At 39.0% G+C, this 71258-nt stretch overlaps 6 protein-coding genes across 8 annotated transcripts; 2 read left to right on the forward strand and 4 right to left on the reverse strand.

Moving 5' to 3' along the window:
* Nucleotides 1-2344: 2344 nt before the first annotated feature.
* On the forward strand, nt 2345-3471 carry LOC143855721 (uncharacterized). The gene is made up of 2 exons (XM_077365803.1): nt 2345-2730; nt 2877-3471. The coding sequence occupies exons 1-2, from the start codon at nt 2345-2347 to the stop codon at nt 3469-3471; spliced, it is 981 nt and encodes a 326-aa protein (XP_077221918.1).
* Nucleotides 3472-20225: 16754 nt separating this feature from the next.
* LOC143855723 (uncharacterized) lies at nt 20226-21449 on the reverse strand. The gene has a single exon (XM_077365804.1). It carries the CDS (start codon nt 21447-21449, stop codon nt 20226-20228), a length of 1224 nt encoding a protein of 407 aa, XP_077221919.1.
* Nucleotides 21450-29060: 7611 nt separating this feature from the next.
* On the forward strand, nt 29061-31003 carry LOC143855656 (mitogen-activated protein kinase kinase 5-like). Its single transcript, XM_077365725.1, has 2 exons — nt 29061-29688; nt 29952-31003. The coding sequence occupies exons 1-2, from the start codon at nt 29254-29256 to the stop codon at nt 30528-30530; spliced, it is 1014 nt and encodes a 337-aa protein (XP_077221840.1). The 5' UTR covers nt 29061-29253; the 3' UTR covers nt 30531-31003.
* Nucleotides 31004-31545: 542 nt separating this feature from the next.
* Nucleotides 31546-40363, reverse strand: LOC143855655 (xylose isomerase-like). The gene is made up of 21 exons (XM_077365724.1): nt 40209-40363; nt 39318-39398; nt 39114-39224; nt 38915-38989; nt 38675-38804; nt 38501-38592; nt 38096-38146; nt 37857-37933; nt 37719-37773; nt 37527-37628; nt 37297-37348; nt 36995-37040; nt 36859-36914; nt 33003-33054; nt 32806-32885; nt 32625-32695; nt 32489-32529; nt 32208-32307; nt 32058-32129; nt 31902-31979; nt 31546-31800 (listed from the first exon to the last, which is right to left on the reverse strand). Exons 2-21 carry the CDS (start codon nt 39375-39377, stop codon nt 31765-31767), a joined length of 1437 nt encoding a protein of 478 aa, XP_077221839.1. The 5' UTR covers nt 39378-39398; nt 40209-40363; the 3' UTR covers nt 31546-31764.
* Nucleotides 40364-42191: 1828 nt separating this feature from the next.
* LOC143856205 (transcription termination factor MTERF8, chloroplastic-like) lies at nt 42192-55045 on the reverse strand. 3 transcript variants are annotated; one of them, XM_077366344.1, is made up of 2 exons: nt 53514-55045; nt 42192-42615 (listed from the first exon to the last, which is right to left on the reverse strand). In XM_077366344.1, exon 1 carries the CDS (start codon nt 54655-54657, stop codon nt 53533-53535), a length of 1125 nt encoding a protein of 374 aa, XP_077222459.1. In that variant the 5' UTR covers nt 54658-55045; the 3' UTR covers nt 42192-42615; nt 53514-53532. The 3 variants fall into 3 exon arrangements, with proteins under 3 accessions (XP_077222459.1, XP_077222458.1, XP_077222460.1); XM_077366343.1 differs by having other exon boundaries at nt 42201-42608; nt 53514-55039; XM_077366345.1 differs by lacking the exon at nt 42192-42615 and adding an exon at nt 45917-47937.
* Nucleotides 55046-69390: 14345 nt separating this feature from the next.
* On the reverse strand, nt 69391-70977 carry LOC143856538 (transcription factor MYB36-like). Its single transcript, XM_077366790.1, has 3 exons — nt 70787-70977; nt 70352-70481; nt 69391-70254 (listed from the first exon to the last, which is right to left on the reverse strand). The coding sequence occupies exons 1-3, from the start codon at nt 70920-70922 to the stop codon at nt 69498-69500; spliced, it is 1023 nt and encodes a 340-aa protein (XP_077222905.1). The 5' UTR covers nt 70923-70977; the 3' UTR covers nt 69391-69497.
* Between the last annotated feature and the right edge of the window lie 281 nt (nt 70978-71258).

Here is a 71258-nt window from a genome sequence, read left to right on the forward strand (position 1 = left end):
AAGATGGCAAAAGCTACACATGAGGTGCCTGATACAAATACAATATTCGAGAACAAAGCTTACAAAGCCGTATTTCAAAGTATCACATCAAAGAGGGTCTCAATAAGAGAAGTCACAAAGTCTTAAGAGATCACTGAAAGCGATCAGAAAGGTACAAAATCACCCAAAGATCATCGGCTTAGCCCAAAAAGCAATTTATTTTATCCCACTACCCGCGGTTTGAAACTAGTTTCTAAGTTCATATACCTGTCCACAGGGTCAGCGAATAGCACCCACTGACGGGACCCAAAAGCCAACTTATTACCCCCGTTGGTGCGGGCCCTTATAGTTCACATATAAACCTAAGCCTCCACAAAAGGTGTCCACATATACAAAAGGTCCAAAGATACGTACAAAGTTCTAAAGATTGTGGTTCACGTTGGTTCCACATGGTTTTTCAAAATAATTGGGCATACAATGATCAAAAGATTCTTATATCAAAGAGAGTCACACATTCAATACAAAATTCGTAGGGGGTCGATGAGTACAAAATTCAATAAATGGTGATCAATGAAGAATAAGCATGTAAGACCCAAATCAAATGCTAAAGTTATCATAAGTTTCTCAATTCAAGAGATTAGAGAGTTTGCAATCAAAAGGCATATCATTCAATGACGAATCAATCACTAAAGTGGTACGAAATTATGTACCTCTATGTAGATTGTATCCCGAAATTTCGCCATAAGAATTTATTTCCTCGAACCAATGACTCTGACACCCACTACGGATGCCGACAATCGGGTCGCCCTCCGATTCCCCTCTTCTTTCCTTTATTCTTTTCTTTCTCTCTCTATCTCTACTTGCACAACCAAGTTTCACATCAATTGCCCGGAGGTGTCCCTGTCATGGTAGAAACCATAATCGAATTAGATCATATTTAGACTTTTACAAATGTTCCACTCTCTATCAAGGATTCTTGCTATGGTTGTGGTGTTGATCTGTAGACAGAGGCTAAGAACAACACATGTGCTGAAATTGGATAAGGGCGGCCAACAGAAAAGCAACATGTGCAGGTCTCAATTTGCACTATGATCGGAACTCAGCTGCGGATTCCAACATCTCTCGTTAAAACAAAAACAAATTGGTTACAAGACCAACTTGTGACAGACTCGAAGCTTTATTTGGAATGGAAGCCATCTCCTCTTTTGCTCTTATGTCTAGTAGTTGCAAACTGAATACAAAACAACCAACCCATGAGAAAGCCTACCCATATGAATTAGTGCCCAGATCTTCTTTCAGATTCTCTTAGCCAAACGATCGAGAAACTATGACACCTTTCCTCCATTCCTCCAGTTCACAAACCCAAAACTCTTGTTGGAAACACAACGTTTAACTTTCAATACAAAGCTAATGTAGATGGAGCCATCCGTATCTCCAACAGACCTCACTCACTAATTGCATAGTACCCAACTCCTTGCAAAGCACAAGAAGAAGTACCTCCTTGTTGTCCACGCCTAGACTTTCCCAATGTCTCACAAACGTGGAGAATTGTTTACACTATATGGAGTAGTTCCATTGGCCAATGAAAGAGAGTCCTAGTTACATTGGAAAGTTACCATTTAGTAAAATAGAATCTGATGAAATCTCCACTCTCCTCCTAGCCGATCAAACAAATATATTTATACTAGTGGGGCACCCCGTGCAATGCACGGGGGAGGGAAAAAATTATGCTTGAATGTCACTTAAAGCCTTTGATTTACTAACCTACTAACTTCTTATGGCTATGGTAAATGCTTAAAACAAAAAAAAATGAAAAACACTTTCAAACTGTTTAAAAAAACTGCATTCATAAGAATGGCAAGTGGGAAAAGAGAATAAAAGTATGGAATAACATATATCGGTAGTAAAGAACTTGTAAGATATACAAAAGTGAAGCTATAGTAGCATTCCATTGGTAAATGATAGCATATTAAAGGTACACAATCATTCCCAATGGGCATATCGCCAAGTCATGATAGACAAAGGCTACAAAACTTCTTCATATTTTATCAATGTAACCTGGAGAATCATTCCACAAATTGACACCAGCATTAACTGTTGGAAATATAAACCAATTAAATAATATGTATTGGAATGTAGTGGGAGTTGGAAAGTCTTTTTGAAAGTCTAAGAGAGTTATTGATTGATTTGACTAGTCTAGTACTCAATAGCTAGAATGTTCTCATGTCTTTTATTTTATATATCCATGTATGGCAATCAAAAAGCAACGAGAAAAAGAAATGTAATTTTAGTCTCCTCATTTCCTTCCTCTCTAGAAAAGTTTATCTTTCTTCATTTTTATCTCTAACATTGTGGTATTAGAGCCATGGCAAAAAATACAACAATGTCCTCCGATTTTCCGGTTCCCCAACTTAGTGATAAAAAATATGAAAATTGGTGTATTCAAATGAAAGCTTTGCTTGGCTCCCAAGATCTGTGGGATGTGATAGAGAATGGCTACACTGAACCTGAAAATGAATCGGTGTTGACAAATGCTCAAAAGGAGGCCTTGAAGACTTTAAGGAAGAAAGACAAAGCGGCCTTGTACCTCATCTACCGAGCTCTAGATGAAGGTACTTTTGAGAAAGTTGCGGCTGCCACCACCTCCAACGAAGCATGGGACATGCTCAACAATGCTTTTAAAGGTGCAGAAAAGGTGAAGAAAATTCGCCTCCAAACTCTTCGAGGAGATTTTGAGTCTCTTAGAATGAAGTAATCTGAAGCTATTTCAGATTATTTCATAAGGGTCCTTGCCGTTGTAAACCAATTGAGAAGAGATGGTGAAAAAATTGAAGATGGGCGAGTTGTAGAAAAAATTCTACGTTCATTGGACACGAAGTTTGATTATGTTGTTGTAGCCATAGAAGAATCAAAAAATTTGGAGGAAATGTCAATAATGAACTTATGGGTTCATTGCAAGCACATGAACAACGCCTTATGAAGAAAAAGGAGCCGATTGAAGAGGTGCTTCAAACAAAGCTCACCATTAAGGATGATGAAGAAAGCTCGAAAGGAAGCAACAACCAAAGAGGTCGTGGCCGAGGATGGAATCGTGGCTGTGGAAGAGGTCGCGGACGTGGTCGAAGCCAAAGAGGAGGCCGAGGAGAAGATCAACAGAATTTTCAAAAATATAACTATCGAGGTCGAGGAGGACGTTCCCGGGGAGGCATGGCAAGAAATCAACGGTATGACACTTCTAAAGATCGTTGTTATAATTGTAGAAAATTTGGCCATTATGCATCGGATTGTTGGTACAAAGATCAAGTTGAAGAAAAATCAAACCTTGTAAAGGAAGATGAAGATGTACTATTGTTATCATGTGATGGAGACACTGGCAACCAAGATGCGTGGTATTTGGATACCGGTGCAAGCAACCACATGTGTGGAAGAAAAGAACTCTTTGTTGAGTTGGATGAATCACTGAGAGGCCAAGTTTCTTTTGGAGACAACTGAAAGACTTCGGTGAAAGGCAGAGGTAAAATTTTAATCCGTTTAAAGAATGGATCTCATCAATTTCTTCATGATGTCTATTACGTGCCGAATATGAAGAAAAATATTCTACGCTTGGGACAATTACTTGAGAAGGGAGAACAAAATTGCATGATAGAAGTAACAAGTTTATTTTCATTGGATATGATTCCAAATCTAAAGCATATAAATTATTTGGTCCTATTAACTACAAGCTTCATGTTTCTAGAAATGTTGATTTTGATGAAGCAGGCACATGGGATTGGAGTAACAAAATTGGCATCATTAAAGGAATGGAGGAACAACCACTATCTTCACTCGAAGCACAAGAACCTCCATCTTCACCAATTCAAGAGCCGAGGACTTTATCATCTTCCGAAGCAAGTCCAAGTGATTCACCACCACCCCGCATAAGGATGTTTAAAGACATTTATGATAGAACGGATGCTGTAATTCAAGAATCCAACAATTTGCAATTATTTTGCCTTCTTGTTGATAGTGAGCCACTCAGTTTTGAAGAAGAAGTGGAAGAATGCTATGAATGAAGAGATTAGAGCCATCGAAAAGAATCAAACATGGGAGCTTGTTACACTTCCCAAAAATCATGAAGCTATTGGTGTCAAGTGGGTATATAAAATCAAGAAAAATGCAAGTGGTGAAATTGAGAAGTATAAAGCAAGGTTGGTAGCTAAAGGCTACAAGCAAAAGCAGGGATTGATTATGATGAATTGTTTGCTCCCGTTGTTCAAATGGAGACCGTTCGAATGATCATTTCTATAGCCGCACAAAATTCATGGAAGATTTGCCAAATGGATGTCAAGTTGGCATTCTTGAATGGACATCTTGAAGAAGAGGTTTATATAGAACAACCCATGGGGTATGTCAAAGAAGAAGAAAAAGACAAAGTCTTGCGCTTGAAGAAGGCCTTGTACGGATTGAAGCAAGCACCACGGCTTGGAATTCCCGAATTGATTCCTACTTCAAAGCAAATGGATATGCACAATGTCCATATGAGCCGTCACTCTATATGAAAAAAGTTAATGGTGATATCTTGCTTATTTGCTTGTACGTTGACGATTTAATTTTTACAGGAAATAATCCTCTTATGTTCAAAGAATTCAAGCAAGCAATGGTTCGGGAATTTGAGATGACTGACAATGGCCTAATGTCCTATTTTCTCGGCATTGAAGTGAAGCAATCCAAGAAAGGGATATTCATTTCACAAGAAGGATATGCTAGAACTGTTCTCCAAAAATTCAAGATGGAAGATTGCAATGCGGTCAATACACCGATGGAGTGCGGGCTCTATCTATCCAAAAATGTTGAAGGTGCAATAATGGATCCAACTATGTTCAAAAGTTTGGTTGGAAGTTTAAGGTATTTGACCATCACTAGACCGGATATTTTGCATGGAGTTGGACTAGTAAGCCGTTACATGGAGAATCCTAGGTCGACACATCTCAAAGCCGCTAAAAGGATTCTTCGCTACATCAAAGGTACCATTACTCATGGTTTGAATTATGTGCCATCAAATGATTTTCAGCTCATTGGTTATGTTGATAGTGATTGGGGTGGAGATATGGATGAACAGAAGAGCACCACCGGTTTTGTTTTCTTTTTGGGTGATACTCCTTTCACATGGGTATCCAAGAAGCAACCTACTGTATCTCTCTCTACTTGTGAGGCTGAGTATGTGGCGGCATCATCATGTGTTTCTCATGCTATTTGGCTAAGATGTTGCTCAAAGAAATTCATTTTCATCAAGTTACGGCTACAAAGATTTGCATTGACAATAGATCGGCAATTGAGTTAGCAAAAAATCCAGTTTATCATGAAAGAAGTAAGCATATAGATGTACGATTTCATTCAATTCGAGATCATGTGAAGAAAAAAGAGGTTGAATTGGTTCATGTCAAGTCCGGAGATCAAGTCGCGGATATTCTTACCAAGCCGTTGAAAGCCGAGCTGTTTTACAAGTTCAAAACTTCTCTTGGAATAATTGATGGAAGGAATCTTTCTTCATTTTTATCTCTAAAATTAACATGTCAAAAATGATAGTAATTTCAATACTTGTGTGATGCACCATTTGTCACATACATGGTTTTAAATTTCGGCTGAAATCCAAAATTTCGGAAAGAAATTTGCCGAAATCTCGAATGTCAGCCTTTACCAAATTTCAGTCTGAAATTTCGGAATTTCGGTCCGAAATTTTGAGAAAATGTATTTTTTTTTAAAAAGTTACATTTTTCAGACTGAAATTTCGAAATTTCTTGAATATTCATTTTTCATTTATTACCAAATTTCGATCGAAATTTCGAAAAATCAAGGGTCCGAAATCGAAACCGAAACCGAAATTTTAAACCATGGTCACATATTATATACATATATAGTTATAATTTACAATTGGCAGATAAGGATTTTTATTGCCATCGGAAGTTAACTTCAAAAGTTACCTTTTAATCCATCCAAGAACCGGTTTTATCTTATATGAATCATACACACAGAGAACTTAACCGAAAGTGAATTTCGTTCCTTAATCAAAAGATATAAGGCAAGTTACATGAAGGGTGGAGTTGTTTATTTAGAGGGACCTTCAATTTATAATGGCATCCCTCTGAATTTTTTTGAATTGTAATGAGATCCCTAAACTATAATTGTACGAATTCCCTCAAAGAGGAAACAAAATTTTTTTCAATGAATAATAATTGCGATTCGAGCCCTTTGATCAATAGAGGTTTCCAAAATATGCCGTTCATCTATAGATTGTAGGGGTAGGATCATCATATGAAAATGATTTTTTGGGAACTGTGGCCCATCAAATGGATGGTTTGGATCATCCTATGGTATAAGCTATACGTTACTTTTTGAAAAATACTTGACTAAACGGACTTCCACCACAGGTTGTTTGCCAAAATTCATTTCCATAGGATGATCCCAACCCACCCATCTATAGAGGTTTTCAAAATATTCCATTCCTCTATAGATTGTAGGGATAGGATCATCATATGGGAATGATCAAATGGACGGTTTGGATCATCCTATGGTGTAAGCCGTAAAATACATTTTGAAAAATACTTCGCTATATTTTATTTTTTAATAGGTAAGCTAGTGTTTGGCGGGGTCTATTAAAGAAAAGTTCACAACATGGGCTTACACCCTATACATTCTCCCCGTGTAGTATTCTTGTAAGAATTTTGTGACAAAGCTTGGAAACCAAAAAATATTTCGTACACTCACTACTTCTTTTTACATGACAAAATAAAATTGAAACCAACCCTAGTTAGTTTTTATTTAGAGGGACCTTCAATTTATGATAATATCCATCGTGTAATGGTGTAAGCCCATATAGCCCATATAGCCCAAATAGTGGAGTATTTTTCAGAAGGTACTGTACGGTGTAAGGCTTACACCAAACGATGATCCAAATCATCCATATGATGGCCCACAACGTAAATAGGTTGTTCCCAAAAAAACACATTTCCATATGATGATCCTAGCCCTACAGTGTAAGGCTTACACCAAACGATGATCCAAATCATCCATATGATGGCCCACAACGTAAATAGGTTGTTCCCAAAAAAACACATTTCCATATGATGATCCTAGCCCTACAGTTTATAGAGGAACGGCATATCTAGGAAACATCTATAGAATGGAGGGTTGGGATCATCCTATGGAGATGGATTTTTGGCACACAACCTACTTACATTGTGGCCCATCCAATGGACAGTTTGGATCATCCTGTGATGTAAGCCGTACGGTCATCCGAGTTTTCATCAGGAATGCTTTTCTTGTAATTCAAATAGGTAGTTCATTATCTATGAGAGAGCAGAGACCGATTATTTGTGAAAAAATCCCGAATCTAAAGAATTGAATTAGAAATAGATTATTAAAGAAATTAATTGACTTAAAATCCCGAATTTAAGGGAGAGAGAGAGAGAGAGAGAGAGAGAGAGTGTGTGTTTAGATACTGATTGGATTTTTTTTATAGAAAGATAAAAAAAAAAGGGTAATTAAGGGCCTTTGGCTTGTATAACTGATCGAATTAATACATCGAAAAAGATGGACGGTCGGGATCTCTCTATCTCTCTCTCTCTCTCTAAAAATATCCATTTACCATTGATAGTGAAAGTGACTCTCATGTCCATATGCGTTTGATAAAGTCTTCTAACATGGTGAATAAGCATATGCGTATGTGTTGAGGCTGGTAAGGTCGTGCCTCTATAGACTCCTAACTTTTGTCTATAGGTCATCCCAAAGGAAGATCCACACGAAGGATCTCTTTTCTTTGGCTATTTCAAGAGCTTAAGAAAATCTAACCACTGCCCTTTTCTTAGCTTCTTCTTTTTTTAGAGTTGGTATAGATGACACATTTGATGGGGTTGTCCCAATCAAAATAGGGCCCTCACACTTTCATATTTTCAATACATGTGTTTCTAATCACCTTCCTATTTGAACAGCACGCCGTGGCTTACGAGACAAAATTGCCATGCTATAAAACATATCATTTGCTACACTCCTCCCCTCCTTTCTCTCGACTCCTCGGAAAATTCTAAAGCGACTTTAAAAGGAATTTCTCAAGATCCTTTTTCAAAAACAAAGAATCAAGGAGAACCTCCAAGGGTGAGGGTGCCTCCTATCTAGCCAACTTATTGCATTAATCAAGGGAATCACCATCCACAATAACATTATTCAAGTCTACTGCAGCCAACAGTCCAGTGCCTTGAAGAGCAGCCCTTACTTCCACTTTGTTAGAGTCCTTGATACCAATAGGCCCAAAGAAGACCCACTTGGTAGCACCCGTCTCATATCTAATAAGGCCTCCAATGGGCTCAGGGGGGATTCATCTAGGGTCCATCACCACCTTTCAATCCTTGCTTGTAGCTGAATACAATTTGAAGCAAGGGAGGGTCCTAGCCCAAGAAAATGTTAGCGATAGAATCCTCTCAGAGGAGTAAGAGACATTTTAATTATTTTCTTAAATGTGTTAGTAGTCTGTTCCTTCCTTAATATTAAGATTGTGGCCAAGAGAATGAGCTTCCATGAGATCAAGTGTATTGGGGTCGGTGGGTCCACCCCCTCAATCCTATACTCAGGCAATTGAGTTGACCTTAATCTCTGCTCATTTCGAATTTTGGAATAGATTTTTAATCCAGAACTAACTTATTAGACTCAAAATTGAACACCTTAGGCTCTGCTCACTTGTTTTCCCGGGAAAGGAAAAGAAAATGTTTCCTGGGAATCTGACGTGGCATTAGGAAAAGAAATCCAAGGAATCTATGCAGGAAAAGGTTTCCAGGGGAACTGCTTGCCCTTCTTTTTGCACTAGTTTTCCCGAGAAACAAAATCCAAGTGTTTGGTCGGAAATGAAATTCCTAAAGGGGGGAAATGGGCTTTTCCATGTCATTTTTTGACTTATTGTAGAAATTCCACATGTGTAATTCTATTTTCTTGGGAAAGCAAGTGAACACAACACCAGAATTCTGTCTTGTCAAGGTCTTGTCAAAGAAAAAAGCGGTTGTTTTCCAGGGATTTGCTTTCCCAGGAACGCAAGTGAACAGAGCCTTAGGCTCTGCTTGTTTTTTATTTTTAGAATCAATTTTTAGTCAAAAACTGATTTATTAGACTCAAAATTGAATCAGGGCCTTAATTTCGAATCCAATAATCTGCAAGACTCAGAATCAATTTTGAAAATCCAAAATGAAATAGGACTAAGAGTATTCAATTTATTAGGGCTGCAACTCGAGCCGGGTTTTACCCGACCCGCATCGACCCGACCCGAAAATAGCCTGGGTTGGGTTCAGGTTTCATGGGTTTCGGGTCGAGCCGGGTTGAACATTCAAAAGCCCGCATGAATCTCGGGTCGAGCCGGGTTTGCAGGGGCCCGACCCGAGTTACATAAGTTATAGTATGTACATTTTTTTCTATTATTAGTTAAAAGTTAAAAGTGAAAACCCACGCACCCACTGTTATTGTATGTGAGTGTAATTTCTGCTTCTATGAGTTGAGTTGATTCAAGTGTTTGATTCAGGATTGTTTGATTGTAATTACAACATTGTTTGATTATAGCATTGTTTGATTCAAGTGTAATGTGAGTGTAATTTCTACTTCTATGAGTTGAGTTGCCTTGCCAAACAAGAATTTCCTTAAAAAATTGCGTCAACGTGAAAAAACCCGACCCTACCCGACCCAACCCGAGATTTATCATGGGTAGGGCCGGGTTTGGGAATTGTGGGTTTTCTGAAAAAAAACCCGACCCGACCCGACCAGAGATATTTCTCGGGTAGGGTTGGGTTCTCCAAAACCCGACCCGCCCGACCCGAGTTGCAGCCCTTCAATTTGTACATCATTGTTACAAGTAATAAAGACATGACGTACTTCAATTATTTTCTCCAAATAAAGAGTTCGGTATCCATACTCTTGTTTTTACAAGGGCGCCCTTGAGTCTATCGGTCCTTTCTCGTTTCAAATATGAAAATTGACATTTCAAATCTCAACTGCTCAGTACAACATTCTTCGTGGACTGTGAAAGTCTTATGAGTAGAACTACAGAGGGGTAGAAATCAAACAGCAAGGTAGATTAGATATGGGGTTTTGCTTAGACCTATATTTAGAAGGCTACTAATATTCACACTATCATGTTTTTTATAGTGAGACAAACTTACGTTGTCTTTTATTATTTAACCAGCTGTCAAAATCTATTATAATTCAGAAAAAGCTCTCACCAGGAAATTAAAAAAGAAAAGACAAGGTGAGTTAGTCTCCATCAAAACATTGCAGTGCAAATAAAACCCTCTGACATTAGCACGGCTACTCTTTTTTCTTTTAAAAGAAAAAAACAGAAGGTTTTTTAAAAGAAAACGAAGGCAAGGGTTCGTTAGCAAGAAATCTGAGTGTTCCCCAATTATTGGCTCTATATTATTTTGTGATGAAGATCATTCGAGTAATTCGGAATGAATCTACGGTACAATTCTGCTGGAACAAACCTTTGTTTATACTCTCATGCTCCAGTTTTTTACCGATCTAATGGAAGCAATCAATTTGATGGAGGGCGATCCATCTGTTCATTATTATTCAAGTAGCGAACGGATCCGATTTTTCTGGACATTATGTATGAGCGCGGACGCCAGCAGGAGGGCGAACGGAGAATTCGACAAGGTTTGTAATTGCCGCAGGGCGTGTCAGATATTGCACGGAGGAAACTCATTTTAGGGAAGATACCACAGTTTTTCGGTATCAAATGCGAAAACCTAGTCGCAGTGTCTTTCCTGGCGTGGGAGCCAATCAAGCCACAGAATAAAAACTATCGCTGTTGAACAGGGCACGCCATGACTTTCCGTTTCTTGGCAGTTTTAATTGTGTCTTCTGGAGCCATTTTGATCTGGTTGTAGCCCGAGAATCCATCCATCAAAGATAACAAATCATAGCCTCCCGTATTATCCACTAGAATATCGATGTGCGGAAACGGAAAGTCATGGCTTGCCTTGTTCAAGTCTCTAAAGTCCACACACATCCTGACCTTTCCGTCCTTTTTAGGCACGGGTACTATATTAGCCAGCCACTCATGATATTCTGCAACTTATATGAAGCTTACTTCCAATAGCTTCTTGACTTCGTCATGTACTTTCAACTCCCAATCAGGTTTTAGTATTCGTAGTTTCTGCTTCTTTGGTTTGGCGCCAACGGGTAGCTGTTCAGTTGCATCATGATAAGTTCAGTTATCTTCCTCGATATTTTGTAACTGACAATATAATATCTTAAAAGCCAGCTCAATGAAAATATCCGTAACATGCTCAGAAAAATAACAGAACAAACTTACCATTCGTATAAATATATCAAAATCAAATTGTGAAAAATAAAATAAAAACCTCACATTCAAGCAAGAGGAAAACGACTAGCATCTGTTAACAGCTGCGTCGGAAAACCTGACTCATTTGCGGATCCGTTGATGTACAAAACATAGGAAGAGAAGATGAAGAAGATAAAGAAGAAGATGAAACGATAAGAGGCGCGATAAAGGAAGAAGTCGAAAATAGGAGCTAATCTAAAAGACTGGGTTGGATGTCTCTAAAAATCACAACTAAGAATACTGTGCATAGAGCCTGCAAACGGAAGCAGAAGCCGCCAAATGGGTCAAAAAAAAAAAAGAAACTACTGGTGATCATGCTTTTCCACTGTTATGTATCTCCTACTCCTTTCTCCACCAGTCAGCGATGGAGTTATTGTAGTTATAGCAGTAGTAGTATAAGTAGTTAAAATACTGACCCAATGTGGAAAGTAAATTCAAAAAAAGAAAAAGAAAAGTTGCATAGAGCTCAAATCAAACTCATGGCATCTCCTGAAAAGAATCACACCCAACAACCACACATGCTCACTTTTCAACAAATTTTGTGTTATTCATTTAATTCATCTGAGGTGATGTTCTCTAATGCAAAAGTCAGCCCGGAAATTGCCTAGCATATCCCATTCCCCAAAATTGCAAAGCAAATCCCATAATTAGTGTTTTTCATACTAAAGCACTCTCTCTTCTCTCTTTCAATAGTCGAAGTGACTGTAACAAGGAGTAGGTAGCTGTGAAATATCGGTGAAGATGTGGAGTAACAGGAGGTGCGACAATATCGGCGAAAATAAGTGGGAAACGCCAATGCAATTGTTGGGGAAGAAATGAGATAATATCAGATAAGTATGTTTGAGTTGCTAATGATTTCTCTTACGGGTAGTAAGGCATTTCGTGGCTGGGCTGTTGCAAGGGAGAGCAGCCACACAGGCTCAGATTAACTAAATGAATAAGACAAGGCTGCTCTCACATGCAACAGCCAAGGCGTGAAATGCCTTCCGCGATCCCTTGCAAATCCCTAAAACCAAAGAAAAAGGAAATGAATGTAATTGGAAGATCTTCATCCACAATTTTGGGAGATGAGGGATTGTGGGAGAGAAGAAACAGCAACCCTATTTTGCCAGGTGGGGGTTTTTTTGGGCTGAATTTCTGCAAGTTTTTTAAAATGGAAAAACATAGGCGATTCCCGATGCAGGTGCATTCCCACTATAAGCTTCTGGACCGTTTTTCAACTATGAGTTTGGGCTATTAAATGACAGAATTATGAAAAATGATAAACTACAAAGTTTTAGGTATTTTTGAGATCTTTCCAACAAGTCCTCATGGTCGAAATTTGGAGCGGTGGTTAGAAAGTTATGTCAATTTTAGTAGACTGTGTTTTGTTAGCCTTTACCGGTCAATGTTTTGAGTTCCTAGGCTATTTATTATGTTTGTAAGTCCCTAAACTAGTTAGTGGGCAAGCTTGAGCCTCCTCTCTCATGTATTTATCTATTTAAAGAGTATCAAATATCTGTAATGGAAGTTTGAGTTGAAGAAGAAAAGTTTTTATAAGCATTTTGCAAGAATTTCATATTTTGTTTCTCTCCACAACCCAAAGGATTGTGTTTCGCCGATCCGAACGGTATCAAAGTGGTATCAGAGCATCTAGGTGTAATCTTACAACGGTCATCATTAGGCGATCTTATGCTAGTGCTTACCAACTAGAAATTTGCTCTAGTTCAAGTTTCTCAATGCCCAATAGACGTCGCCGAGGTCTGATTGAAAGAAAGGCTCTCAATCGAGAGAGGGATCTTCATGATATCGAGAGTGAGGACATTATATACTTTTATATTATTTTTCTTATTTAGGCCCTATTTGGATTTCAAGAAAATAATTTTGACAGAAAAAATTTTCTTTTAAAAAATTTAGAGGGAAATTAATGATATGGCTATGGCTTATACAGAGAGATACCATCACAAATTGAAGATCCCTTTAGATAAAACAACGGAATAGGGTGGTTCAAGTTATCTTTTTTTTTTTCCGTGTGTAAAAAAAGGTAGGAAATTTTATATTTTCCTTTCCAAACTATTCCAGAAAATTCCTACAATCCAAATAGGGCCTAATGTTGAAATTTATGGAGTGATATTCTAAGCCAATCAAAGAACACTACCAAATAAAGAAAAGGAATGTAAGCTGTGTTAGAATCCTCTAAGAAAAGGGTAGAACCATTTAATGAACTGTTAAAACAAAAATTGGCAAACGGATGACATTCAATGAATAAAAGCATGTAATTAGAAACCATCAAGAAACCTAGCACAATGTGCCATTCAATGAATAGAAGCATGCATCTAATTAGAAACCATCAAGAAACCTAGCACAATGTGTATTTGAGATCATGGAATTTTATCTAGAAACCAACCAATAAATAATATATAGAACTAGGAAGCTTTTTTGTTTGTTTTAGACAACCCCGGAGTGAGAGCATGATCAGTGATAATAAAAAGTAGAAATATATACTTATGCACTAGAACCCTAAGCATTATTGAGAATCGGTAAGCGAGGTTTGAGAGTGAGGCAACAATCTAAGTAGAAGATTTAGGCATCCATGACCACGAGTACTGATAGTCCAAACAAGAGCCAAAAAGCAATTATACTACTAAAAATGGAAATTCATATAGATAATAAAAGATACAAAATCTGTATTGTCATAATGTTTTAATAGAATTATTGTAACCACATGTATGTTTGAGTAATTCCTGCTATTTACGGTACCGCATTTTAAACAAATTTGTTTATTAGTGTACCATGGAATCATAGAAATCAGATTTGCAAACTTCTTGTGGTTGCAAATTTGGTCAAAATATTATTAGTAATCAATTCTAATTTTGGTTTCTTTTTAATGTCCAATTACTCCTCTTTTTTATTAGAAAGTAAATATGTGTTTGTGAGGAGAGATAAAATTTTAAATTAAAATTTATAACCTAGCTAAACAAATTATTAACATGTAAATATAATAAGTTAATAACATACATTTATATATTAACTATATAAGGAATAACAAATAACTATAGGGGAGTGATAAATCGACTCCCAAATATGATAAATCGACTCCCCATGTGTCTTTCTCTCTCCTCTGTGTTAGAGAGAGAAAGAGGAGAGAGATAGACACATGGGGAGTTGATTTATCATTTTGGGGGGTCGATTTATCACTGCCCTAACTATAATGTAGAAGATGAGGAAAACCTAATCTATAAACAAATTTTTGGTAAGAAACTTCTCTTTTTCAGATATAATGTTATACCTTTTTGCTTGGTTTCCTCCCATATCTCATTTATCAATTAGTGAGTATTATGCTTGATTTTATAAAATCTTGCACAAAGCCACTTTTTAATCCATCTCAGATAGATGATCTGAGGGTTCAACATTAGTCATTGGGAAGGGCAACTGAGGAAACCATCTACGGAGACAAACAGATTTGGTGTACTCTAGGAAACATCTACTGAGACAAACATATATATTTGGGATTATCTAGGCAATCTTCTATTGTTAAGTCTCATTCTACTTATTATTATTTATTTTTTTGGTAACGAAGGGTGTCCCTACCCCCGAAGGGTAGGACTATTTCCCTACGGATGCGCGCAATCACCCGGAAACCATGCGCATCGGGTAAGCAAGGGGGAATTCGAACGCTCGTCACTGGGGAGCAAACCCATGACTTTACGCCAGAGAGCCACACCCTTCCGGGTTTATCTCCCATACTTAGACGTAAGGACAAAAGCAATGTCAACTCATACTTAGACGTGAGGACAAAAGCAATGTCAACTGGGCCCACATTATTCCAGTGAAGTTTGTTCAAACAACGCAACTCTCCTAATAAATTCTCCGTATCAATTAAATATGATTGTTTTTCTAATCAAAGTCCCCGTCCAAATTCCAAGATCAAAAACCAGACTTTTCTGCTCCTTTATTTCTCTCTATTTTTCTCTCATCAATCAACTAAACTATGTTATAAATCACCAAATCTTCATCTGATTTATCATCTAATTTACTCAACCCGACCCATCCCAACCTGACTTTTTAAGCTTACTTTAAAAAAAAATAATAAAAAAATGTCGGGTTGAACTCGGGTCGAGTTGCCCAAACCCTCAACCCGGGTTGGGAAAACTCAACCCGAACCCAAACTCAATCCGACCCAACCCTACTTTTTTTCAGGTTGAACCCGACCTGAGTTGCATCCCTAAAACTCTTTAAGTCCATCAATAAGTATGGTAAGTTTTCACTTCTTTTAAATGGATAGCAATAGATGAATGCATTCTATTTAATTGAGAGAGAGAGATATTACTTCTTCTAAATAATGGAATGCAATAGATTTGGATTCTATTTAACTAAGATAGTGAGAGAAAGAGATTGATAATCCATGCAGAATAATTGTGAGTTCTTTAGCAAGAGGAATTCGTGCAAAATTTTTTATTAAGAGTATTAGCGTGATGGTACTTATAAATATCCGAGTCAAAGATATTTCTGTGAGAGAAATCTCTCAGACGAAAACATTCGTATGACATTAAATTATAATGCAAATGCAGGGAATTAAATGGAACAGAAGAATTCGATCATTCGGCCAATGTCAAGTGAGAGATGTTACGGTAATGGCCACGTTGGCCTCATATGGGGAGAATAATGTTACAGGAAAGGAGGGACTTAACAGAACCATCAATGAATATGTAATTAAGGACATTTCCCTTGTATGAATGATGGAATACATAGAGAATATCATGTGTACTTTGGAATCTCCCCAAAGAGGTTACTGCGGAGCATAGTTAGCAAAACTCCGTTTTAAACGGGCATTTTTTATGAAAAAAACGTGTTTTATTGTTACGTGAGCCGTTTAAAAGTACATTTAAAACTCTTACAACGAATAAAACTCCGTTTTTTTTGGACAAATGTTTTAAACACGTGTAAAATGCGTTTTAAATGTTTTAAACACTTTTTTTGGCCAACTTTTCAATTTTACCCCACAATATTTTGTAAATGACAAAATTCTAAACTCATTTCCTTGTGTTTCCGTTTTTTTTACTATTTTTTTTTTTGAATCAGTACCGGTTTAAACTCGAATTTTTCCCACCCCGTTTTTTCGCTGTATCACGTTTTGCTAGCTATGCCGCGGAGCCCCACTTTAGAACTTCATAATCTTTCTTCTCTGGTCGATTCCTTTATAGCGTGCCAATGCCAAGTGACAAAGTGGTCCTTGGAGCTGTTTGATGCTTCATTGGGATTTGGTCCCATGTCCTTTCCACCCGGTCCCATTTTCTTTAGAATTGCATCTTTACTCCTCTTGGTGCAACATTTTCAAATCAAGAACTTGAGTTTCTTACATTTTCATTTTGTCTTGTATATGAAGCATACCAATTGATCGGAATTGGTCTATGCCAAAAATTGTCGGATTCAGACAACTTGCATAATCTCATAAAGGTGTTTGAAGGTAAAAGCTTAGACCCTATGAACATTCGTAATTCTGTCCCCTCAAAGATTTTTTTCTAATGGCATCGATTCATTTAAAAAGAAAAAAGGCCAAAGATCGGAGGCTGAGATTAAGGGCTTCTTTTGATGCCACCAAAATTGGTTCTCGCATGCGAATCTAGTCATTTTAAACTTAATCTTATTTGAAAATGGAGCATCAAGGTCTCTTTAGAAGCCATTAACTGTATCATTTCTAATAGGGAAATGTTATCAGCACTACTACTGTATTTTGATGATCGCAATCCTCACTTTATTAAAAGTACGGTATGGCCCGTACCATAGGTTGATCCCAACTGTCCATTAGATGGGTCACTGCCTAAATAGGTTGTGTCCCGAAAATTATTTACATAGGTTGATCGAACCCTCCGATCTATAGAAGGTTAGGATCAACCCTCTAACATTCAGATTGGAGAGTTAGAATCAGCCTATGGCCCTATAGAAATGCTTTCTGGGCACAATCTATTTAGGTTGTGGCCCATCTAATGGACGGTTTGGATCATGAGATCATCCTACAATGCGCGCCATACCGTACATTTAATAAAGTGAAGAGTGCGATCATCAAAATACAGTAGTGCTGATAATCATATTTGAATTCAAAACCATTTGAAAAATGCGGAATGGTTAGTATTATTTTAACAAGAAATGCTAAAACAAGTCACTTTTATGCTCCTTCCTAAGAGACACGCTGTGCGTACTCCAGCCTCTTGTACTAATCAGATCCATTGATTCAAATGGCAGTTATGTCTCGCCAAATGTACTTAAAACACCTTGATCGGATGATCTAAGCCCTTGATCAAAGGTTCTACCAAGGAAAGCTAAATTATTAATGTTTTTTTTATGGTCTTTTATCTTACTCATGTGAAACCATTTGGGGTGGGACCAAGACCATGTGGGTTGGCTAATGACACACTCTCTCTCTCTCTCTCTCTCTCTCAAAAAAAAAAAAAAAAAATAGCCATTTTCCATTGATAGTGAAAGTGACTTTCATGTCCGTATGTGTTTGATAAAGTCTTCTAACATGGTGAATAAGCATATGCGTATGCTTTGAGGCTGGTAAGGTCGTGCCTCTATAGACTCCTAACTTTTGTCTCAAGGTCAGGCCAAATGAAGATCCACACGAAGTATCTCTTTTCTTTGGCTATTTTCAGAGCTTAAAAAAATCTAACAACTGCCCTTTTCTTAGCTTCTTCTTTTAGAGTTGGTGTGGGGTTATCCCAATCAAAATGGGGTCCTCTACACTTTCATTTTCAATACAATGTGTTTCTAATCACCTTCCTATTCGAACAGCACACCATGGCGTACGAGATGGAAATTGCCAAGCTATAAAACACAATTGGATGGTTTGAGAGAGTGACATTTGCTACACACAAGGTCACACACCATTGTGACCTGGTGTGTTGCGGGGTCCACCCCATGTGTGGGCCCCACATAAACAGTAAGAGACATTTTTAATTATTTTCTTGAGATTGTGGCCAAGAGAATGATCAGCTTCCATGAGATCAATCCGTTCAGAATCAAGGAGATTGGCAATATGGGGTAGGAAGACCCATGAAATTATGAACTTTTCAAAGAATTTTAGCCCAAACAAATGTAGAATACTTATGAGGGAGAAGCAACTGATCCATAGTTTCAACCACTTCAGCATACTATGATGGCAAAGGTGGTCGTCACCTTCGTCGATGGTCTGGATTTTGTCGTGGAAGGCTGTGGTGGAAAATATTGTCATGTATAGGTACATCTGACACATAAAAAAATGTATAGTCACATTTGAGTGACCGTGGTCCTGCTAGATATGCATCGTCTTGTGCCATCTGCTGCCTTTTGCTTTTAGATAGAGTGGATCCACTACCAAAGTGATTTCAAACAGGGTTTCTTTATAGAGTGGATCCACTACCAAAGTGATTTCAAACAGGGTTTCTTTTTTTTTTTTGTTGGGGGGGGGTGGGGGGGCACGAGTGGTCCTATTCTAACTTTTATATGTATGTATACAAGAAAATGTCATGAGCTGTGCGTGAATTATTCGTGTGAAAAAATGTTTTTTTTTTGCTAAATTTTGATCATGTAAAACTACTGCAAGTGCTAAAAAAAATTAAAGTATTTAATAGCTTCAAAGAAATTTATATCCATAAGGTATTTATTAGCAAAATTTACACGTTTAAGATATTTAAAAGCAATAAAGAATTGATATTTGCCATTCAAAGAAATAAATAAATGTATATTTATAATATATTTGCCATTCAGAGAAATAAATAAATGTATATTTATAATATATTTAATAGTTAAAAAAAACTTTAAATTTATAAAGTTTTAAATAAAAAACTCCGTGGCCGCCCAAGTTTTCCTATTACATACAATGAGAGAGAGAGAGAGAGAGAGAGAGATTTTAATAGGTATTAGGGTCGGTGGGTCCACCCCCTCCATCCTATACTCAGGAAATTGAGTTGACCTTAGTCACTGCTCATTTCGAATCTTGGAATAGATTTTTAGTCCAGAACTAACTTATAAGACTCAAAATTGAATACCTTACGCTCTGCTCGTTTTCTTTTTTTAGAATCAACTAGTAAAAATGCACGTGCAATCAATTTCCAGTAAGAGTAACCACAAATTAAGTTCTATGATAGTTATATAAGTTTAATTGAAACCACGGTGCATCTCAACTGATATCTATAAAAATAATATTCGTTAAAGCTCATTGGTTCTCTGAAGACAACAAGCCCAAGTTTAATGGTAACTAAATACTCACAAGTAGAATGATATTGTGCTAACATGTGGCATTATCTTTTGGACGTTTGTGCTAGGGTATTTATTGCCCAAAATGAATGCTGAGAATACCCTTAAGGAAAATCAGAAATGTCAATGAAAAAGGTATTGTGCTGAGCTGTGGGATATGAATGGAAATAACGAAAAAAGTGAAGAAGAATTTAACCCATGATTCACGCTTTATATATAGTATAAGGATTTTTATTCCAAAACTGATTTATTAGACTCAAATTGAATCCGGACCTTAATTTCGAATACAATAATCTGTACGACTTAGAATCAATTTTCAAAATCCAAAACGAACTAGGCCTAAGAGTATTCAATATATACATCATTGTTACAGGTAATAATGATGTGGCGTACGTCAATTATTTTCTTCAAATAAGGAGTTTGGTATCCATAACCCCACTGTTTTGATAGACACACCCTTGTCCATGTTTAAGTTTCTTTCATTTGCTGGTACAACTAATGGGGAATTGAATTTTTTTTTTTTTTGATAGGTAAGCTGGGGTTAGGCAAGACCACTACCAGATATCATTGATAAGAAATAATGTAAGAAACAATTAGGGGGGCTTAGAAGCCAACAGTCTCAAAGGGATGCAAGAATCCCGTTGGAAACCAATAGAACAAAAGATACAAAAGAAGATTACCGCCTGGTGTAGGGGGTTCCAATTCGGTCTTCGTCAGTGATCTTGAGGAGGGATGGGGGGGCCAAAGAGGGATCAGTGAAGATCCCTTTGCAGGGGCAGTTTCTCTTCGAGAGAAAGTCCGCGGCAGAATTTGCTTCTCTCCATGAATGGGAGATTCTCCAACTGTGGAGGAGGAGGAGTTGATTTCTTATCTTGCGCAACGGGGTTCTCTTTGTCCATGGAACAGTGGCAGTCCCCTTAATAATATCAACAATGAAAATTGAATCAGATTCTATCCACAGTGATTGGATGCCCATGGCAATGGAGAGCTCCAATCCTTTAGCAACTGCATCAAATTCGAGCTCAAAGATTTCCTGCTTAGCAACATTTTCCGAGAACATTGCAAGGGATAGCCCATGGGAGCCACGGATAAGGCCTCCAATCCCGCCACCTTCAGGCTCCAAGGAGGCGTCTGCGTTTAGCTTGAATTCCAGGTTATTTGGAGGGATCCAATAACAGATTCTTGGCTCAGCTGTTTTTGGGGAGAGTTTGAGGTTGAAGTGCATTGCGACTTTTTGGTTCTTTTGAGTGGGAATGTCATAGAGATTCATTCCATTAATCTTGGTGCTTGTTTCCATGAGGATGGATCTGAGGATGTATTTCTTGTGGGTGCTCGATGATAGGAAGATTCTTTGATTGCGCTCAGTCCAGAGATGATGGATTAGGGAAGAGAAACAATGCTTTAGGGTAGTTACCACCAGACCTTTTCCTTTGCTGTGAAGTCTCACCCATTCTTCCTCTTCCAGCAGGGAGAGTCTCAGCCTTCTTCTATAACCAGCTCTCCCGAGAAGATTTTTCCAGATCCAAGCTGAGTAACTAAACCGAAAGAATAAATGATCCACAGCTTCAGGCTCAGATTTGCAGAGAGAGCAGATTGGGTCAATCATAATGCCATAAGACCTGATTCTGTCTTTTGTGAGCATCTTGTTGTGCATGGCCTTCCATGCAGTGAAGGCGAAACGGGGAATGTGGCCCTGGTACCAAATGGTTGCCGGCCAAGGGGGCTTAGGAGTCTTATTTCTAAGAGTGTCCCATCCACTTTTAGTGTTGTATGCTCCATCTGTGGCTGGTTTCCAAATGGGATGATTGCATTCATCATCACTTAGAATAATCTGACTAAGTACAGCCTTTTCATCTCTGAGGGATGGAATGTAGAGCTGGGGTTTCCAAATTCCATCCATACATATGTCAGAAAGGAGATTTAGAGAACTGAGGGAGTAATCTGAATTATTTCTGTGGAAGAGAGAGCTCAGCGTTCCAGCTGGAAGCCATGGCTGATCCCAGAGATCAACTTCTTCTTCATTCCCAATTTGATAGCAAATAAAGGGTTTTGCCAATTCCCTTGCTTTGAAGATGTTTTTGATTCCCCAGGAAGGTTTTGACGGCATTGGTGCAGTCCAAATATTTTTTCTTTTGACATATTTGTTTTGAATCCAGTTTGTCCACAGAGATTGTTTCTTTTGAAGGAGGTGCCAGAGCAGCTTGACTTGCAGAGCCCTGCAAATATCTTCCAGAGTTCTGATACCTGCCCCCCTTCACTTTTCGGCTTACACATTTCAGACCAGCTGATTGAGTGAATTTTTTTGATGCAGTCAGGGCCACCCCAAATGAAGTCTCTGAAGATTTTTTCGATTTGTTTGAGGATACCTTTGGGGAGAGCAAATGAGGAAGCCCAGTAAATATGGAATGAGCTAAGGACTGATTTTACAAGCTCAATTCTTCCAGCTTGAGCTAAGTTCTTGCAGCACCAAAGTTGCATTCGCTTTCTGATCTTCGATATGAGAGGAGTGCAGTCATTTGCAGAGAGCCTAGAAGAGATGAGAGGGAGGCCCAGGTAGGAGATTGGAAGCTTGCCTTCTTTTATTTGAAGCATATGAGAAATTCTTCTTTTTTGAGAGACTCCCAGACCCGCATAAAAGGCTACACTTTTGACCTTGTTCACTTCTAACCCAGTTGTAATAGAAAATTTATTCAGGCAGTTAAGCACTTCTAAGGCACAGGAAATATTCCCATCTGCAAAAACCATTAGATCATCAGCAAACATTAGATGGGTTATGGTGGTGCTACCTCTAGAAAAAGGGGAAGTAATCCTTTTTTGATTCTGAGCTTCCTCAAAGAAAACGGATAACATCTCCATGGTGATGCAGAAGAGAAGAGGGGATAAGGGATCTCCTTGTCTTATGCCATTTGAGGAGGTAAAGTGGCCATGGGGTGAGCCATTGATAATGATAGAGAAAGATGGTTTGTTTATGCATTCAGAAATCCACCCTAACCACTTATCATCAAATCCTTGCTTCTCCATGAACTCCAGAAGAGCATTCCTATTCACATTGTCAAAAGCTTTAGCTAAATCCAACTTGAGGCACATAGTTCTAGGGAATGAGTGGGTGTGAAACTTGTGAAGGAGATCATGTGAAAGAAGGATATTCTCCTGGATTAGCCGACCATGAATGAAAGCTGACTGAGCAGGGTGAATGAGGGAATCCATCACAGACTTTAATCTTGTTGCCAAAATTTTTGTTATAGTTTTATAAACAAAATTACAAAGAGAGATGGGACGAAATTTTTCAGGGGTGGAGGCCTCAAGGCATTTTGGGATCAGGGCAATGAAGGTAGAGTTGATCTCCGAGAGCAAAGTGCCTTTAATGAAGAAGTTTTGGATGGCTTTGGTGAAGTCATGTTCTATGAGGTACCAGAAAGTTTGGAAGAAAGCTGCATTAAAACCATCGGGTCCTGGGGACTTGTCCCTGTTTGCCTTGAACACCACCTCTCTAATCTCCTCTTTTGTGACTTCCTTTGACAGGGAGGAGGCTTGATCAGCAGTTAGTCTTCTAATGGGGTTTGGAGGGGGGAGGTGTTGGGATTTACCATTGTTCAGCACCCTAATGAAGTGGTTGAGAAAGATGTCTGCAATTTCCTTGGGGTTAGAGGTTTGGGAATTATTAGGACCATTTATGGCAAGGATGCTATTTTGGTGATGTCTGGATTTCATGGAGGAGTGGAAGAATTTGGTGTTGGAGTCTCCAAGTTGGAGCCATTGCACTCGAGATTTCTGCTTGAATAGAGATTCTTCTAGGGATGAGGCTATTATAAGGTCAGACCTGAGCTTGTCTTCAAGAGATATGAGATCAAGGTTGAGAGGGTCAGATTGAAGAAGGGTTTGGGTTTCAGATAGCTTGTTTCGAATAAGAGGGGTAGTTATGTCCACTCTCCCAAAAATGTCTTTGTTCCAAGCCTTCAAATGGGCTTTGACTTCCTTGAGTTTGCGACAGAGTTGGTACATTGGGTTTCCTTTGAAATTGAAGTTCCAAGCTCTTTCAACAATAGGGAAAAGAGATCTGTCCTCAATCCACATGTTCATGAATCTGAAGGGTTTAGGACCAAGGTTTTCCTGAGGGTGAACGGAAATGGATAGGGGGCAATGGTCTGAGATGCCAGGAGGAAGGAATTCAGTGAAGGCTCGGGGGAATTGGTGAAGCCATAGCTCATTGACCAGGGATCTATCAAGCTTGGCTACCTTTCTATTAGCAGAGGATCTATTGTGCCATGTCCAGGATTGGCTGTCTGAACGAAGATCAGTTAAGGAGCAGTTGGTGAGGCATTCATTGAATTCTTCCATCTCATTGAGGTGGTGGTTTGTGTTGCCAAGTCTCTCGCTAGCATATCTGACTACATTAAAGTCCCCCACCAATAACCAAGGGAGAGAAATTCCAGGTTCCAAGCTTTCTAAATTAGACCATAGGGCTCTACGGGAGATATAGTAGTTATGGGCGTAGACTGCAGTAAGGTTGAAATATTGATTGGTTTGGATGATCCGCACCTCTGAATGGACATATTGGCTGGACTCTTCGAGGATATTGATGTCTACAAGGTTTGGGTTCCAGATGATCCAAATTCTGCCCTTTATGACAGCAGAATAGTTGCCATGAACTTTCCATCCTTCACAGACTTGGGAAGCATAGTCATTTAGCTTGTGAATCTTTGCTTTTGTTTCAATAATGCAGCATATTGGAGCCCGAGTCTTTCTGATGAGCTCGGTAATTTCTTTTCTTTTGTTGCTGGTACAGAGACCTCTGATATTCCAGGAATTTACAATCTTCATTTAGGAATAATGGCGAGGGAAGGAGGGCTCATGGAGAGACTTGCTGAATGGCAGGGAGGGGTCTTCTTCAGGCTAGCCAGATCAGGAGGATGGGGGAGGGGTGGGCTCAGAGGGGTTGTTGAGGGAACGGTCTGGCCCAAGAGGGAAGGGGATTGTGGGGGAGTGTCCCTTCTAGAGTGTTGATTTGCTTGGGACTCAGGGCTTTTAATGGAGTTTTTCTTTTTTCCTTTTTTTCTGGATGATGGGGTATAGGAGGTAAGGTTTGGATTTTTTGATTCAGGGGAGGGGGTGGATTTTGAGTGCAGGTCAGATTGGGGAGTGGCTCGGGCGGCGTCAGATTGGGAATCAGCAGGAGAGGTCAAGGAGATTTCCCGATTCTCACAAAGCTTTCCAGATCCTTGGAAACAAGGGAAAAGGAGGGATGGACATTCCGTAAGGGACTCAATGGGGTATTTCTCTTTTCCTTTTTTTCTGGATGATGGGGTAGGGGAGGTTAAGTTTGGATTTCCTAGCACAGAGGCGGGAGAGGATTTGGAGTGCAGAGTTGCAGCCGACGGTTGGGGGTCAGATTGGGGAGAGGCTAGGGCTGTTTCAGGTTGGGAATCAGCCAAAGAAGCGGGCTGAGGACTGGGTTGGCGATGGTTTGGGTAAGGCAAATGGTTTGCTTCCGAAGATAAGGAGGTGGGGAGCGGGGCTTGAGAGGGCTGAGGAAGAGTTTCTTCCTCAACAAAATCTCCCAGCAATTCAAACACATTTGAGGTGGAGATTTCCCCCCCAACCTGGCTTATTTCCAGATCAGACTCTGGAAGGAGCTTTTGAGCAGGAGCAGAGATTTCAGCAATAGGACCTTTTACAATCCAATCTTGCTTTGACTTAGGTTTTGGTCTTTGGAATTGGGAACATTTCTCAGTTGAGTGGCTGAATTCCTTGCAATATTGACATGCTTTGGGCCGCCAGTCATAATCAACTTCTTGGGTTTCAATGCCTGTGGGAGTCTGAATGTGAAGGGTATCAGGGAGGACATCATCTACTGATATCTCCACACATATCCTTGCAAATGTTAATCTAGTACCTTCAGCAGTTTGGGTGTCCATGTATAGAGGGCGCCCAATCAGACTAGCAATCTTTCCCAGAGCAGATGGGGTCCAGAATTTTAGATGAAGACCGGGGAGTTTGATCCATAGGGGAATGGAGGTTAACCTTGGCTTCTCTAGGGCACATTCTGGTGACCACTTTTGAATGATAAGGGTTCTTCCTCCATAAGTAGTTGGAGTTTCTAAGACCATTGTACAGTCTTCTTCATTGCTGAATCTGAAGAGGAAGAATCCTTTGGGAAGGGCCATGAGCTTGAAGTCTCCTTTTGGCCTCCATTTTCTCATTAGATGCTCTTTTAGTGAAAGGTAGAAGGGGCGTCTACCAAGAAAATAACCCAGGAGGCAGTGGCTCCATTTGTTTGAGGCATTGTGGAAGTCTTCCTCAACTATATTTGCCCTTCTTGGGTTTGTGTCTGCTTCAATGGGGAATTGAATATGGTAACAGCTAGGGGGAGCAAAATTGGCCAAACCGAGTCGAAACCGATCCAAAACAGAACCGAAAATTTGGTTTCGGTTTGGTTAAACCAAACCGATTCAAATTTCAGTTAGTTAGAACCAAACCGATGATCAGTTCTGCTCGGTTCGGTTTCGGTTTGAACCTATAAGAATCAAGAAAGTTAAAGCTCTCTTTCACAATCTATCATCTTCTTCTTCTTTTCCCTTAACTATTAGAGTTGCTGCAAAACAAAAATGGAGTGAAAGTGAATTGCAAAACCGAACTAAAACCAAAATTCTTGAATCAGTTTGGTTTGGATATATATATATGTTCGTTTCGGTTCGGTTTTGGTTTGGAGTGTAAGCATGTTGTTCACTTTGGTTCGGTTTGGGGATCAAACCGAACCGTTGCCACCCCTGGCAACAGCCAATGAAAGAGAATCAAAACAAAAGATTGGGTGCAACTATCAAAACAAGGGAGTATAAATACCACCTTCCCCCAAAAAATTAGTTAAAGAATAACCAGTGCACGAAGTATCTATACTATAAGAAAACTTGGATGGCCATCAATATTATTTAAAACCTTATAAACGAAAGCTTCTCTTTTTAGGTATTAAATACCTTATAAATCTAAGTTTCTTTACAGCTATTAAATATCTTATAAATGTGAACTCCAGTACGCGCTACTAAATACCTTTTGTAACAGTTATAATAAAATGAGAAGTGATATATTCGCCCCCTTTTCTTACTTGGGACAGCCCTGTCTAGTGTGTAAAGTATAGTACAAGTGGGACAAGTGGGACCAGGTTCTCAATTATTCAATCCAATTATTTACTGGCCTTTACATGGAGGGACCATGAGCAAAATTCACTTCCATTGGACGATTCTATCCCCCTTATTTGTTTCAAACTTGCAGCTATATTATGCCTGAGAAAATAAAAAAGAAAACTATCTGAATTCATCAAGAAAGCCTCTCAATAAAATTAAAGGGTAAGAAACGTTTAACAACACTCAAAATATAAAATTAATGGAATGATAAACGCGTTTGGGTGACGTGGACCCAATGGGGTACCCTTGCTGCTGAGTTTTGAAATGTGCGCTTCCGTTTAGCATTCCTACAAGGGCATGTTTAGCAACCATGCAAAATTATTCCATGAAAAATATTAGTTGGGCCAGGTGTGAGAGATGAGTTGTGACTTGTGAGAGATGGGTGGACAGGTAGAGACAGAAAGGCAGACTTGAAACGCCCTGAAAATAGAAGAGGGGAGCTTGAAAAGCCCCTTACAAAGGGGAAAAACCCGAATTTGTTTTCACTATATTTAGGTACTAGTTCTCATACTCTCTCCACCGGTGCCCACTAAAGTCTATGGCCTCTTTTCAAATTGGGCCCATGAATATTCCATGGAATAATTTTTCACGATTGAATAACATGCCATAAGATTATAAATTAAGCTCTAGATTCTCTCTGTCTCTACTTTAACATTATAATAACTTAACTTCCTCATATAAGCACATACTTTTTCCCGACATGATGTTTTCTTGTAAAGTTAAATGTTAATAAAAAGAGACCTACCCAATGAGCAAAATGCAATGAATGAGGGCTGGCTTATAGCTAAAAGTAGCCCATTACAGTTCGCCTCTTTTGGAAATGCCATAACTCAAAAGTTACAATAATCCAATAGTCCTAGCTGTTCAATCAGATGGCAAGCTTCCAAAGGTAGTGAAAAGAAATTTCTTTTTTTGGGTGTCATTACCAAATTGAAGGGTAGTGAGTGTTTATACGTAGAGACTAATCCATCATCCATACAATATTAAATCCACCCTTTTTCTGCTTTCATACACTGCAAAACAACAAATAATATAGTAACTAAAGTTAGGGAAATGATATATCGTCCCTTTTCTTCCCTTGCCACCCCTCTGTAGTGTAAATAGCATAATCATAAGCAAGGTTTTAAATTTCGACTGAAATCCAAAATTTCGGGTTTCGGTCGATACCGAAATCGAAATTGGGTAAACCCGAAACGTTACTTTGTTTCGACCGAAATTTCGTTTTCCTGAAATTTTGGTCCGAAATTGTTGGAAGATCACGTTAAAAACTACATTTTATTAATTATTTAATATTTTCCAGAAATTTCGGGGCAAAAGTACCGAAATTTCAGTTTCAGGCAGGATAAATTATTACTTATTTTATTACGTGAGATTTCGAAAGAAATTTCAAACTTTCAGTTTCGGCGATTACCGAAACGCATTCTGAAACCGAATTAAAACCTTGATCATAAGCATAGTTAGCAAAATATGGGGATTTGCTAGGCAATTTCATAGAAAGCCATTTTGTGGCTGGCTTTTTTCCTGTGAGAACTGCCACAGTGATTTACTTTTCTCAAATTTTGTCTTACTCATTTAAATCACCCGAGGTGGCTGTTCTCACATGCAAAAGCCATCCACGAAATGTCTTTCGATCAAATTCCCTACCAAATCCCCAAAATATGATTGGCAGGAGAAGGAAAAAAAAAAAAAACAGAAACTCAAAAAAGGAATTTGCTAGGGACCATCTCACAAGGCATTTCGCAGACCGGCTGTTGCCTGAGAGAGAAGCCACACAGGCTCACTTTTCAACAGATTTTGTCTTATTCATTTAATTCATCTGAGGTGGCTCCGCTCTCATGCAACAGCCTGTCCGCAAAATGTGTTTAAAATTTGAGGAATGCTAGACTGGAGGGAGCCCTTTCATCTGATTTAACATTTGTTGAATTTTACATTTTAGAGTGAGGTTCAACCAATAGGGAGCCCTTTCATCTCATTTTTGTAAGGGCTTCCTTCAGTCTAGCATTCCACTTAATTTTTATTTTATTTTTTTTAGTATCCACTTAAAATTTTATTGTCTCATAAATACATTTATAGGGGTGGCGCAGGGAAGAAAGAGAGGGTCAATATTCCACTTCCTATTTTTAGTATCAATACAACCCACACATAGAAAAAAGACAATACACCATCTCTCTTTTCTCCCTGTTAACAGTAGGAACAGAGACATAGCTCCCATTTTTATTTTTATTTTGGCCCCAATTTTGTAGATCCAATGTCTTTGAAATTTTTTATTCCTTCTTGATAACTACTCTCCCCCAATCAAACCCACATATTTAAAAACCCTAAACCCCCTCCCTCTATTTTCATTTTCCCCTTCTCAATCTCACTTCCATTCCCCTCACAGTAGAAAAAAAATCCCCTCCTTTCCTAGAACCTTCTTTTTCTCTCAAACTCTATCTTGGGAAGACCTTCTCTCCCACTCTCCCTATTCTCCCCTCAACTCAATACCATGTCTCCTCCTCCTCCTTCTCCTTCTCCTTCAACCCCACCATGAAAAAACCTACCCCCTATAAATCCAAATCCACCCCTATAATGAACCCTAACCCTAACCGCCTGCCCACCCGGCGCCGCCCCGGCCTAACCATCCCTCTCCCTCAACGCGACCCATCTCTCGCCGTCCCCCTCCCCCTCCCTCCTCCCCCCGCCACCACCACAACCACCACCACCACCACCACCGCCGCCGCCCAAACCCCAAATCTCTCCGACCTACAACGGCTCCGGCGAATCGGTAGCGGTAGCGGTGGGACCGTCTACATGGTCCGCCACCTCCCCACTACCAAAACCTACGCTCTTAAAGTCATATCGGGCCACCACGAAGATGCCGTTCGCCGTCAGATCTGCCGTGAAATTCAAATTCTCCGTACCGCCGATAACCCCTTTGTCGTTAAGTGTCACGGCATGTATGACAACGGAGAGAAGATCCAGGTATAATTCCTTACCATTTCCTCATTATTTTTTTATTTCTACAGGTATATTAAAGATCCCAACATGCGTATATCAAGGTAGCCGATTTTGTAACTCAGGAATATCGAACAGGTTGAACTATTAGGCCGCCTACTGTACTCATGAATGTATCATCTTTATCTTTCGCACCAGACCCTAGCTTACCTACCAAAGAAAAGGGTCTATTACTATTATTGTATTCTTATCTGATTCATTGGTGTAATCCGAAATCACTCAATTTGCAGGTCCTTTTAGAATACATGGATGGTGGGTCCCTGGATGGCCGTTCTCTCCCGGAGCCGCTCCTGGCTGAGGCTGCGCGCCAGATCCTCCATGGCCTTGTCTACCTCCATAGTCAGAAAATCGTCCACCGTGACATCAAGCCATCTAATCTCCTCATCAATGGGAATAATCAAGTCAAGATTGCTGATTTTGGGGTTAGCCGGATTTTAGCACAGACCATGGATCCGTGCAATTCGAGCGTTGGCACCATCGCTTATATGAGCCCAGAGAGGATTAACACAGATCTGAATCAAGGTGTTTATGATGGTTATGCGGGCGATATTTGGAGCTTAGGGTTGAGCATTTTGGAGTGCTATATGGGCAGATTTCCTTTTGCTACAAATGGGAGACAGGGTGATTGGGCAACTTTGATGTGTGCGATTTGTTATTCTTCCCCGCCGGAGGCCCCTCCGACGGCTTCAAATGAGTTCCGAAGCTTTCTCCGGTGTTGTCTCCAGAAAGATCCGGCGAGTAGATGGACTGCGGCTCAGTTGCTTCAGCATCCTTTTGTTCTACAAGCACAGCTCAACAACCAACATTAGTCTTCCTCTTCCTACTCATGTCATGTCCAATTCAATGTTTCAAAACGCGGCCAAAGCAAATCCTAGTCAACTCGGCACAATGAAGTCTGAGTAACTTGGTTGACACTATTATAACTTGGGATAGTCAAGGGAGTTTTGATTGACTTTTGTAGGGCAAAACACGAACCGCGGCCAAGCTAAGAGATAGTTGACTCTGGGGAGTCTACAATGACGCAGGGGAGTTTTGAAACTATGGTCTGATTTTCAGATGTCACTAAATTGGGTCTTCTGAAAAGATCAGAATTTCTCTTCCTTTTTTTTTCCCAGGGCTGTTTTTTCTTATTCTGCTTTACTTTTCCTGTTTTTTTCCTAATATAAATCAGAATTTTCATGGGAGGGATTAATTTGATATTGGGCCTTGGGCTTTGTACCTGCTTGGCATGTTGGAAATGGAAATTGGAATTGGGCAAAAAAAAAACAATTTCCTTTTTGAATTTGTTTCTTGGTTGATGAATGATGATGCATTTGTTGGGTAGTAAATCTGGTTGCCATTTTTAAATAGTTGAAGGTTTCTGATGCATAAGTGTTAGCCGTACGTTATCAGGTCACCTTTTCATGCAAATGTTGTTGTCTCTGGACTAACTTGCTTAAGCATTTAGAGAGACAGAGAGACAGAGGGCAGGCTTTTTTTTTGAAGGGATGTGTGACATAGACATGCATCTAATTAAAAGTGGATTTCCATGAGGTGGGGCAAAACCTTCAATTATAGTTTCTTTCATGCAATCATAGCCTTAGAAGGCATTGGAAATTACCAGAGGTAAAAATTCTATGTGAGGAGAAACCCATCAAGGTCATTTTCGAAATCATTGTAGTTTCAGGCCAATTTCCTCCCATGTTTTACCTTGGCCATGGCCCCATCTCATCACAAAGAAATTAAAAAAACTGAAAGGAATAGCTTCTTATCTTTCACAAAATGGCCTCTTATATCTCAACTTATTGGATAATAAATTTTCGGACAATAATTCCAAAAAAACTGTGGGTAAAACACCATCTTTGATTCAAGTTATTCATCTTCTTTCTTTCTATTAAAAGACCCAATATAGTCTTTAGTCATATAAGAGTGCTTGGAACATCAACTTCAATATGTGGTTGCCACTGTTTATTAATGCTGCTATAATTATTAACAGGGAGAAACTAAAACTACTAAAATCTACTAATGGCACTTTCAATTAGCTCTGTAGTTCCTGCGTGGCTTCTATAATGCAGATTGAAATATCATCTCAGCAAGTTCCTGCAGCATAGAAGATCAACATAATGGATAATTATTTTAGGTTCTGAATAGAAATATGATAAATAATCAATGTTGTAAGAAATCTCCCAGTTTCACTATACCTGCTTCGCCGAATGAACGGTCGGCTCCCCCCATTCCATGGCTTTCTTCTCTAGCGTCTCAAAATCAGCCTTTCCAGCCTGTTGAAACATTACATCAGACATAAGATGACAGGGATAAAAATTAAGTTAGAGAGATCAGCCAGTGAAAACACAAACCTCAATCTGGGCCCCAAATTCTGTGTCAAAACTTTCATATCGCTTTCGAACAAGCTCGGCCAAAGAGCCATCCTTATAATACATAGAAACCTAGTGTCAGGAATATGAGAAAAAACCCACAAGATTTGATGTTTAATGAGTTAAGCTCACCTCCATTAGCTTGGCGACGCTTCGGAGTCCACGGGCTAGAGTATCCATTCCAGAGATATGAGAAATGAACAGGTCTTCAACATCTGTACTCTCCCTCCGTCTATACGAGAGCCATCAACAAACAAAAACAAAATGTATCACATCAGTCTACAGAGCGTAAACCGCTCCCTAATCTTCAAATCAAGAATTTTGCTTCTTGCTCACTCTTTGTCGTATAATATAGATGCCGTGAATATGTCAAAATCAATAGATATAATAACATTTATAAAAGAAGCGCTTACAATTTTGCATCGAAGTTGAAACCACCAGGAGCAAGCCCGCCCTGCAGACAGGCAAACAAAAAGAAACAAGTTCCTCATCTGCCGGATAGGATTTTTGGGATTTTGTATAAATTAAATAATTACAATCTCGACATACATTTCTGACGACGCTAAGCATAACCAAAGTTGCCTCTCCTATGTCTGTAAGGAACTGGTCTGTATCCCAACCTGTGTCATCAACATCCATGTTATAGCTTAGAACAAAGTGTTCCCAACTGAAGGAAACATAAAAATCTAGAGCGGTAAATGTTCTGGGCATCTTAAGACAAAATTCATACCAATCTGAGGATCACCGGTGTTCGCATCAATATTTCCAAGTAATCCATTGATTCTTGCAGTTTCAAGCTCATGGTGACAGCTGCAAATTTAAAATATCAAATTTGAAAGTGGGTGTTAGTAAAACTTGTGCTGTTCTCATAAGAATAATTTCAAAGTACAACCACTAGCGAAGTGTTTGATAGACAAGGAGGCATACCTATGACCAGATAGAGTCGCATGGTTACACTCAATGTTGAGTTTGAATTCATCTGCATAAGAAATGGAGTATGAGAGAAATGGAGGCTCAATGATACCGTCAGAATACCAATTGAGAAATAGGTCATAACATGACTGAAATGTGCAGAAGAATTAAATACGCATTACCACAGTTCGCATGAACCAGTATTTGCAGACTTGCAGTAAAGCAATTGCAAAAAACTGCAATGCTTAAGAATAGGTAACTAAGGGGAATTTTCACAGGTTATGCAAATGTAATCCTTATATCTCTATAGAAATCCAAATAGGAAAATACATAAATGAAATACCAAAGTGCGCACTTGAACCCAGGGGGTCCATGTCTAACATGGGTAATTTGCTGGTATAGAACAATTCATGCAAGTCATGTATAAGACTAGTACTTAATATAGTGATAATTCAATACTGAGTGTGCTGTACTTTGACCATCTCGGTCTTCTCCATTTGAATAAATCTTTCGGTTATCATTAAAAAAAAAAACAAAATACTGAGTGTGCAACCTACTTATGTGGGCAAGTTATTCTGCTCCGTGTACAAGTCATACGTGTATTATCCCTTTCTACACTGCAGCATGTACTTCTGATATTTCTTTATAATAATAGGATTATGATGGGCATACTGAGTAATTAATGGAAATTTGAAGATCATGTTTACCTACTGTGTGCAAAATGCAAATATGGCCCCGAAGTGCCAACATCATGGGAACACGAATCTTGTAGCAAGAATCTGGTGCCCTTAATTAAACTTTAACTCCTTAATTAAACTTTGATTGAGGGCCATGGCATCGAGATTCGGCACATGTAGCTATCAGCTAACTGTGGTGCTGATCAGCTTGCCCATTCAGGGGTTGACAGAGATGAGATCCTGATGGTTGATTATCTCCCTCCAGGATTCAGAAGTATTCTTGTATTTCCTTTTGCTTTGTTCGGTTTTCTTTATATGTTATCTTTCTGTATTGATACCTTCTCCGTCTCTAGTTGTCTTGATTTAATGCATTAACCATTCTAAGAAAAAGGAGCTAGGAAATGGTGGTTCCTGTTTTGGCAGACAATGTATATTGGTTGAGGGAGGTGACCAAGCCTATCTCTATTGGGGAGCAGCTTGATAGGACTTCTCCGGTACTGATAATTGATTTTTATGTGTGTGTGTGCGTGCGTGTGTTGTGGGGGGGTGGGGTGCATTAGCATTCATCGTCACGGCGGGTATACAGGGCGCAAGAGTGCAGATGTGACTTGTTAAATGCTAACAATAGATTTGGAAATGAATCTTCCTCTTCTCATCTAAATCCTCCCCATAGAAAATTTCTTTGGATCTGCTCAATGCACATGATCACAGAGATGAGGCATCTCAGCAAGGATAGGTGATAAATGGTAATATTTCCCAACACTACTTTGACAAGAATAATCCTTCCCCACATCGACACAAGGTTCCGTTTCAAAGTTGATAACCTCTTCTCAACCCTTTCAACTATCGTGTCCCAAGACCTGTTCTTAGGTCAACCTTCACCCAGTGGAAGACCCAGATATGATGTAGGGAAGTGGTTCACAGAACAACCCAGGAGGCCAGCCAGCCGATTTCTCTCCACTTTGTCCATAGCATAAGGGGTTACATTGTAACCACATTCTCTCGTATTAAATGTCTTAGATAGGATATGTTGAAGGGGTTGGGGCTGGGGCTACACTTTAGCCTCACTTGATCATAATTTGGAACAGTGAGGGAAAGATTTTTTTTTTTTAAATGGTAGGAGGGAAAGATTTTACCCCCCTCAATTTGGTTTTAGATAGACAGAGGGGGCCGGGGGTCGAGAAGTTAAGAAAAATTTTAATCCTATCTTTCCTCCTAATTTACAGTCAAATTTCAGCACCTTCTTGACCCCTTTTTGTAATTTCCATCCCATTTTATTTCTTCTCGTGGACTATGAGATGTACAGTAGGAATTGGATGCTCCTTACAAAGTACATATCTTCATTGCAGAGTTTTAACCATATAGAAAAGAAATAAATAAAGGGTTTTTTTAATCTATTTGAGTCTTCAACTTTTGATCTTGATCTTTTTTAAGGGCATGGATGGGTCCAATCCAAGTGTGCAAATCTTTTCTCTAAATGTTGTCTCTTTTGGAATTTACGTCTTTCTATGTCTTCTTTGATGTTTAATGGAGGATCCCTCTGAAAGAGGTCTCGACACTCCTTTCATAGGAAGAAGACTCTTTCAGGTAATTGAAATGACCACCATATCTTATGTTTAAGTAACCTTGTAGGACGCCTATATTCTTTTGAAAGATCATTGTTGCGAGGATCCTTCAACTTGTATTAGAGTTTATTTTGTAGGAAAGGGGATATACTGTCACACCAATCTCTCTTTTATTCAACCTAAATAGGTTATATCAATGCAATGGAGGGGCTAAAAGTTAACCTCAATTGCAACTTGGAAGGGAGCACTACCTCTCTTTGAGAGAGAGAGAGAGAGAGAGAGAGAGAGAGAGAGCAGAGCAATCTCCCTTTTTATTTTGTAAAAAAGCTGATAAAAGGGGAGGGATTCGCCTCCTTGGCTTGATCCCATTCTGAGGATTTGAAAGAATGAAATTGATTGAAGTTGTAAAATTAATGATGGAAGATCTGAAAAAGAACGTGCAAGCAAGTATTTAAAACAGCAAACGATTTCTAACGACAACACATGGGGTGAGTGACAAGCTATGTCTACTAGATGCAATAAGATTGCAAGCCGTGGTGCTCGTCCATAAAATCAAGGCATTGAATTAATTTATCCAACCCCGCCATTGGATGAAGATATCAGTGCAGTTCAGATATCCTTATGCCCAACTTTCTATGAGGAAAGGATGTTACAGAAGCCAGGTTGTGGCTTCATATGGCATCAGTTTGAAGATTATGTCCTTACATCCCTAAATATTTTAGGATGAAGGACAATTTCACTATTTGGGTGACCTTCAATTCTTTTGGGCAAGAGAACTTGCACTTGCTTTGGCGCATCATTAATTTTTAGATAATATATAATGGAAATAACATAAGTACATGTAAATGTACGACAGTGACCTTCAATTTTGGCATTGTGTTTCTGTCCTATGTTGCCCCTCTGTCTAAAAAGCCAATAACTAAAGAAGATCAACAAAGAAAAATGCAATATTCTTCACTTAAGCATAAACATAAAAGTCTAGACCAGTGTTAACTTTCTAATTCATTATATCTCTTAAAGTAGTAAATTTGTTACTGCTAATTAATCGAATAAAGTAGGTGCTAGTTGCAGCTTTTAGTCCAAAGCTTACTACATTTGTCTTACATGTTTAAGTTGCACAGTTGTGGTGAGTTTTTTCTTCTAGGCACAAAAATGAAAACTCCTACATTATAACACCCCAAGAAGAAGTAAATGTGATAGATTTACTTAATTGATTAAAGTATATTATTCAGTTGCAATTTGCCGTAACAGGTTTATTGCATCTGTTTTACATTGTAAGTTATGGTATACGAAACGAAAATATTAATCTATTTTCTAATCGTTTCTACAAAATTCTGGGTTTAAATCTAGAGGACAGGAGATACACAAAGGAACTATTATCATTTCATAACTTGTGCATTTATTTATTTTTAACCATTCTTTTCCTTTTACTAGAAGCATGGTAAATCAGTATTACCATTGCCAAAGCATCCAGAGAAAACAAAAACAACTACAGCTTCTGACACATGTTCTCTTTTGTTCACAATCACAAGACCAAGAAAACTGATACTGAAGTTCAATAAAGTTGGCAGAATGAAAAGGTTGGAATTATGTTCTTAATTTCAGTAAAACTGTGGAGAGAGGGCATACCAGAAAGACCATATTTTTGTAGAAAATTTGCTGTGGTTGCAGCATCCCAGTCATACCTGGCATATGATGATGAAATTTGAATTAATAGAACATCGTGTCATTATCTTTCTAAATAAAATCAAGACACAAAACATACTGGTGTTTGGTAGGTTCTTGAGGTTTGGGTTCTATCAGAAGAGTCCCTGAAAAAGAAAATTTTATTGACTCATCACATTATATATAAAAAAAAAGCTCCTTAAGTTTACGTAACAATGGAAACAACCAAAAAATCCAGTGGAAAAAATAAATTAGTATCAGCCAAATAAATAGCCTCAATCACTTCATAATCATATCAGTGTATGCCATGATATCCATAAATCTAAGAATAGCATGAGGCAACAAAAGAGTATGCCATGATATCCATAAGTCTAAGAATAGCATGAGGAAACAAAAGAGTACCATTGAAGCCAATTTTCTTCTTCCAGTCAACAGCTGCTTGAAGAAATCTTGCCTGTCAAGTTCAATCGATTATATAAAGTCAACTTGGTTCTCTCAGAAAAAAAAGAGTCCTATAAGAACAGCACAAGGATAACTACCGAAACAACCAACAAACAAATGCATTGTAGCATACTCCCAATTACAAATAATTGCAACAAATCTAGTGGAAATTAAGAGAAGTGTTGTCCTACCATGTGATCAAGCTCTCTTTTCATATCAGTGTTTAAGAGAGACTGGTAACCCTCTCGACCACCCCAAAAAACAAAATTTTCGCCTCCTAGATAATGTGTGACCTGTAAATAAGTGAACAAAGTCGGTATCAACTCTCAAGTACCAAAACACAAGCAATGCTAAGAGATGCAATTCATATCATGAACACCCACCTCCAATGCTTTCTTGACTTGAGCTGCGGCATATGCATATACACCTACTTCAGAGCTGTAAAACCGGCACCAGATTTTCGAGTGTTAAGTATATGTACAGTTGGGAGAAATGCATTGAATGGGAGCAGCAATAGATACCTAGTGGCAGCTCCATGCATGTAGCGGGGATGCATAAACAATTGGGATGTGCCCCACAAAGGCCGGATCTTAGTTCCCTATTCACCCATCAGAGCTTTATTCAACATAGTGACAAATGATGCAAGATAATATAGTCTGAAGGTTCACGGAGAAGACCGCAGACTATTTTTAGTCTATAGATATGACAATAAATCATAATAAACCAATCAGCCAAGGCATTGATGGTTCAGTAACTTTACCTGAAGCTCTTTTGCTAGGGCTATCACTTCATCCAAGTTCGCATTTGATTCCTAAGACATACATTGTAAACTTATATTAAATAAATTAAACCGAGGCAACTCCATAACAGCTGATGACAATAATATCCCCATAAAAACAGAAAATTTCTGAAATGTGTCAATTCCGATAACCAGTAGCAGTAGGTAGAGAGAAATAAATAACAATCACCACCCAAAAATGCAAGCTTAAGATACTCTTCAAAAAGAAAAAAAGTATTACAATATCCGTAATCTGTAATGGAAGCTTTCTAGAATCAAACTCTCATGTTTTACACTTAATCCCTTGATTGAGCTTGCATTAATGTTATCAACATTGAAAAATTACATGAACAACAAAAGAACGACAATAAACATTGTTCAACTCACCGCTAAAGTTTTACCATCTGGAGCAATATCCCTATCATGAAAGCACCATTTATCAACTCCCAGCTTATTTATAAACTCAAAGTTGGCTCTCACTGTATAGTCCAGAGACAAAAATGTAAGTGCCACTGTCTATAATGGTGACTACTAATCACAATCTGAGAAATCTCTTCTTACTTCTTCTTTTGGCCATAGCTATTGAATTTGTACCATCCTCCCATGGCCAGAACTTTGTTGGTGCACCAAAAGGGTCACCTCCTGATCCACGGAAAGTATGCCAAAATGCGACGCTGAATCTCATCCAATCCTATGACCACCAGAACCTCGTTAGCAATAAATAATTAAGCCATGAATATTTGAAAAGAACGAAAAAGAAGCATCAGATTTCATTGCAAACAACTAAAACTAGAAGCTTACCTTCATTTTCTTTCCGAGAATCTCTTCCTCGGCGTTATACCATTTATATGAAAGTGGGTTCTTGCTTGAAGGACCCTAACAAATTAAAAATAATGAAGAAACATACCCCGTAATGACAAATTAATACATAATCATGTTGATTTAGATACCTGTAAAACATATAAACCCTAAATTTTTTGAACAAATGGTTTTGACATACCTCATATTTGATATTGGGAATGCCAGGGAAGAATTCCCCTTTCCATTCATCCGAAGCACCGCCATTGCACTCTGTATCCAAATCAGCTGGGCAAGTTGGCAGAACTGCAATCTGTACACAAGGATGGTATGGATTTGAGTGTTCATCAGAAGTAAAAACAGAAAAAGAGATTGACAACAAAAGGAACAGAGGGGATTTACTTACAACTGCCAAAGAAAGGAAATTTAGGCAAAGGAGTAACACCAAAATATCCTTAGCCTCCATTTTCTACCTTAAGCAAAAGACCTTTGCAACATAATGATAGAAACAAATGAATCACTATACCAGCAGATAGAAGTAAAAAAATATTAAATAAAAACCATTCACTGATTCAGAAGCAAAAATTCTAAATTTTGAAGATAACCCATTATCAAGCATGATACCACGCCCGAAAAAAGACAATTAACAATGGTGATTAAGGACTCCAGCTAGTTATCAATTAACCTACTAACACTTACAAAGAATAGACTCATTTCACTAAGATGTTCCTACTCATCCCCTAACTCAAACTCTGCGTGGCACAAGGTAAACAAAGATAAGGCCCACACTAAAACCCTCATTGATGTAGAAAATGACACCAAAACAATGTCACATAAACCTCTACCAGAAACCCCATGAAATTATAAGTTCTGTTTTTTTCCAAAAGATTTCATCTTCTACTCCAATAAGACAAAATTAAACAACCTAATTCAACTAAAAACCAAACCAATTTAAGTTTTTAACCATACCCTGTTCATACAATTTCCAAAAGACCCACATAAAAGACAAAAAAAAAAAACAAAAAAAAAAGAAGAAAGAAAGTCCTAAATACAAAACCCCCATTATAACCAGAAAGATTTGAGAAAAAAAAAATCTCCCACTACATCCATCTAATCAAAAGTTTTGTCTATTTTATTTCAATCTTTTACTAGGATGACAAAGAAGAGAGCAAGTAGATACAGGGGCTATACTCATTAAGAGGTGAAAATAACAGAAACCCACATAAAAAAACAAGCAGAAAACACAAAGCGACAAATAAATTGAAAAACATAAGTATTGTTATGTTGCATATATTACCAGTATAGAGGTGGGTCTTTGAGAAAGAAGAGAGATGATGATCTTCAAGGAAGAAAAGAGAGGCCAGAAGGCAAAATAGAGAAGAAGGAAGAGGATAGAGACCAGACCTCTAACAAATACAATCCAAAACAAGAATATTTCTTAGTATATATCGAAAATCTTTGTTTGGATAAGCACTACCACTTTTCCTTTTACTTTTTCAAACGATTTGAGATAAGGCCAGGCACTGATTACGTGTTTTAGAAACGTTTCAAAATTTTCAAACGATCGATTCAAATACTGGGTCCCATAGAATTTAATATTTTATGTGGTGTGTGACCTTAGAAGTTAGAATCTAGTATTTTTCGAAAAGTACCATACAGCCCACTTCATAGGATGATCCAAACCGTTCATTTGTTGGGCAACATGGTAATTAGGTTGTGCCCCAAAAATCATTTGCCTGTGATGATCCTAACCCTCCGATCTATAAATGCTATAATTGGACTGCACATAATGAAAATCTCTGTAGAATTGGAAGGCTAGGATCGTCCTATGAAGTGGACCGTACAGTGCCTTTTTTGAAGAATACAGCCACACACCATGTAAGATCTCTCTCCTAGGTTCCATTTGGGGACCCACTTGATCTTGATCGTCAAAGGAGATCCCATACGTTGGATAGAAGACGACACAAATCAATGGTTTAGCTTCTCTTGGTAGGAAAGGTTTGATAGATCAAGGGCCTATGATCATCCAATCAATGTACGGCAATGTCAATGGGCCTCAATATGGGTTGTAGGTGTAACCAACCCACTATTAAGGGCTTGGTTTCCATTTGGGTTGTAGGTGTAACCAACCCACTATTAAGGATATGGCAGAAATCAAAAATAGAAAAAGAGCTCTAGTATAAAGATCCTCATTGGAGAAGACACAATTGTTTGAAATCCCCTCCCCATCGGACGGATAAATAACCCCCTTTTTAAAGTTATTCTTTAAGTTTTAAAGGCAAAGAAAAACGTTAAAGGGGTGAATTTATCCTCAAACAGTGAACCATTCTTACAGAAACCGTTCCAGGGGCGGAGAAAATCATTTCCCTTTTGATTTTGAGTCCAATAAACTGTTGCACACATAATCGATTCTCAAAATCCAAAACGAACAGCCACTTAAATTTTGGAAATAGTCATATAGATACCATAACTTGTTAAAAATATACCAAAATGGTCCTGAAATAACCATATGCAGTCACTTTTCTAAGAAGAGACCTCAACCCACATATAGACCTGGCAAATGGGCGGTTGGGTTGGGTTACCCGCGGGTGCTGGTCAAACGGGTTTGGGTCAAAAAATGACCCGCATCCCTACAGGTCTACACTTAGGTGACCCGCACCTACTACGGGTGGGTTGGGTCAACCTAGGGTAACCCGCAATTTTTTGCCAAAGAGCATTTTTTTTTTCTTTTTTGACTGATAAATTCACACCTCCTTCTATGTATGAATTCACCCCCTAATTTTCAAAATGGACGGTACAGCCCAAACCATAGGGTGATCCAAACCGTCAATTTGATGGGCCACAACGTAAAAAAGTTGTGCCCCAAAAATCATTTCCGTAGGATGATTCACATGGACAGTTTGGATCATCCTATGGTGTGGGCTCCTCCATTTTGAAAAATAGAGGGTGTATTCAATTTAATTCCACTATTCCGGCCACACAAACCCAAAAAAAAAAAAAAAAACGAATTGCGGGTACCCGCGGGTTCACCCAACCCAACCCCTATTTTGGCAGGTTGGGTGACCCACGGGTCAATTTTGACAGGTCACTCAAATGTCATCCTGTACCCGCAAATTTGCGGGTGGGTTGTGTCGAACAGCGGGCATGGGTTGATTTTGCTAGGTCTACCCACATACTATACTGGGGTTGCACCAAATCCATTACTCAAACACCACGTATATGAAAACAATGGTTAGAAGTAGTTTTATATATACCTTAGATAATGGCCCCCAATGTGAACCTCATGTCCCCAAGCCATCCTAGTTGAACAAGGCATATCCAACAAAGAAATTTTCGCTTTTATGTTGTCCAACCGGTGGCCCATTTATATGTACATGGAATTCCACCCTGTTGCAATTATATCCAGCTACCTTATCATTTCCAATTCTTCCATTTGTGAAACTTGCCAATCAATTTTTTTAAACGGTAAAATCTACATTAAATAGAGGGGCAACCCCACCGAGGAAATATACAAGAGGGGAAATACAAAGAAGGCAAAGAAAATAAGGAAGGAAATCATATATCTCCAACGACGCCCGATTCCCCCATCCCTCCCATCCCTGGCTAATCGATCTGCCTCGCTATTGTCGGCCAAGGATTAGGCCAATCATCATTCTTGTTCATTATAGTCGGTCAAGGAGGATTAGGCCCATTTCACCTGTCGGCTCCAAAATGACACCAAAAGGTTAGCGGTGTTCGTTCGGTTATAACCGAACCAAATAGACCGAAATTTGATAACCGAAATAATTTTGGTTATCAAATTTCGATAACCAAAACTGAACCAAAATTTCTAAAAACCGAACCGAAATCGAACCAATTAAGAATTCGGTTATTCGGTTATAATTCGGTTATAACCGAATAGTGGGAGAAAAAGAGGGAAAAAAGCAAAATCTCAGTTTGGATCGGAGGGCAGGATCATCCTATCGAAATGATTTTTTGAGCACAACCTAATTAAGTTGTGATCAATCACATGGACAGTTTTGATCATCCTACGGAGTGCCCATATAGCACTTTTTTTGGAAAAATAATGATTTTAATCCATAATTTCGGTTATTCAATTAACTGAATTTTTTTTTAGATAACCAAACCCGAATAACTGAATTTCCAAAAAAAAATAACCGAAGCCAAACCGTAAAGGAAAAAAACCGAATCAAACCGACCAAACCAATTCGGTTCGGTTATAACCGATAATGAACACCCCTAGCAATGTGGAGATTGACCGTCTAAAAATGCATATAATGTTCAGCTAAGAATGAAGATATTAGGGAAAATTATTAAAAAAACGCAAAGTTTTGTCTAAATTGTGCATAAAGGGTAGTGATTTGAAATTTATAAAAAAGGTGTTGTCAAGTGAGAGAAGAAGGCTTTTAGGACAAATATACCCCTCCTACCTCTTTTTTCTCTCCACCTTTTTGCACTTATCCCTGTGCACTTATTACCTTCTCACCTACCACCTTCTTCTTCCTCAAGACTTTTCTAATGTGGAAAACTCCATGGAAGGGTTTTGAAGGTTGCCATTTACAACAGGTTTGGTAATCATGAGGGTTTATTCATGATAAACTTATCGAAACAGTGTTACAAAATGCAAAGAAAATGAATTTTGAACTTGAAACTGAATTTTGTTGTTTTCCCCATTTTCAAGATAAATCCATTTTCTTTGCATTTTTTTATTCTAAAACATCAAAATCAAGCTTCAATTTATGGTTGCCTGCATAACACTAAGATCACAATGTATATCCCTATTATCCTTCGAATTTTTACTGAATGTGAAAATAAAAATCCTTGGAATTATCCCTATTTTACTGGCTTCCGTCGGAAGTCCGAACAAAACTTCAGACTTTCGAATGCAAGCCAGTATACATAACCAAAATATTGGTTCCATTCGGAAGTCCGAAGGTTTGTTCGGACTTCCGAACAAACGTTCAGACTTCCGACGGAAGACGGTCAAACTTTGTAGTTCAGTAATTGTCATATGTTAGTGCATCTTTTTGGTATTTTTTTCGTAATTTTAATACTTTGCTTCCATTTTTTCGTAATTTTTCATTTAAAACTTAGCACTTCCACAAATCCGTAATGATTACTATTTTTTGCAAGTAATGATTACTATTTTTTGCAATTATGCTTTTGCTAGCCACCTTTGCACCCATATTAGTTCTGCCAATCTTTGCATCAAAGGATGGGCCACAAGCCGAGAAGTTGCCTCGGCAAAGGTGGCTAGCAAATTCCCATACAAAAAAAAGGGAAATGTTATCCACACTACTGTATTTTGATGAGGGCACTCCTCATTTAATTAAAAATACGGTATGGCCCCCCATAGGATGATCCAAAGCGTCAATTAGATGGGCCACAGCCTAAATTGGTTGTGTCCCAAAAATCATTTCCATAGGTTGATCCTAACCCTCCGATCTATAGAGGGTTAGGACCAACCCTCTAACATTCTAATCCGAGGGTTAGGATAAACCTACGGAAATGCTTTTTGGGGCACAACCTATTTAGGCTGTGGCCCATCTAATATACGGTTTGGATCATCCTATGGTGCGGGCCATACCGTACTTTTAATAAAGTGAGGAGTGTCCTCATCAAAATACGGTAGTGCGGATAACATTTCCCAAAAACATCTTAAAAAATACGGCAAAAATCCGGGTGACACGCGGGTTGACCCAGCCCGTACGGGCCCGGCGTGAAAACCACATTTTCTACCACGGAACCACTAGGGAACCAAATTTTATACCTCGGAACCACTAGGGAACCACATTTTATACCCCAGAACCACTAGGGAACCACATTTTCTACCCCGAAACCACTAGAGAACCACATTTTATACGCCGGAACCACTAGGGAACCACATTTTATACCTCGGAACCACTAGGGAACCACATTTTATACCCCATAACCATTATGGAACCACATTTTCTACCACGGAACCACTATGGAACCACATTTTATACCTCAGAACCACTAGGGAACCACATTTTGTACTCTCGAACCACTACCGAACCACTACCGAACCACATTTTATGCCTCAGAACCACTAGGGAACCACATTTTCTACCCCGGAACCACTAGGGAAACACATTTTATACCTCGGAACCACTAAGGAACCACATTTTCTACTCCGGAACCACTAGGGAACCACATTTTCTACTCCGGAACCACTAGGGAACCACATTTTCTACCCCGGAACCACTAGGGAACCACATTTTATACCCCGGAACCACTACGGAACCACATTTTATACCTCGGAACCACTACGGAACCACATTTTATACCCCGGAACCACTAGGGAACCACATTTTATACCCCGGAACTACTAGGGAACCATATTTTATACCCCGGAACCATTACGAAACCACATTTTATACGCCGGAAACACTAGGGAACCACATTTTCTACCCCGGAACCACATTTTATACCACGGAATCACATTTTATACCTCGGAACCACTAGGGAACCACATTTTATACCCCAAAACCACTAGGGAACCACATTTTCTACTCCAGAACCACTAGGGAACCACATTTTATACCCCGGAACCACTAGGGAACCACATTTTATACCCCGGAACCACTAGGGAACCACATTTTCTACCCCAGAACCACTACGGAACCACATTTTATACTACGGAACCACTAGGATGGGTATATTTGTCCTAAAAGCCATCTTCTCTCACCTGACAACACCTTTTTTATAATTTTCAAATCACCACCCTTTATTCACAATTTAGACAAAACTTTGCATTTTTTTTAATAATTTTCCCAAGATATTAACACTTCTACAAGTTATGAACTATACAAATATTACTGTGCATAACTGATTATTAGGCCTTAAAATGTCAAAAAAATTTAAAAAAAAAATTTAAAGAAAAAACTTATTATTAGGTCTCAAAGTAATATTTTGGTAAGTTTTTTTTTTTTTTTGAGAAGTGACAGATCTCACTAAAAAAAAGGAAAACTGAGAGTCCACCCAAAGGAAATAAAGAGAACACTACTAAGAAAAACATAAAGAAATACATGCATTACATCATCACATATCAAGGGGACAAAAAATCAAACAACTCCAAAGCCTGCTCATGCACTCTATCCCTGGCAAGTTTGTCTGCAGTCCCATTAGCCGATCTCCTCACCTGCTGAAACGTGATGGAGGAGCCCGCCATTCTATCTTTAATCTCATCAAATAACCAAGCAAATCTCCATGGAGGAACCAAAGAGCCTCTAAGCCACCTTATGTCATTCAGCGAATCTCCCTCCACTATTGTTAGGTTCAAACTATCATTTTGCACAAGCACTAGACCTTGATGAGCCACTCTACAAAAAGTAGTCTTTTGGGTTCTTTAGGAAGAGGAAAGGAAAACATATCTGCAGAGTTTAGTAAAATGAATTCAAGCGTATCCACCCCCTCGGAGGCTCGCACCTTTAAACGACAAAGGGTGGAGATAATAGCTTGCTCGATGTGGATAGAGAATCTAAAAAGAATTAAAGCCTTGAGGTATGATGAAGTCAAAGCCTCCATTGAATCACCTATCCTTAGAGAGATTGTCAAAAGCTTCATCAAAAGACAATGGGATCAGTTCAGGGAGGATTACATGCAAAAGGTCGAGGAGTCCCTTTGACAGGCACCCACAACGTTATGGATATCTGTATATGGGTATACAAGCTTCCCTTTTAAGGACCGATTGGAGGATAAGAAAAGAGTGTGTCGCTTCAGTTGGGAAGCTAATCAACGCTTGTGCATTAGAAAGTTAGAGGAACTTATCATAGTCAAATCGGATTTGATGGAAGATGTACCTGTACCTAAATTTGCCATTGTTTTCTTTTCTAAAGAGGAGGAATTGGATGTTGAGGTTGATTTTCTTATGAGGGAAATAAGAAAATGTTCATAGAAAAGGGAGTGCTAGGGAGTCAGTGTAGATACTGCTAGGTCTCTGGAGGCCTATTTTTTGTTCTGAAGTTTGGGTGTTTTGAAGAGACTTGGGATGCAATCGTAGGTTTTTGTACTCAAGGAATCCCAAGAAAAAGTCCTACAATGTTTTTGGTTGGCGTCTCTATGGCTATTGGATTAATATCCTCTAATCTTAAAATATAGTGTACGAGGGACTACTGGTCCCCAATCTAAGTACCTATGCTTTGATTAATGAAAATTGTCATCTTTCAAAAAAATAAAGGAGCATTTGTTGACTAGAAAGTAAATGGAAAGTTTACTAAATCCATTGTAAACAACATGTAGAGCCCACGTGTGACCATCTTCTCATCTAATATGGGGTCCACATTATAAACACTCCAATGTTTTAAAAATAGTCGGTCCACATCAGTTAATCTAAAGAACAAAAATTACAAGTTACAACTACAAAAATAAAGACTATAGTGCCACCAATCCATGGTAGCAGACTAGCAGTGATGCTGTCAGTGTAGGTTCGTGAAACACTTGTGTACAAAGTGGAGCTATCATTTTCTAACCTTTGTTCAGCTGTTCTTCAGCCTCCTCCCTACTATTGTATGAACTATGAACAATAAGCACTCAGAATGATGCTCCGAGCAACAAGGAAATCCCAAGATGTATTAAACCAATAGGCTATTAAACCAACAGGCATAGATAATAACATAATCAAAACCATCTTCCGAACTTTTTACAAAACGGAATAATCACTAAGAATTTATGTAATTATTTATCTTTTTTGTATTGAAAGCATAGTTGGAATTTGTTGGCATAAATTTGATATTTTTCATCACAAAAACAAGTCAAAATTATCTGCATAATTCAGGTAACTAAATTATTGCTAAGAAATGAAAACAAGCAATGGAAATTTAAGAGCAACGCACGGTGAACAAGAGGATTGCAACAACAGCCTAAATTGTCCATTGATGGTGAACAAGAGGATTGCAACAGCGGCCTGAATTGTCTGCTAGAGTACAACCCCCTTAAGAACAGTTTTCTTGTAAACCAAATTCTTCATATCTTCTTCAAATACAGTCGATAATTCTCAAAGGTACCTAACAGAATATAGATGAACAATAGACCCAATACACCAAAATCGGCACAAAAGTTCCTAGGAATTCATCGGATACAAAACCTTTCATTGATACATATCAAAGCAAATTAGATTTCAAACGATAAAAGTCAGTAGAAAATCTGCAAAAGAAGCGGATAATTCATCCTAATAAACCCGGATCACTCATACCGTTCCAATCCTCCACAATCAACAGAAATCGCACAAGCACACAATAATTCAACAAAAAATAGAAGAGAAAATCCCCAATTGAAGGTTAAAAACAGATTTCTGGGGATTCAAGCCTCCAGCTCCAGCAAAAACTACTAAACCCCCCAAATGGATTACAACCCTCGGGTTTCAGTCCACCATTAGAAATGCCCAATAACTCTTCCCACAACACCAAGATCGAGAGATGCAGGGACGTCTTGAGGGTCTCCAAAGACCCACGTTTTTAAAGAAGCAAGAGTCGTCGGCAGAGAAAAAAGGTTTTTTTCCAGGGCTTCAACCAAAGAAGCAAAGACGAGTCTCGGCCGTTGAAATCGAGAGAGTAAGAAGAGAAGGGGTTTTTGCAAAGAAATCTATAGGCTGCTGCGAGATGAGAAAGGAGGAGAAATATCTGATGGTATTTCTACGATACCATGACTCATGAAAAAACGGCGACGGGTGCTGCTTCGAAGGCCAGAGAGAGAGGAGAGGGGGGAGGGGGCGTACCTGCCAGGAGATGGGGAGATGCTTTGACTAGTCGACCGATGGGAGCTTGATGAAGATGGGCTTGACAAAGGGCGATGGGTGTTTTGCATTTTTGAGTCTCGATAAAACGAGATTCCAAAAAGAAAGTTGTTGTTTTCCGCTTGACTTTGACGGATTTTGGCACCCGAATTTTGCAATTACACGTCGGATTTGATGGATTCCACGTCAAAATCCCAAAGCCTCGAAGTTACGCAACAAAATGCCAGAATTTCTCTCTTTCAGTGAAAAATGAGTCATTTTACATTTCCTTTTTAATCGAAGTTATGCATCTAAACACACCAATAATGATGATCGATCCGAATTTTGCAATTACATGTCGGATTTGACGGATTCTACGTCAAAATCCCAAAGACTCAAAGTTACGCAATAAAATGCCAGAATTTCTCTCTTTCAGTGAAAAATGAGTCATTTTACATTTCCTTTTTAATCGAAGTTATGCATCTATACACACCATTCATGATGATCGATGCTATGCGTGAATGAAAATCAAAATCAGTTTTTTTGTTGCTCTCTTGCAAATCATATATGTGAAGTTTCCTTTCCCAAGGTGCGAGATGCCTTGACCCCTTGGTGCGATGTCTCAGAAGTGGGATTCTAGCATAACGTTCTTCAAGGTGCGAAGCTTTGAGAACCTTGGTGTGATGCCTAGGAAAGATCTGGAGTGCTTCCAAGTCTGATCTTTCTCTTTAATCTCCTGCTTTAATCCTCTTTATTTTTAGTTCTTGATCTCTACATACTATTATTTTATTGTTGCATTCCTTTGTCTCGCCAAAAAGCCTACCCTACACCTTCCAGCATATGTCTGCACCTTTCCGGTATACGTTTGCACATTCTCGGAATATGTTTGCACCCTTCTAAACCTACCCTAAACCTAGTAGAAATATTTTTCGAATCTAATCACATGTTTTAGGACCCAAATTCTTAATTTTCATCCATTATTTTCACCCCTAACATCCCTTCCATTGACCCGTCCTATATCACATTTGGTGTCCGACCAAATTATTAGCTCTTCCTTCAATCATCCTGCACCAGTCTTTTCCAAACTTAATACGTTGAAATAATAAGAACTTCATTACCTTTTTGAAATCAAGCGACCATATATGACTGCGGATGTTTTTCGTAGGCATATGAATCTTGTCTACCATCTCCCTCAACACCATGCTCTCGGCTCTCTCTATCTAAAAATGATGTTGCAAGCCCTTCTACCACAAGACACCCTTGTGCAAAATATGTTCCCTCTCTACCAATCTTCTTCTTCAAGTTGATGGTTGTCATCATCCATTGCATCATAAAACTTTCTCCTTGAATGGGCATTAAATTGATCCCTTCTTCCTTACCATCATATTAATCATATAACGGCTCTTCCAACTCTTCTTCCTCATCACTTACGCCCTCAGCTAAGTTGAAAAAATGGTGAGGAGAACATAAGAAAGAATTCGTTGTTCTCCACATGAAAAACAATGCAAAGGGGACATGTTGTCCCCTTTGTTAGTGCTGCTATCTTGTCGCCAGCAAAGGTATTTTGTGAATAGGGGCTGGCCGATTCATTGTTGAGCTGATTCAGTCAATCCTAGTTGTTGTTTGGTCAGCACCAAAGCTTCATGCATTTCCTGGTGTTCCTATGTGATATGATGGATTCCTCCTACTCATAAAATATGCCACACGTTCCTCAGCCGAAGTGCATATTGATAAGAAACCTTAATGATTCCCATCTCATCTCTAATCACCATCTTCAGCCTGGAAATATAGCGCGCCATCAATTGTTCATTTGTTTCAATTAACCCTACATGAATGAACAGATTGTAGAATTCAGTTGTGTAGTCTTACACACTCATCTCCCTTTGCCGTAGCCCCTGAAATTGGCCATGCAACATCATCATAGAATCAAGTGACATAAATTGCTTCCATAAGTTTTGCTTCATATGTGTTAAAGTACAAAAGATTAATAACGCCTTTCACCAACAGCTTAAGCTTTTGGAGTAACTGGTAGTTTAACATGGTATCAGAGCAAATGCCTGGGTTCAAACCTCCTTAATAGCAAAAATCCACATGCAATGGCCAAACCCAAAAGAGGGGCCACATGTGCCACGTGATGGCCAACCCTAGAAAGAGGGGCCACACGTAAGGGGGAGTGTTAAAGTATAAAAGATTAATAACAAATTTCTCCAACAGCTTAAGCTTTTGGAGAAGTTGGTAAGTTAACAATATGATCTCCAACTTCCCTTGCTTAGATCGCCGTTCCGCCAATCTTTTCAACCATTAGAGTGTGGCAACTTTTTTAGTTTACTTTCACGGACAACACTTTCCTCTCTTCCACCATCTGCTTCCATTCAAGATAATTATCCATGATTATTCCCTAATCAAGGAATTCCTTCGTGTTCATTCTTCTATTAAAATTCGATACTTCAATTTGCACCGCACTTAAATTCAATTCCAATGCCCCAGCTAACCTTTCTCCGAGGCCTCACGGGCTCATGAAAAGGTTTCTTTATCTCGTCATTATGCTTCCTTTCGGATGACCAAACGATATCTACATCAGCGTGTTTACCTTCCGGCAACTCCATTCGGACTTCTGCTCAATCCTGACACAGCAAGTTTTGTAACTAATGCGTCAAAAGTTCTACTATTTTCCTTAATATCAGCATCTCCTCTTGTTGTGCTTGATTCATAACAACAGCACGAATTATAACACGTGCAGCTATCAACAACTTTGGCTCCTATCCTAATTTAACAAAGCACAAGCACATGTACAGATTTGGATAGATATGATCTATAAGGATTAAATAATGAAATAAAAAAAGAAAATATTGCAGCAATATGGCAAAAAACATCATGATGGTGTTCTTCAGCTTCATAGTGGAGAAAACCCTTCAATTTTGAAATGTGTAGTAATCATTAAGGTTAAAAAAAAAAAAACCTCTTATAATGTTCTCATAACCCTAAGAGCAATCTAAGAAATCGAAACTAATCTGATCTCATCCCTACAAATCCCTTCTCAAGTGGCTAACATTAAAATTAAAAACTAACTATAAATTATAGTCCCCACCACTTACAAAAGGCTCAATCAAGTGATAGGGAATTCTAGTTAGCAGTGTTTAAAAATGCCGATGAGGGTCAAAATGCGGCCAAGAAAAATCCTGGTCGCCTCAGCACAGACGCGGCCAAGAATGCGGCTAATACTCGGTTGACGCGGTCATAACTCGGAAGAGTCAAAGGAGATTTTATTAACTCTATAGGGAAAAATGAGGAACACGGTGGCAAAAGGGAGTTGACTCAGGGGAGTCCACGATGATGCGGGGGAGTTTTAAAACTATGAATGGTAGTCCCCACCACTTATTAAAGGCTCACTCATACGTTTCTATGATTTTATAGGATTTCTCCTGAAGTTTCCAACCGAAACCAAAACATTTCCATGTCCGTGGTGACTGAAATCGAGAAACCAAAACCAAAATTTAAAACCTTGACGATAATTTGGCAAGTCTTTCTTTTAGGCTTGTACACTTTCAAGGGTTTACAAAAAGCCTCATAGATTTTCCCCCAGTTTGCATCTGAGAATACAAATTCCTCTACCTAGTATAATTCTTGTATTGAGCAAGTTACTACAAAGCATGAGCTTCTTTTCTACAAATTTCCATCCAGTTTACCTCTGGCTTTGTTCTGTTGTGTAACTTTGGGCGGAAAGGAAAAGGAAAACAACCTAAATTCCATTGAAATGCCAAAATTCGGGCGTTCTGTTACTTAAATTTGGGTCTGAAGGATTCTGACGTGGAATCCGTCAAATCCTACGTGTAATGGCAAAATCATCGCTTCAAAATCTACCAAAATAGAGCGGAAAAGAGAAACTTTCTTGGGAATCTCATTACCGAAACTCAAAATCGAAAAAGGGCTCTTGTTTTGTCCGCTCATCTACAGTGCTAACCCTATTCATGGTCTTCTTCTCCAGCGATTGTTGGTGCTACTGGGTCTTCTTTTCCAGCAAAAACGCTCTCCTGCTCTCTCTTCTCTGCATATTTTGCCATCAATGGCTTCATTTGTACAGGAAAGAGCCAATGTGGGGGTTTTAATAGATCTGAAGCACCTTCAGAGATTGAAGAAGAATACCTTGAACCAGTAAAATTTCAGTGAGTTTTATACCTAGAACCAGTAAAACCCCTTTACTTATTTCTTTACCCATAGATTTGTGAAAACGGTGAAGCTTGTCTTATGTTCTTTCAATGATGATTCGAAGTGTGGGAAAATGTGTTCATTTGTACAGTGAGAAAAATGGGTTTGCAGATATTAATGGCGATGACCTGGAAATGGGTTTTCTAACAACCTTGAGATGGGTATTTTAACATGCAAATGATATTTATTTTTTTATTTTTTTTGTAGACATTAATGGCAGAAACTTGGAAAATAGGTTTCCTTTGCATATATTAACGGCAACGATGTTAATGGATTTTCTAATGACACATGAAGCTCCATTAATGGCGGATATAACCTCCATGTTTCGAAGATAATCTCTATTTTTTCAAAGATAACTTCTTTTAATGGGTTATTGCATACATTAATGTTGAAGATGACCGATGAGGTAGCTCTTCTTGCTTGTAGAGAATCGTGTCATCTAGGGTTCTCTAACGATGAACAAATCCGCCCATCTCTCCCTTTTCTCGACAGCCGAACATCTTTTTTTTATTTTCATTTTCATTTTATGGAGACGGTGAGTCACAACAGGTAACTATAGAGCACATGATGATTAAACTAAGTTCGTTCAAATTCATGATGAATAAAAACATGAACTGGTTTCACTACGCCAGATGAATTGCATAACAAAAGGAAGCAGATTACCTTGTGGGGCCAATGAATTTCAGAAATGGAATCCCTTGTGCACAACCGACTTTGAGTCCTGTGCCAATCGCTTGGCCTCCTTTGCATTTTCGTAGAAGTCCATCAGTTCCTTGGCCACATCCTCCTTATGAGAACTAATGAAAACTCTCAAAAACCTCGGCTCGTTCATTCTCATGGCCGTGAACATGGAAGGTCCCATGATCTGTGGCACCAAACCCATTGCCTGAATCTTCCCAGCAAGTAGAAACCGCGGCTTTAACACTGTCTCCAAATTGAAATACACTAGAAAAGGGTTATCAAGGACAATACGAGTAGGGAGCTTCATGGTCCCTATAACAAAAGTCATGTTCCTCTGAACCTTACCCACAGAGAGTGTGAGCACATACGGACTGCGAGCAAAGAGACCCAACACCTCTTCGGCCGAGAACCCGAATTTCTCAAAATTAGCAACTTTCTCGCGGATCGTCTCGAGCCGCGAGATAGCAATGAGGGATACAACATATTTATACATCTTGGATTCAATAGAGAGGCCGATACGGTGAATGTAGTCTAGTTTCTCATTGTTCAGGAAGGAATGAGATACGATTCTTGGGTGGGAGATAATAAGGGACCTCAAATCCTTTATGTTAATGCCGATTTCTTGGTACAATGCAATGCAGGGTTTTATTCGATTTTCGATGTCGTAAGTCAAGAGAGACGGGTTTCTAGCAATGGCCTTGAGGAGCATTTGGTTGGATCCAAACAGGGTTTTGAGGAATTCGAGACGGTGATCAAGGCCATGTGAGAGGCGAGAGGCTAGGATACGTGGGCCACGGGTTATGATTTTGATGAGATCAGAACCTTGAAAGCCCAAGTTTTGTAGAATGCAGAGCTTGGATTGAAGGGTGGTTAGGTTTGATTTTAGCAGGTAAGGAAGGCGGAGGAAGAGTTTCGTAATATCTGCATCGCTGCAGCCGGATTTTCGGAAGATTTCGGTGGCATTTTTGGGGGGAAATTCTTGTTTTTCTAGGGTTAGGGTTTTACTTGATGCTGTGGAGGAAAAGAAAGCTAGGGTTAGGGTTTTGGGGAAGGAGGAGAGAATTGTTGATTGGAGGAAAGGGTATAAAAAGTGAAGTACATTGAAAGATTCAACCTTTACTCTCATCTCTCTCTAAATTGTTTTGAATGCACCAAATTTTGTCAAAAATATTAGTAATTGAAGAGATAAGAGAATGAAGAAATTAAACAATGATTACCAAAAATGAAGCAACAGAGTGAGAGAAATGATAGCGCAGTTCTTCATTCTATCCAACTGTGTGTGTTTGGTTGGGATGCAGAAGGCCTGGCACTGCTTAGCTAGGGTTAGGGTTAGGGTTTTGGGGAAGGAGAGGAGAATTGTTGGTGAGATGAGAGTGAATGAAACTGTTTCTCTTGGCTAGGACACAATTTTTTTTTTTTTTAAGGTATGCCAAAATGTGACCAGGATCCGCGGGTCCACCTGGCCCACCTGTAATTTACATGGGTCACTAATTCAGGGACCCGTTGTAAATTGACCCGGCCCAGCCCAACCCGTCAAAATTGGGCCGGGCTTGGTAAATCTGCGGGTGCCAGGAAAAACCCAAATGATCAAAGTTTTATATGGTGTTTTCAGAAAAGAACTGTACAGACCACATCATAGGATGATCTAAACCGTTTACACAATTCCTTCATAGATTGGAGGGCTAGGATCATCCTATGGAAATGATTTTTGGGGCACAACCTATTTACGTTATGGTCCATCACATGGACGGTTTGGATCATCCTATAGCATGGGAGTAAAACAGGGTAACCCTGTGGATCCGCCCGGCCCATATGGGTGGGATTGGGGTTTACAAAATAGTGACTCGTAAGATTCCGAGTCATTTGTGACCCAGCCCGTACCACCCAGACCCGTACAGGTTGGGTGAAACCCGGCCTGGCTCACCTGTTTGCCAGCTCTCACTAAGCTGGGATTGAACCTTGAACCCCCAGGACAAAGAGCAAAGCCTTTTATCAATTGATCTTAAGGCTCAACATCACTCGTCAACCTTTCAAATCCGTCGTCAACACATTATTCCAATGTTTGCACTTGTTGGTTTTATATTATGAAATCCCATTGTGAGTCTAAAACCAATACATAAAATTACATTTAGGGCAGTTTGGCTACTATGATTTTTTTATTTTTTTTTCATGATAAATTGGTGTTTCCACGTGGAGATGAGGGTGAAATGGCCAACAATTAAGAAATAAAAATCAGGAAAGTAGTGTCTCTGGTGATGAGGAGTGGCAAAAAATCAGGAAACCAAAAGCTATACTCAAAATCGGAACGACTTTTTACACGCTTTTAGTCACTTTTCAAGCTCATTGCAATGGTGCCCTCTCAAATCTCTCTCTCTTTCTCCCACTACCCTATCCGCCTCTCACCACTTGGATACACCGATTTATAATGAAAAAAAAAAACCAACCCCGGCTACCGGACATGGCCTTAATTTTGAGTCCAATAATCAGTTTAGGATTCAATCGGTTGTGGGTAAAGGTAAATTTAAGTCCAATAATTGATTCAGGACTCACATTCGGTTGGCATAATCTGGAACAAACAGGGGGACTTAAATTTTGGGAACCGATTGTGAGTCAAAAACTGACTATTGGACTTAAAACCAACATGAAAGCTGCTAGAAATATCCGCACACCCATGTTTTCATATTGGCAGTCCACAATTTATTAATCACTTCGCTTAAGCCCTGTTTGGTGTTACCCGAGTCAGGTCGGGTCGGGTCGAGGCCAACCCTTAACCAATTTGAGGACCCAAAACGTCAGCCTGAACCCAACCCTCGGGTCAAGTAGGTTCAATTTAACCCAACTTGCCTTTAAATCTCTCAACCCTTACCCAATCATTTTTTCAAATCCGGTCGGTTCTGAACCAATTGAGTTCGGGTTGGTCAGAGGCAAAAATCAGAAATAAATACAAAAAAAAAATAACCCTAAGGCCTCCACCCTAATCCCTCAACCCCAACCCATCCCAAAAGAAAAATGAAGTACATAGATGGCTAAATACCTTAATTGTATCTCAAGCAATGAACAGGTTTGGTAGTCCAAGCCAATGCCAAAAGTAACATCACCAAAGATACTGGTACAGAGATGAGATAATGGCATTTCAAATGTCTGGAGGATCACTCAAGAGGTATATACAGTTATCCGAATTCAAAACCTGAATTTTCTGATTACAGTTATCCTACAATCAAGGGACAAGTTATCAAGAGTATTTGTACACCCCCACCCCCCTTCCAGGATCCAAGTTACTCAATCCCTCATAAATTCCACTCAATATGCTTGTTGACCTTTCCTTGCTTTTCAAGAAATAAGTCATATTGTAATTCAAAATTACTTTGGTGCATGTCCCTCTTTTTGTCTTCTACCTCCAAATTCGAACTTCCCTCCATCTTTTGAGTGGGATTTTGTTGTTTAGACTTTAGAGCACCATCATGTCCTCTACACAAATAGTTATCCTTTTTTCCATTTAGCAGAAACATATGATCTAGCAGGTCGATTCTCTTCTTCATTAGCAAAAGAGTAACATAATATACACTCAAGTTCTAAGGTAGCAAAAAAAATCTCTAATTTCCTGTAACCATACCTACGAATGAAATAGTGGTTAAAATATGAAAACATTTTCACTTGAACCATTAACCAACTTCCTCTACGAGCCCTGAACGGTTTTCATTGCAGCCAGTGTGCTTCTATATATTTATGGCTGAGTCGGTAAACTTGATTCAACTACCTCTGATTCTAATGGAAAGGAGATCTAGATTGGCTCCACATTCACGGGCTAACCTCATAAGAGGATAGTGGTAAAAAAAAGGAGGGGAGGGGGGGGGGAGGAATTTTAATGATTCCTATTCAAATAAATCAAATGAAAGCTTCATTAATTACTAATTATCCTATTCGAACCACAGTTAGGTGCAAAAGATTGACAGCATGAAGGTGTGGGCAGTTGCGGAGCTAGGATTTATACCTAGGAAGCAGGATTTGTACCTGAGGGTGGGGATTCGTAATTCCCCGAATCGCGAATCGGAATCGTGATTCGATTCGATTCCCTGATTCTGGGGAATCCCGAATCGATTCCGTCGGAACCCCGATTCCCAATTTATGAAAACCCTGATTCCCACTTTATAGGAACCCCGATTCCCAGGCGATTCCCTGCGAATCCCCAGCGAATCTCAACTCCCCAACGACTCTCAGCGAATCCCCGGCGATTCCCCGACGAATCCCCGGCGAATCTCCGTCGATTTTCTGGCAAACCCATGATTCCCGCTTCCAACCATCCCATGAGCCTTCGATTCCCGCTTTCGAATCCCGAATTGAATCCCGCTTTGGATTCCCTCCTTGGCAACCTTGATTTATACATAAGGGGGCTTCAAATTTTAAACGGGGCTAGGCCCAATTGAGTTGGGCCTATTAAGGAGTTTGGCCCAACTCAACAGGGGCAGCTGCCCCCTTATGCTACATGTAGCTTTGCCCCTGAGTGTGGGTATACAGGCAAGGTTAAAGGGAGCCATACTTTTTTAGAAGTACCATCTCCCCTAGAATGGTAACGACGTCCTTCATCATATCCAACATTTCTTTATTGAACTCAATTTCAGATGTGAAAATCCAACCTTTCTTTCAGCCCCTGCAGGGATGTAGCTAGCATAAATGGAGTACAATTGTGCCACCCAGGCATGGCCAATCATGCCAAATAGGACAACACCATCAGGATTCAGAATAGCTTCACTCTACTAGAAGAAATGGAAGAGGGAGAAAGTGAACACATGGAAGATGAGACTGAATGGCCAGCTGTCATTGTGGAGAACATTAAATCCCCAAGCTTATGTCCTCGAATCATGACCAGTAAACCTCAGGATAAAGATGGTGAGGCAAAGGGAGAGCAAAGTGAGGAGGATGAGTTAGAGGGGAACGATGATGAAGAATGTGAAGACAAAGAGGAAGTTCACAAAACAATTTGGCCAAAATGCTCACAGAGAGCCCAACATACCCCTTCCAAATTAGCTAATTATGTATTTCACAAGTATTGAGCTTCTGATCTCTTACGATTTGTGTTTGTCGCTCATATGTGCCGAGCTTTTGTTCTTCCTCTCTCGGTTGTTCCGAGTTGGGTTTGGTTTTTGTGCTCTTATTGTATTATCTTTTCTCTTTATCAAATAAACAGGTAGGGCCCCCCCGCTAAACCCCAGCTTACCCATCAAAAAAAAAATCATGCCAAAATAGGAGAGGAAAACTCAAGTTAGGTGTGCCACCGATGAAATATGTGATGCAAGAGGAAGCCCCATGGTAGCGGAGGATACTCTAATGTCATTCAAATTTTTAACAAGGCGGATGAGGACTACATTATTAAGCTCAAGTGCATTCTTTGCTAATATGAAGTGGTGACTGGCCAGACATCTAACTTCAATAAATTGAAGATCCGGTTTTCACTTGGAAGAAGAAGAGAACAGAAAAATGGAAGGCCTCTTGGGGTGTTCCAAGCTACTTACCTAGGGCTCCCTCTTGGTATAGGTCTACCCAAGAAGAGGGTGTGGGATATATCATATAGTTATACGGGTTGACATAAGACTCTGCACCTGGAAGTGGAATCTAGTATCTCTTGGTGGGAGGATCGCCATCATAAAAGCAGTCCTTGCCAACATCCCAATTTATCATTTATCTCTTCTAAGATGCTCAATCAGTGTGATTGAAAGGATGGAGAGGATCCAAAGAAACTTTCTATGGGGAGGGACAAATGACAAGAAAGGAATAAGATGCATTTGGATAATTGGAAGGAAGTCTGCAAGCCAATCAAAGAAAGCAGACTCAGGATCCGCTCTTCGACAGATGTTAACAAAGAATTGCTTGGAAAATGACTTTGGAGGTTCGGAAAAGAAAGGTCTAGTCTACTGACAAAGGTAATCGGAAAGCAAGTTTGGCTCCTGCCCAGGTAATTGGGTCTCGATGGATTAAATAGTAAGGCCCCAAAGCTTTAACTATTTGGAGAGACGTCTTAAGGTAGTAGTTTAAGTTTCAAGAAAGCATCAGGTTCACAGTTTATAGTTGAGATAGAGTTAAATTTTGACACGGCAAATGATATTCACAAGAATCTTAATGAGCTTGTTCCCTGATCTTTTAAGAGCAGCCTCAAACACTAAAGCCTTGGTGAAGAACTGTTTTGAGAGAGTTGGAGATATGGTAATTACATGGAAGGTTGATTTCAGACAAAAAAAATTTGATTGGGAAGTGGATCAGGTGGTATCCCTCACTCACTTGTTGGAATCTCACTATATCAGAAAGTCTGGAAAGGACGAAAAGGTTTGGATCTTGAATGCCTCTGGTCTCTTTTCTCTCAAATGATTATATTTCCATTTGGCTTCCTCTTCTCCTCCCTGGCATCTTTTCAAAGTCTACCCCTACCCCCCAAGAGTTAGAGCATTCAGATGGTCGGATTTTCAGAGCAGGCTTCAAACCATGTCCGCCAATGTAAAATCCTTATCATCGACCACTGTGTCCTTTGTGTGAGAGCAGGAGATTCAGCGCCCACATGCTTATCCATTGCATCTATGCTCGAGAGATATGGAGTGGGATTCTAACCCTCTTTGGGATATCTTGGGTCTTTATAGAGCACATATCCAATCTGTTGGATGGTATTTTCCCCCTTGGCCTAAAAAGCCCTATGGAACCTGACACATTTAGATATAATCTAGGTCCTTTGGAAAGAGAGAAACGCTCGTACTTTCAAGAATGTGGTCAAAAGTGCTTCCTTTTCCTTCTACATGATCATCTCTTAGTGGTTTGTTGGGCAAAATTCCCACCACGCCACCCCCCCTCTCTCCCGATTTCTCATTCTATTCGTCTACTGACATGAAAAGGTTCTAGAAAGTGATTTGCAATAGCAAAGAGAGCGCAGAGGTTTTTCTCCTTAGATTGTCTCCCCTAACCCTAGGTGGTTAAAGTTAAACTTGATGGATCTAGTTTGGGAAAGTCAAGGCCCTCAGGTACTGGAGGTCTTCTAAGAGATGAGACCATTATCATGAAATGTCTCAAGACCGATTCCAATGTAGTATAAGTGAGGACAGTCCCTCAAGGCCTTAGGTGGGTATCGGATTGAGATATGGACAACCTCGTAGTGGAAGGAGACTCCCTTAACGTCATTAGGTGGGGCCGATCTCCTCATCCATGGATATTTTTAGAAATTTTTTATGCGATACTAGATCGGGTTGAAGGTCATAGGATTCTCTATCATCATGTAAGAAAGGTCGGCGAATGAGTGGGCAGATCTTCTTGCTTGTGCATGAGTGGCTAGAGCTGAGATAGATTTTTTTGGAGTTCTTTTCCTCTGAGGAGCTTCTTTGTTTGTTCTTTTGTCTTGTAATGATCTTTTTGCGAGCTTGGCCCCATGACCACCTTGGTTATGGCGGTTTTTCGAAGAAATAAATATTTACCAATTCAAATAAAAAAAAAAGAGAGAGAGGAAAACCCATGGCAATTGTAAATTTATCACTAGTATTAATAGAAAAGTTGATGAACGAGATCTAGAAGTGTCCCACCGATGGAGTCCATAAATGGTTAAAACCCGATACATGTCCAACACAAATACTTCTCCCATTCACAAGAATCCATTTTACATAGATTACGATCTAATTAGGCCATAAGCAATTAATACCAGATAAAATGATGCTCTAATGTTGCGCTTGAATCCCATTGATCATCCATGGCCATTTGGAGACAATGTTTGAACCATTTAACCGGCCGGTCTACCAAATCCATAGAGGGGAATTTGGGTGACATGAACCATTAAAGAAAAAAGAAGGCACATGGAGACCATATTTGGCTCACTCAATCTGGTCTACAAATCCCTATAGAGGAATCCGGGCTACACAAAACATTGATGAAAAAAAAGAATAACAGTACAAATAATATAAAAGGTTGTCAGTTAAACCTTCTAAAGTCATCACCTCATTCTTTATACAACAATCAAGGAGGGCTTGGCCCTCTAACATATATTTAAAGAATGGTTTGATCTAGGGGTTAAAAAATCTCATGTGAGGACATCTGATTCTTAGCTCCTAAACGTTCAAATGCATACACATAGAACACAACATAACAAAGAGAACAGCTTGTGATCCCCAATGAATCTCAGTGTAACACCAGACTTACAGACGAATATTTTTTTTTTTTTTGTTTTCAGAAAATGAAGGGTTTCGGTTAAAATAGTAGAGCATGTGATGATGCAATAGAATAAAACATATATTGATATGAATAGATCTCTTTTTGGGCTTCTTCACTTTAAGTTCAGATAGCATATGGATGTACTTATGAGAAAATATGTGAATCTTTATTTGTTAAGCAGTACATGTTATGTTTATGTCTCAAATTCTATCACGTGTATTAGGATTTGGGAGAAACTGTTGTACTGGGATTAGGATTGAGATTATCTATAAGGTCTTTGTTGTAGACCTTTTGGGTATCTTGTGTAAGTGTTCATCATAAAAGGAACACGGGCAACGGATCTTTGGCGGTCCAACTTTGAGAAAATCACAGTTAACCATATGGATTGAAATTAAAATAGTAAAAGAACATACCGGAAGCCATGCATATTGTCTTGTTGTCTCTTGAAATGGTTCCACTCCGGTATATCTCCTTATTCCACAACAGACAGTGATGGGGACTGTTTTCCTCTTCTCTTCTCTTAGACGTGGATTCACAAATAATGGAAAAGATTAGTTATGTAAAAGCAGGGACCGGAGGCTTCTCTTATAGACGTTTGAGGGAAGGGATGCAACTCCTCATCACGCTGACCCTTCTCTCAAACGTCTCTTTGTTTACACCCGTTCCAAATATACCCTTTCACAATAAAGGGATACATCTTATTCTTTAAACACTTAACTAACTAAAATGATCTCGGCCGTTGATCTTGCTTAGGCCACATCCACCGTTAGGATTAAATCCTAACATTCTCCCACTTAGCCAGCAAGATCTTTGTGTCATACATAAGAATCATACCTTTAAGTCAGTTAAGTAATAAATAAAATATTTCGTTCAGCAAAAACTACAAACAATAAACCATGTAACCATTGGGTCACCAACTCTACCCAATAGCCTACCCCACGATTATATCATTAGTAATACTTACGAACATGAATGTAAACACATACATGCATAAGATGTAAATATAGTCCAAAATAGTCTACAGACATTCTACCTCTTACTCACAATCCATTTACGTAATGTGAACAAAATGGAGCGGTAGAAAATAATATATATCAGAATCATAAAATAAAATGTGATCACAACAGTGTATCTCAATACCTAATGCAGACTCCCACTGTCACAGGCTATCAAAAGTGTCAACCAACCTTATGCGCGCTACATGCTCTTTGAAGAGCTTTGGTGACAAGCCCTCAGTCAAAGGATTCGCCAACATAAGTGCGGTGCTTATGTAATCTTCAGATACACACTGATTCTGAACTTCTTCACGACAATATGTCAATACATTGACCCCATTACTTGATTTGTCGTTCTTGGAATTGTAAAACCGCAGCGGAATTATCACAATACATTCTCAGTAACTTGTCGACTATCAACAAGATAAAACCCTGAGATAAAATTCCGCGACTTCAAGGCATAATACAAGGCCTTGAAGTACACAATAAACTCCGTACACAAGGTGGAAACAACTGAGTGTCAATCTGACATTCTTCCACGATTTAGGACTTTCTGCAAAATATACTAGAGCAAAACTCTAGGTGTTCCGACAACAGTCAGAATTAGATTAACCAATCACACTATGGTTTTCTCATTTACTTTATGTGAGCATTAAACCTTTAGTCCCTTACAGACAATGTATAACCTGTTGGCAAATTTCCAATGATCCATACATAAATAACATTGGTACTTTCTAAATTTGCCCACCATATAGGTTATACACAGATAGGTGAAGATTTAAACATTCAATAGACCCCCAATTGCGGAACTATTAGGGAACCTCTTTACCTGCTCCTATAATGAATCGATCATGGGACCTTGGAACTGACTGAATATATCACCCTTAACTATAGGAACACCACAAATGGAATAATTTATCCATGTTCAATACTTAAAGGACTATACCAATATAGGCTTTCTGCAATCTCAGCAATCCTCGAGTTCCAACTAGGTGAACCTAAACTCCTATCATGTAGGATGCTTCACCTGAATTCTTTTGTATGAATATCACTGAACATGGCCAAGTACTATTAGCAAGTAGTATAATATCAACACATAACACGAGGAAGATAATATTACTCCCACTGACTTTAAGATATATCCATTATTCTGTGATAATTCCTTACAATCTAACATAGAGTACTAAATGAAACTTTATGCACTATTGTCAAGTCTGCTCTAAACCTTAAGCAGAATCTATAAGTCTACAGACTATGTGCCTCTTTCCTTAGCCTCAAAACCTTCAGGTTATAGATAACCTCAAATGGGTCACCTTTTAAGAAAGTCACTTTTATAATCATTTATTGTAACTCTAGATCACAACGAGTTACAAACTTCATGACCATTCCAAAAGAATATTTCTTAAAACATGAGAGAAAGTATTCTTATTGTTTCTTTCCAAGTGAAGCCTTTGCAATCAAATTTTCTTTATATCTCTTAATTCCACCTATGGAGTCTCTCCTAGTCGTAAAGACCCATATACAGCCAAATGACTTGACTCTTAAGTCTTCGACAAGGTTTAATTGAGAGAAACTCTTCTTTCATGGCCTCGAGCCATTGAGTTTCTTGATTGCTCATTAGTGCTTGACTGAAAGAAATGAAATTACTTAGTCATTTCTCACCCACTCAGAAAGACATATAGTCATCAGCAAAAGTTGACATTCTCACTTAATGTGACCATATCAAGGATTGTTCGGTAGTCATCACCACCAAAACATCTATAATATGGGTTGTTAACTTATATGTGCCTTTTGATGTTCCAACGAGCATTGGTACCACCTGCTCTTTGATCACCAGTACCGGTACTACAATCTGGTTCTCCTTAAAGGTGATTTAACTAAAGACACTCTCACTAAGGTCACCATCCTTTAGAAGTCTTGGCACATTTAATCCCAACAATATACGTACTATGGGTCAACCAACAGAACCTAAAACCCTTAAATGTTTTAAGATAATCTATGAAATTGCAACTTATGGTCATAGAGCTTAATCACTATATTCGTGGGTTATAAGCTTTTGCCTCATATAAACAACCCAAAGTTGCATGTTTACCAATTTCAGCTTCCTTATGACCCATAAATCTTAAAGGGTCTTAGGCACAGCCTTACTTGGATCACAAAATACATGGGTGTTTTAAGAGTTTTAACCCACAATCTTAGGCAACAGAGAGTTGCATAAATAACCCTTATTGTTTTGATCGTTTATGTCAAGTTAATTCTTGACTCTTACCTTATAGATCACAAACAAAGATAGGGCCTCCTACTTCTGATTAGAGAGATATATTTAACTATGGCTAGAAAATTTAACCAAAATGGTAATACCTTTTGCCACCAACCGTCAGAGTCAAAAGATCCAAGATGTCATTGTGAATGACCTTTAGTAGATCAATACTCTTGGTGACACCCTAAACCGATTAATCTTTATATATTTTCCTTCAATGTACCCCGTATCATTGTTTAAATCGGTAAAATCAACTGAATCTATAATTCTTCTTTTACCCAACTATCCTCAGATATGTGGTTAAAAAACTTAAGCCACTGATTGGATAAATTCTTGTCCACGCGATTTCATTTATTTCTAACAATACTGATTATCTCATTCTAATGCAAGGTGGGCCAAGTCTGACCTTGAGAGAAGTGCAATCCAAGTCAATAAGGATTGCCCTGAAGAGAACCAAACTCACTAAATGGGAAATGAAAAACTAGAGAGAATCCATTATACTTCCAGACCTTGATTCATAACCAACGGAATCAAGTTTTCTAGAATAAGGTTTCTAGTTCATATGAAACCAAAATTTCAAAAAAGAGTGGCGAGTAACAATAGATTCAACAACCACCTTTATTCTATTTTCTGATATAATGGTATACTCTCATCTACTAAGCACTTGACTCGCACGAAGACCTCACATAGAATTCTAAATGTGAATAGTAATGCTTTTATCTATTCACAAATCTTTTCCGGAGTATTTACTAAATAGGAATCATAATATACAAACATATGGTATTAATTCCAGGCCATATTGAACTTAAGGGATCCATACTTTATGTGTCATTTATTATTCAAGACAATGACACTGGATACCAAGTTCTCTCTCTTTAATTGATAGTCTATATCTTGGGAACTCTAATGTTGCCATTTAGAATAACCAAGAGGTGTGTCGTAAAGTGAGCACAACCAAGGTTCTGAATCTAAAGCCTTTCAAAATGTGCTCAAAACTACAACTTTGGTGAATATACTTTAAGGTTATCAAAACATATCATAAGGGTATTTGCAAGTGCTTCAAATGATCCTCTAAAATATTCACTAACTACATTCAAGAACTCCTTTGCATTTTCGAGTCTCAAAAACATCTCGAATTGCATAAAAAATGGAGGTCTACCATTACTACTAGATTGATACTAACATTGAACTTCCACTATTCATAAGCATCTTTTAGATGTGGGTTTAGTGAGCCTGTCATTCAATGATGCATAGTCTAGCCTTTTGTAGTCTTGAATTATGCAGATCTATTCCATCACTTGCTAAGGTTTCTAACCAACTAAAGTACTCAACATAATCGGTATCTAGAAAAGATACCAACAACTTGAATGTCACAGACACAGACTTGCAGTTTCAAACATGCTCACTTCTTATAACACCTATTCAGTCCACAAATGGAGTTTAATTAACTCAATCCACGATTTTAATCAATCAAACTGAAAAGAATGACTAAAATGTATAAAATCATGATGATACATAAGTGTGCTTCTAATTAGATACCATATGTGCCATCGTGGGCTGTCCGTTGGGCCGTGCCATGATGCAGAATTGGTTTCTACTTTAGAAAACACAATACCATGATTATGAAGAGACACCGGTGTATCACTGTGGGTCGTCCGTTGGGCCATGCCACGGCACACAATTGGTTCTCACATACAATACTCAGTCAATCTATCTTAAGGGAAAATTAGTTAGATTGCCCAGAATCACAAAAAACACAAAAATATGATCCCAACGAAACATCAGACGTGTCATTGTGGGTCGTCCGTTGGGCCGTGCCATAACACACAAACGATTTTCAATTCAAGAAATCACAATACTGTGATTCTAGCGAGACACCAAGCGTGTCACCGTGGGCCGTCCGTTGGGCGGTGCAACAGCACACAATTGGCTCTCCCATGAGACCAACTAGGGCCAGATAACCCTATACTTGAGGCGCACACCACCGTTGGGCAGAAGCACAACCCCAAACCAGGTTGCCCAGGCCTAGCCCTCTCACACCGCCTATTTCTGCAAAACAACAGTCATCCATTGGGCTAAGTGTTGCTCTTGGACAAATAGTCGCAATTGAAAGTGGTTCATAGTCCATAAATGTGTCATTGTATGCGACACGGTTATCAAAATTAACCACTTAACCTTAAGGGATTTTATTTCCCAGTCGGAATCGCTGTTCTTTGTTCATTCATTTAGTGACCAATCATAACAAGATATAGTTTAATTTCAACAAAAAATAATGAATAATGTAATAAACTTGTGTATACAAAACCAACTTTCAAGTTCCATGATCAAACATAATTCAATGTTTTAGGTTTTGAAAATACACACTATCAGTTTATTATAACCATAAGCTTAGGTTTTAAGCATATCTGGCATGAACTAATGTGCATTCAAGTTAAAGGTTTAGTCCCATATATGATTTCAACTAATCATTTTAACTCTTAAGTTATATCCAAAACATAAAGCATATAAACAACATATAGGGGTTCTTAAGTTAAGAATTAGAAACCAAATGTGTTCATTGACTGAGTTTTAATCATTAAACAACATCAAAATCAAAATCAAAATCAAATTCAAGGCCCACTTTAAAAAACCCAAAAAGTTATAAAATTACACAGAAATTTTAAAATTCAGACTCCGAACACCAAAACAGACCTTGGAACGGGTTTAGAATGGTCTAAAACCATAGGAATGGTCTAACCCAAGTCCAAAACCCCAAAATATTTGACTTAAAATCAAACTTACAAAACCAAAAGTCTTGATTTTACACTGTAATTATATCATACAGTGCTTAAATACCAAAAATAACCTCAAAAATAGGTCCAGAACGGTTCGTAAGCTTAGGAATCCGTTTTACCTAAGCCTAAAACCCTAAAATATTTGACTTAAAATCAACTTATAAAGTCAAAAGTTTTGAAAATTATACTGTAATTATGAAAAATAGGCCTCAAATACATAAAGGGACCCCAAAATCGGGTTCAGAAGGGTCCAAAACCCCCAGAACCACTATAATCAGGCAAAAATATCACAAAAATGGGCCAAACCGAGTCAAACACAGATTTGGGCCATTTAGGCCTATGGGCCGATTGGGTCAGGTTGGGCCAAGCGGTCTGGTGGGCTTAGAGGGTCTACTGGGCCCTTTTTAATTGAAAAACCTGTTGCGGATCCTTAATGGGCCCGCGCGGCCCGGTTCAGCCCATGAAACCCGACACTATTCATCATCTTCTTCATTAAAATAGTAAAAATTCCAGCAAAATCCGAAAAACACTCAAAGTTCGATTTATTATTGCGGCTTCGTTTGAAGTCCGATTGAGGCGCAGAATACGCCGTTGGACTCGTCTCTCGACGAACTTCGCAACCACCCTAGAAAATCTCATGTCGAACAAGCCGGTCGCCGGCGGCACACTGTTTTCCGGCGAGGTCGAAAACTTCCCCAAAAGTTAAAATTTCCATCTTTCAATCGCCGCCAAACGCAATCCAGACATCGGATCGACGAACCGTTTGTTGCGTTGGATTTGTGGGAACACAAGTAACGTGTCAGTGCTATCGATCAGACTCCAGAATTGATGGCTGCACTCAAAATAAAAGTTTTCACAAACCCTATTTCAATCACTTTTAATTCGATTTTCTCGCCGGAACCGTGGCTCTGATACCACATGTAAGTGTTCATCATAAAAGGAACACGGGCAACGAATCTTTGGCGGTCCAACTTTGAGAAAATCACAGTTAACCATATGGATTGAAATTGAAATAGTAAAAGAACATACCGAAAGCCATGGATATTGTCTTGTTGTCTCTTGAAATGGTTCCACTCCGGTATATCTCCTTGTTCCACAACAGGCAGTGATGGGGACTGTTTTCCTCTTATCTTCTCTTAGACGTGGATTCACAGAGAATGGAAAAGATTAGTTGTGTACAAGCAGGGACCGGAGGCTTCTCTTATAGACATTTGAGGGAAGGGATGCAACTCCTCATCACGCTGACCCTTCTCTCAAACGTCTGTTTGTTTACACCCGTTCCAAATATACCCTTTCACAATAAAGGGATACATCTTAATCTTTAAACACTTAACTAACTAAAATGATCTCGGCCGTTGATCTTGCTTAGGCCACATCCACCGTTAGGATCTTGCACTTTATAATCTTCGCCCCTAATCGAAGCTCTTTGATCTCCTTCTCCCATGAATGCCATTATGCAAATTGAAGAACCACACAATCTCTTCTCTTTTGTATCTAATTTCTGTTATTTTCTGTTTTTATATTGAACCCTTGACGGGAAGTTCCCAAAAGCGTATGTAATTTGCATAATAATAACCATCAATACCCTTATGTATTAGCTGTTTAAAGTTTAAACAGTGAGATGAGAAAAATAGAACTAAATTTAGTGAGACATGTTGAGAAAAACATTACGGTAATATTCACAATAGTTACAGAATTAGCCTCATCATCCTTAATTACATAGTCCCAAAAACCAACTGCATACTCACCATCAGAGTGTTTCTTATAGGTTATATCCAATTTCATAGTCTTGAAGCATCCCCTCTTGCTGAAGAACTGAAGGTGAATCCCAAGAATTTGAAGTTAATTTTGTATCATAATCATTAGCCCACCAAATCATGTTCTCCTTTGTTCCAATGATATCTCTGAAACAATCAAATTCAAATATTTGATCATCTTGCCCAACCAAACCACCAGTACTATTTCTATAAATCAAGTCATTCAATTCAGCTTGTAATCCATCCACCGTCTGAAAGTTACTGTTGGGTTGCTCTATAACATTTGGTTTCACCTTCATAGCTTGATCTCTGGAGAACCCATTTAAGGAATTGTCAAATTCATCTAACTTTTGATTGCTACTCATAGAATTTTTGTCTGATTGAAATTTGATCGCAGCAGCAGAAAGATCGTTGAGTTCCCCCTTCTGAGAGGGTGCAATTTGAGTAGTAGGAGGGGAATGTTGCATAAGATCATGGTACTTAGGCCATAAGGTATGGTTATTATAGAAGGAGAAAGGGCTATGGAGGCTTTGTAGCTGCATGTGAAGTTGCATTCTTTCCAAGGCTGATGTGCTAAAGGCCTGTGTAGATGTGTTTTCATTCACACCATTTAGGGTTTTTCCCTCTTGTTCTACGCAGGATAGATGGCGCATCTGAGTTTCTTTTCGCCTTCCGAGCAGTTTCCTCTTCAATCTGGTGTTCCAATAATTTTTAATGTCATTGTCTGTTCTTCCAGGCAACTGTGCTGCTATTATTGACCACCTATTGGATGGAAATTCAACAATCATTAGATCAAAACAATACAAAATACTAATAATAATAATAATAATAGCGAGAGAGAGAGAAGAAGAAGAAATACCTGCTCCCAATGCTTATGTAGAGACTACAGATGATTTTGTCTTCTTCCTCAGAAAATCCTCCATGTTTGATATTGGGCCTCAGATAATTCAACCATCTCAATCTGCAACTCTTCCCACATCTTCTAAGCCCTTTAATATTGATCAACCAAAACGGAAATTAGTACTTTGTTTTCATTAATTAGAAGAAAAAAAATTAGTGTTTCAAAACGTGGATGCGGGGTCAAAACACAACAAAAGCAAATCCTAGTCGACTTGTAGTGGCGTAGTCGAGTACTAAGTTAACGTGACTAAGTACTCGGTTGATGCGGAGAGTCCGGGTTTTGATGACTTTATATGGCAAAATGCTGACTCAGACAATAACACGGCCAAGGTAAAAGGAGTCGACTTAGGAGAGTCCATGATGACATGGGAGAGTTTTGAAACTATGCTTATACCAATCTTCTGAGGAAGAGCAATCCAGTTGCCTCCAGTGCCATGTTGCTCCATGAAAGCCCTGAGCTTCGCATCTTCTTCCGGTGACCAAGGTCCCTTCTTCACATTAGCTTTGTCACAACAAGGAGCTCGACCCATCTTTTCCTCTCTTTTCCTCCCTAACAACGCCAACTGACAACTACTCGTTGAGAAAACTCACTTCTCCAAAGTTGAGAAAAGTCCCGAGGGGGACCATTGCTTTATAGGAAGAAAAAAAAGAGAGGGTGATGTGACACTTATGAGAGGTCAAAACTTCCATACCCCACAACTTCTATTCATCAGATTTTTCTTCTCTTGGGGAGGTCGACTCACATTTTTTTTGGAGTAGTTCGCTCCATATTATTACTACCATTCATTTGCTTTCTTTTCTCGTTGTTGAATTATAAGTTATCGGCCCAATTTCTCCAAAGAATAATAAGGGCAGGTAAAAGTATA

Source organism: Tasmannia lanceolata, unplaced genomic scaffold, assembly GCF_043159265.1.
Source record: "Tasmannia lanceolata isolate RefF3 unplaced genomic scaffold, GAP_Taslan_0.1 ptg000023l, whole genome shotgun sequence".
Lineage (NCBI taxonomy): Eukaryota > Viridiplantae > Streptophyta > Magnoliopsida > Canellales > Winteraceae > Tasmannia > Tasmannia lanceolata.

Bases quoted from the DNA above. Each gene is read 5' to 3' on its own strand.
- LOC143855721 (XM_077365803.1), top strand. From the start codon at position 2,345: ATGGCAAAAAATACAACAATGTCCTCCGATTTTCCGGTTCCCCAACTT. The intron at 2,731-2,876 runs GTAATCTGAAGC...ATGTTGTTGTAG, and splicing joins TTTGAGTCTCTTAGAATGAA to CCATAGAAGAATCAAAAAAT.
- LOC143855723 (XM_077365804.1), bottom strand. From the start codon at position 21,449: ATGGATGGAATTTGGAAACCCCAGCTCTACATTCCATCCCTCAGAGAT.
- LOC143855656 (XM_077365725.1), top strand. From the start codon at position 29,254: ATGAAAAAACCTACCCCCTATAAATCCAAATCCACCCCTATAATGAAC. The intron at 29,689-29,951 runs GTATAATTCCTT...CTCAATTTGCAG, and splicing joins ACAACGGAGAGAAGATCCAG to GTCCTTTTAGAATACATGGA.
- LOC143855655 (XM_077365724.1), bottom strand. From the start codon at position 39,377: ATGGAGGCTAAGGATATTTTGGTGTTACTCCTTTGCCTAAATTTCCTT. The intron at 37,934-38,095 runs GTAAAGTTACTG...ATGGGTGAATAG, and splicing joins CCCTAGCAAAAGAGCTTCAG to GGAACTAAGATCCGGCCTTT. The intron at 32,130-32,207 runs GTGAGCTTAACT...ATGTATTATAAG, and splicing joins GCGTCGCCAAGCTAATGGAG to GATGGCTCTTTGGCCGAGCT.
- LOC143856205 (XM_077366344.1), bottom strand. From the start codon at position 54,657: ATGAGAGTAAAGGTTGAATCTTTCAATGTACTTCACTTTTTATACCCT.
- LOC143856538 (XM_077366790.1), bottom strand. From the start codon at position 70,922: ATGGGTCGAGCTCCTTGTTGTGACAAAGCTAATGTGAAGAAGGGACCT. The intron at 70,482-70,786 runs GTATAAGCATAG...TCAATATTAAAG, and splicing joins TGCTCTTCCTCAGAAGATTG to GGCTTAGAAGATGTGGGAAG. The intron at 70,255-70,351 runs GTATTTCTTCTT...TCCATCCAATAG, and splicing joins TACATAAGCATTGGGAGCAG to GTGGTCAATAATAGCAGCAC.